Source organism: Apodemus sylvaticus, chromosome 11, assembly GCF_947179515.1.
Source record: "Apodemus sylvaticus chromosome 11, mApoSyl1.1, whole genome shotgun sequence".
NCBI lineage: Eukaryota > Metazoa > Chordata > Mammalia > Rodentia > Muridae > Apodemus > Apodemus sylvaticus.
Window position 1 is genome coordinate 75,443,955 of NC_067482.1, and position 70,199 is coordinate 75,514,153.

General features: G+C 50.8%; 2 protein-coding genes across 3 annotated transcripts; one reads left to right on the top strand and one right to left on the bottom strand.

Annotated features, from left to right (window-relative positions):
* Positions 1-5,175: 5,175 nt before the first annotated feature.
* Positions 5,176-35,048, bottom strand: Acox3 (acyl-CoA oxidase 3, pristanoyl). 2 transcript variants are annotated; one of them, XM_052198490.1, is made up of 19 exons: positions 34,465-35,048; positions 29,510-29,703; positions 28,935-29,089; positions 28,390-28,623; positions 27,980-28,054; positions 27,551-27,640; positions 25,434-25,577; positions 23,482-23,570; positions 20,851-20,947; positions 18,741-18,923; positions 17,527-17,649; positions 16,071-16,191; positions 14,463-14,585; positions 13,900-14,013; positions 12,044-12,159; positions 10,779-10,953; positions 10,130-10,197; positions 9,373-9,459; positions 5,176-7,067 (listed from the first exon to the last, which is right to left on the bottom strand). In XM_052198490.1, the coding sequence occupies exons 3-19, from the start codon at positions 29,076-29,078 to the stop codon at positions 6,948-6,950; spliced, it is 2,103 nt and encodes a 700-aa protein (XP_052054450.1). In that variant the 5' UTR covers positions 29,079-29,089; positions 29,510-29,703; positions 34,465-35,048; the 3' UTR covers positions 5,176-6,947. The 2 variants fall into 2 exon arrangements, with proteins under 2 accessions (XP_052054450.1, XP_052054449.1); XM_052198489.1 differs by lacking the exon at positions 29,510-29,703 and having other exon boundaries at positions 34,465-35,047.
* Positions 35,049-44,645: 9,597 nt separating this feature from the next.
* On the top strand, positions 44,646-61,274 carry Trmt44 (tRNA methyltransferase 44 homolog). The gene is made up of 11 exons (XM_052198661.1): positions 44,646-45,144; positions 45,464-45,578; positions 46,326-46,545; positions 48,060-48,128; positions 49,178-49,285; positions 49,999-50,070; positions 51,451-51,557; positions 52,490-52,673; positions 53,558-53,969; positions 55,789-55,905; positions 60,434-61,274. Exons 1-11 carry the CDS (start codon positions 44,658-44,660, stop codon positions 60,661-60,663), a joined length of 2,121 nt encoding a protein of 706 aa, XP_052054621.1. The 5' UTR covers positions 44,646-44,657; the 3' UTR covers positions 60,664-61,274.
* Positions 61,275-70,199: the final 8,925 nt, after the last annotated feature.

Sequence of the window (70,199 nt, forward strand, 5' to 3'; positions counted from 1 at the left end):
TCTTGTGTCCCATGTTGTTGAGGAAGCTGTGTCAACAATTGCTTTTGGTAAATGGGTCACAGGCAGGCGGAGGATGTGATAGGCTGCCATGGATCTGGTGTCAGGTAGATGGCCACTGTCCCTGGCAAGAAGTCTGCAGCCACCCAAAGCTGCTGAGTCAGGAGCAGACAGATGGAGACGTGTGTGAAGAGTAGGGAGGGCAGGTGCCAGGCCCCCAGGTGCGACCCTGGACTCTAATAGCTGTTCCCTAAAGGTCAGCATAGAAGGGACCAGGGCTACTGCTCAGGGCAGGCTCGGGACAACATAGCCTTCTTAGTGGGAACCACACAGAACATATCCAGTGGTTATTCTGGTCCTAGAAGAGCCCTGTGTGGTAGACACAGGGGAAGCTGAGGACAGAGCTGTGTATACCAAGCAAGAAAAGAAACAGCACAGGGTAGGGCCATATGTCTCCCTGTAATGATCTCCATTAGATCCAGGGACAGGCCCTCCCTACCCTAGGACACTGACTGATGACTTCCTCCACAGATTCAGGCCTGCAAACCAGAACTGCCTTAGGATGTGGAAAGAATGCACATTCCCCCGGCCCACGTCCAGTTCAGTGGGCCACGGGTCTTCCCTGTGGTCTTGATTACGTTGGGAATGTTGACACATACTGTCTCAATCAACCCATACAAGCCACTGGGACCGTTAGTGCAGAGCAGTTAATGTGCCCATAGCTTTGCAGTAAAGTGCTGCAGAGTAAAGAGGTCAGAGAGGAGGCGGTGAGCGGGGCTAGCTCTAGGACTTTGTTTTTATACCCTAAAGCACCCAGCCCTGTAAACCTATCCAGGGTCTCCTCCTGCAAAGCAAACAGCGCACTGGGCCCTGCGCGAGTGTATTGAAACACCCTTGTGAACCTCAACAAAAGAGCAAGCAGGCCCCACTCCAAGCACAGCACCAGTGGCTCAGGACCAAGCCACCCAGGAAGGAGCGCCGCCTTGAGCGTCGGGAGCATAAGCAGAGAGGCCGCCTCACGCTTCCATTCCCCTTCACGCATGCATGCCTTCCCTGCTGACCTTCTCTTGCCCACTGTACTGGAAACTTCTCTGAGCATCACATGGCAAACTGAGTCACTTTCCCGGCAACTTTCCCCGGGTGAGGGTGAGGGGTGGTGGAGGAGGGGGTGGGATAGAAACTTGCTGAAGTCAGTCTTTGCATTTGCCTGGGAACCCCGGCAGCTGAGCATTCCTGGGAAGCCATGGGGACTCTGGGTGGGTTCTCCCGCAGAGCCACCCTGACCTTTTGGATTTAAGTTCTAAGCCCTGAGCCTGAGGGAAATGCCATGATGTAACTTTCAGTGACAACAAGTGGCAGCAGAGTTAGGATCTAGACAAAGCGGAGACTGCCTCAGGTCACTGGGCAGCTGGCATGGCTAAGAGTAAGGATACCCTAGCCCCAAGAAACAGAGACACCTCTGTGGGCGCCTGTGCTGAGCTCACCTGCTGTGAGCAGCTAGGACGCTGGTATCCAGAGGCTGCCATAGAAGAACTGGGCCCAGTGAGATTTAACACTCATAAGCAGGCAGAGAAGTTATTCAGGGAAGGCAGAAAACATTAACAGAAGGCACAGCCCAAGGAGACCGGCACCCGGGGCTCAGTAAGGCAGCCAGGGTAGATAGGGTCTCTCTCAGACATGGCAACCTTGCAATACAGAGGCTCCGAGGATGCCTGCTCTGGGTTTTATGTCCTGGGCACCATGTAGCCCACTGGGCTTATTATGAGTTGCAGAGTAATATCTGATTTTAGGTCAAGAGCTACAAAGCCCAGGGGCTGCAGATGCCTCATCATAGCATGTTGTATGTTCTCTAGCTTCCGACTGAGACCTGAAGGTAAAGCTGAGAGAGCAAGGCCTTCCAGGACCAATGACTGCTCAGACCCTCAAGCCTGCATCTGCCCTACTCCATGTGTTCTGCAGCACTCCCAGGCTGCAGTTGGTCTTTGCTCTGTAGCATCCCACAGACTGGCTCGAGTCTTAGGTTCCTATAAATGATACAGTGGAGGTAGCAAAGAACCCATCAGAAGGAATCTCCACATCCAATGAAAGAAGCCACTGAGCCAGCACTGGAGTCAGCCTTTAGGGTTTACCCAGAAGGGGTACCCTAAAGTCCTGGACTTGTGCCTATCTCTGAGACAGTGACCAGAGTCCCTTGAAATTATCTTGTTTCTCACAATGTCATCCAAACTTACCACACAGTGAAGCAAAAAGAGGCTTTTCATCACTAGATGAAGTTACCCTCTGGACATGCCCCTAGCGAAGGTCAAAGAGCTTTCAATGTCACATGATGGCATTGTTTTTCCTGAGCATAACACAGAAATAGAAGGTTGGAATGCTTGAAAAAAATCTACCGAGAGAGGCGTGGTGGCACACGCCTGTAATCCCAGCACTCTGGGAGGCAGAGGCAGGTGGATTTCTGAGTTCGAGGCCAGCCTGGTCTACAGAGTGAGTTCCAGGACAGCCAGAGCTACACAGAGAAACCCTGTCTCAAAAACAAAACAAAACAAAATCCAACCAAACAAAAGGACTTGGGTTCAATTCCCAGTACCGACATGGCAGCTCACGACTGTCTGTGAATCCGGTTCCAGGGCCTCTGACACACTCTTTTGATTTCTGTGGGTTCTAGGCAAGCTTGTGGCACACAGACATGCAGTCAGGCAAAACTCCCACATACATAAAATAAAATGAAGTGGCCTGAACAGACACCCTTGGCTGTCTTGGCTAGAGACAGAGATTCTCCTGGAGCTGGCCTGTCAACCAGAGCCTACAAAGAACCATTTGGATCTGTGGGCTGGAGACAAGGTCACATTCAATTGCTTCAGAGGTTTCTTTGAGAGCTGAGAGCTGAGCCTTTCCTAGCCACACCAACAGCAGAAAGATGAGAAGCAGGGTCCTGGGGAGGGATGCTGTGGGGGGCAACCCGACATGGAGGTGCAGAAGCCGGAGCCCGGTCGCGCCTTCCACAAAGGGAGAATTCAGGCCTGGGCATGATTCAGTGGGATGACTGGCTACCATCTGATCTTTACCTCACACCACACCTAGAAAATATGCAGCCCTTCAAAAACAACTGAAATGTACCCAAGGATGAGCTCATGCAAACAAAACTGAGCCTGGCCTGAGAAGAATTTCCAAGTGTGACCTACGAGGCGGGAGCCCACGTGCTTCTTCATTAAAAAGTTAGAAAGAGTTCCGATTTTAGAGCTTAAGCCATTTTAATCCAAAACAAGGCTTAGTACTTTACAAGGCAAATGACGAGGGAACATAATTTACAAAGGGTGACTGTGCCTTTCTACTTTCCATAGGTAGAAATGTTTTACAGACAGCCATGCATGATGGTGCGTGCACACCTTCAATCTCAGCTCTTGGGAGGCAGAAGCAGGCAGATCGTTGTGAGTTTGAAGCCAGCAGTCTATATAAAAAGTTCTAGGACAGCCAGGGCTATGTAAACAGACCGTCTCAAAACCAAACCAAACTAAGAAACAAAATTATTTTACAGATTAAAACACTTGAGTTTAACTGCTTCATTAGGTGACGAACCAAAACAAGGTTGAGGGAAGGAGCTTAGTGGGAAAAGAGCTTGCTGCACAAGCATGGAGATCTGAGTTCGGATCCCCAGAGCCCACATCAAACCATGTGTGGTAGTTTGTGTCTGCAGTCACAGTGCTCCTTCAGCAAAGTAGGAGGGGGAGACAGACACCCACCTGCTGTGCGCAGGGGCTCAAACACGATGGAAAACCAGGACCGACCCTGCCCTCCACATGTGCACTGGGGTACACATATACCTGTACTCACACACACAGACATGCACATAAACATTTTTAAAATAAGAAGCTAAGGACAGGTGCTATCACAGACAGCAAGAACAAACAAGGCTGGGTTACGAGGTGAAAGAGGACACGCACAGGTGATCCACTCAGGCAGCATCAAAAGTAGGCAGGCCGGCTGCTGTAAAATGCTTCCACCCTGAGGGCAGGAAGTCTCTGGTCTTCCTGGGGAAGCAGCTAGGCGGGAGACTTACCGATGTGCATCACTTGCCAGCCTGGGACTTGTGCGCTCTGGCAGATCTGCTGGCCTTTGTGCTTACACAGTGCAACAGGAGGCCTTTCCTTAAGTGAGAACAGTGCACAGCTAGTATGGATGCAGATGGTCACTGCTCATCCTGTCCCCACTCCTCTATGGAAACCTAGTATCCAAAGTCCTACAGCAGAGGGTACAGCAGTCTCTGCGAGCTTCTTCTGAGAGCTAGCCTCATGCAAGGACACACAGGTGCTTACGTGCCAGCCACATGACCCTGGAGTGCAAGCTTCTAGACTCATGTCTCTTGGGAGGAGGCTGAGAACATTGGAGGTCCATGTGACTTCGTAGGGGAAATAATCATACCATGCTAACACAATGCACACGCACACATGCACACACACACATGTATGTATGCACACACATATACCACCCACATGCACACACACTCCATACACATACTGCACATACATACATGCACATATACACCATACACACACCACATACACACACACATGTTTGCATGTACATACCATATACATCACACACATGCATGCACACACATATACCACTCACATGTGTGCGTGCGCACACACTGCACATACATATATGCACATACACATATGCATGCATGTACATACCATATACACCACACACATGTATGCATGCACATACATATACCACTCACATGTACACACACACACATACCACACACACTCCATACACACACCACACATACATACACACATGCACACTCTATACACACACCACACACACACACCATACACGCAAGAACAAAAGCATCCAAAAGTATGCATATTAACATGACAGCAGCTAGTGTGACGCAGAGCTGGGTGATGGAGACCCTTGGGAGTGGAGGGAGCACCACACGGCACAGGTTGCTCCCTCTGCTCCAACTTCTCCTGGGTGGAGGGAACCTGTCAGGAACCAAAAACATAAGACAGTGAACAGCTCTGTGTCTCGTGACCCAGTAGACGAGAAGAAGGTGGCAGTTACTCCCAGAATTGTGAGGTCGCCAGAACTTGGTTTTCTTCTCTGAGCTCTGTTGTTATCCAACATTGGGTACCGGATCGCAGGCAGAGACACGAGAGGAGAGAGCAGGGCTTCAAGTTCAACACTTTATTGCAATTATTCAAGTCTTTTCTGCTGTTTACAAATGTTTCATTTTTGTGGGACCTTTACAAGTTTGTCTCAATAAGGTGGCCTCTGCCCACAGGCCCCCACATGCCACCCGCCTCACCCTCAGGATGGACGGGGGGAGTGTACATGCACGGGGGCAGGATACTCGATTCATCCTGGAAGTCATGTGATATCTGCATGCTAACAGGACACCCATCCAAATCTGGTTGTCCAGAGAGCCAGTCCGTACCCCAGAGACCAAGACATACATACTCAATTGGTAGGTATGAAAACATACATGTGTACACATTACAAGACAAAAAAAAGCCATCAAGTCCACTCTGTGCCACACATGTGCTCTTGCATGTGTGAGCATGCAATGGAGCAAGGTCAACCTACCAGTGGCTTCTGTTAAAAGAAAACTGACTCTCCCTCCCCTCAGAAGCTAGAGCTAATGATCCATTTTACTATAATTTGAAATCTGTTGGCACCTCTGCCACCAGGGGGCATGCTGCAGTCAGACTGCCTGACCCTGGGGACCATGTGACTTAACTTAATGTAGCATTCTACTGACCGTGGACACTTCTTGTGACATACTGGTCAGTCTCCAATCAGACAGTGCAGTAACCAACCTCCCACACAAAAAAGTATGGTCAGGTGAAGAGATGGCTGAGGTGACCATTGCATGGCAGGATGGGAGGGGGGTACAGACCCCAAGAGCTGGGAGGACCCAAGGGGACCAAAGACTTAGTCCTCATTGTTGGGAAAAGCCGTAGATTCAGGTGGAGGGCGTCATCTGTGAACACGTGGCCCTCATGGTCCACAGAGACTCCAGCTGGCAGGCTCCCATTCAGCTGGCGTGGGACTCTGGGAGGGGGCTGAGCCAGAGGGGGGGTGTTGGCTGACCAAGAGCAGGTGGTGAAGAGAGGGGCTCTTGGGCTCAGTGAGCACCTGGGGCTCAGACCAGCCCATCAGAAACACTAATGGTGTGGCACCCCCCCCCCCCCATGGCAGGAAGGGATGACAACATGTGCCTTTTAGACAAGGGTCTGGCTATGGTCAGTGTAGCAGGGTCACACTGTGTGTGAATTTGCTGAGGGACACTTGGTGGGAACAGATGGCACTGGGCATTTCTTCTGTTTTAGAAATCAAAGGACTGAAACCACTGCCAAGCAGTCACTGACATAATGGGGGCATCTGTGGTGAGTAGACTGGACGCCCCCACCACCATGCACGTCTTCTGTGGAAGCACTTTCCTTAGTGGAAACTTCTGGTGCCACCAAAGGAGTTAAGAGTTAATAAAACATTTTTTCCCATAAAAATCTTCAAATTACATCATTCTGATGGTCCATGATCGAGAGCGGTAAATGGCAGGTAAAGAGAAGTATGGCCACCCCACAGCAGGGCTAAAGAATCAGACAGCAGCAGAGAGAAGAGAGTGTCTCGAAAATCTTCCACGGATCCCAAAGTTCACCAGAAGGCTTTCATTGTGAGCCCTGACTTTACCTTCCTATCTGAGCCCCAGGAGAGCATAACAAAGTCCTTTGTTAAATTCCAAGGCCCTTGAGGAGACACACTGTGCAAACCCCTTGCAAATACTCCATTTGAGCATCGGTACGACAGGCTGACCAGGGTCAAGGAGAAGGTTTGGTGTAAGTAGTTTTCAGCATGGGCATCTGGGTGTCTCTTGGAGCGCTGTGTCTGGGTCCAGGCCTCTGGATTAGCTGCTCCTGCTGTAACTGCCCCTCCAACTGTGTCTACAGCTGGGACTTCAGCCTGTCGGCCACAGATTTGTTGGCAGTGAACTCGGGCCACCAGGCGGCACGCTCCAGCACCCCTCTCTGCTGCAGGACAGCTGCCCACAGGTTTTTATAGAGCTGTGGGAGACACACCACACCACATAGAGGTGAAGGGCAGGGACTAGCAGAGCCCTCAGAGGACAAGTGGTCAGTGTGATGTCCTTTTGTTCTGAGGACAGGAAATTCTCCACTGTCACTTTTTAGGAAATGTTATGATGATGTACGTTTAATTTATATGAGCCTTTTATTTTTCCATGGGAAGTAATTAAGCAAATTTGATTATAAAGTGTCATAAAAGCAATCGTGATGGGAACCATCCCCTTCTGGGATACTCCATGGCATCTACTCCCATGTCTGCACCCTTCCCCCACCTCCACCCTCACCTCCCACATTTGCCAGGCCATGTTCCGTCTTCTCCGAGCCCTGTCCCCAGCTACCCAACAGCTCACGATGCATAAGCCAGGTGTGGCTGAAGAGCAGGAGGCTGGGGCAGGGGCAGAGGCTTGGGTCCATGATGGCCCCACTGAGGTCTTAGCTGTTCCTAGTCTCAACTCCTCCGTGGAAGACAGAATGGATGCTATCTGGGAGGCAGGTCCAGATCACACCTGACCAGATCCTACACCTGCTACTGACATGGACGCCTTGGGCAGAGGCAGTAGGGCAGAGCCACAACAGAGCAGCCGGCTCAGACGGCCCCATGCCGTGAAGCTGCCCCCTCCTGCACAGCAGACCTGGACTGCTCGCCCACGTGGTGTGAACTTGGCCATGGTCCACAGTGCTGAACGATCAGAGCTAGCTCAGATCCCCTGCTGAGCTTGCTCTCTGGAAGCCGTGTCTGTGGGGAGGGTCTCGGAAGAGCCCTGTGTGCGGTCACCCTGCCAGGCAGTACCTCGAGGCCACCATGGACTGAGCTGCAGCACTGAGAAACGGAAGTCCCTCTCCATCCAGGGACAGCTCCTCCCCACCTCTGGCAGTTCTTGACCAGAGGCCTGTGTTCCAGTTCCATTTGCAGGCAACAGACCCCTGCATGTGGTGGTCCTACAATGAAGCTTCTGCTTGCAAAAATGCCTGAGAGGCCGAATTGCTTGGGGGCGGGGGTAGGGGGGCACGTGAGACAAGCCTTATGCCTCAGTGTTCTCGTCATGCTCAGAGTTCCTTGTCCATCAGTCCTACACAGGACCCAGATCTCTGTCCACAGCTGACTCTGCTGTGCATGGACTACACAGCGGGCTTCTCTGCACCTCAGGCTCTGATCTTTAAAACAGTATGGGACATATCCTGTGGGCTATCTGCCCTGCCTGTGCATGCTCCTTGTGAATCTGGGAACTCTCTGCCCTGCTCTGCCTCATATCTGCTCCCTGGATGCCCACTCCAATGTATTGCAGTCTGAGTGTGCCAATCTTGGGGGTTCAGACACCCCCGACAGGACCCTCACAGGCTTATAAAGTGCTGAGTTCAGAGTGCTCTCTGAGGACAGTAGGCTCCATGCCCTCACCACTGATCGCCACCTCACAGAAGGGCACTACGGCCCTCGGGTGGGTAAGATTAAACGTCTCTTACGCTTACAACCATCAGACCTCAAGCACATAGCTGGAACACCTTGCAATGTCATGTTGCCAGAAGAACGGGGGTATAGGCCCACGGGTAGCAAGGCACTGCGGAACACCTGGCTGTGAACATCTCCCTACATGGGCATCACCTTGTGGGGTGTTACAGAGGGCAGGAAGGTGCAGCAGGGGTAGAAGAGGCCAGTTGCATCTTGGGTGCCTGGCTGTTGGCAATGGACAGGCCTAAGCCCACTAACTACTTCTGAACAAACCATTCGAGACTTTGGCAGCAAGTGGATACCAGGAAGCTAAACAAGGGTTGTGGGGCTGTACAGGCAAGCACAGAGGAGCAATGGCCCCACAGTTGGCATGGTCAAAAGATAGTCAACTGGGGTTGACAGGAGGGCAGGACAGAGGAGAGTAACCAAGCAGAAGGACTGTGTCTTACCAGAAAGACCAGGGCCATGGTAGCTAATGGTAGCTGTTATGTCAAATTTATGGCTTTGACACCATGTCTGTGACTGAGCTGTAGGGCCCGTGTGGAGAGTAGGCAAGGAGGGTGAGGGGGGCTGGGACTTCAGTCCCTGCAGAGGAACTGTATGTCACTCCAGGACAGCAGTGCAACTTCCCTGTTCCATGGGGTACAGGTTGGTCAGGAATGGTACCCAAGACACAGAGCTAGGGTGACAAAGAGCTGTGTCACCACCTGATTTCTCTTAGCCCCAGAAAGCTCCCCAAGTATGACAATTTCCAGGAAGGTACCCGAGACTGTACTACCTTAGGGCCCACATAGACTCCAGCCAAGCCTCAGTGGCCACAGGGGATGCTCCCCTTACCTCACCATCAGCTTTGCCAATTGGGGAGCCCAGAACAAAGTCGGAAGGGGCGATCACGTCCACCAAGGCCACCGCATCGTCTTTCAGCTGTTGGGAAACAAAGTCCATCCACTTGGCGATGCCTTACAGTCTCCAGGGCAACCGCAGAGTAACAGAGCCCTGCGGCCGTTGCTACAGAGCGCTGGAAACCTGAGCAGGCATGGAGTGCACTGCGGCCTCGCCGCCTCACTGGTCTGGGTTGTGGATTCCCTGGGTGTGTGTTTGCATACTTCTACTGTGTCGCCATAGACACATGTCGCCATGGACAGCTAGCAATTGCTGTTGCAGCCAGGCTGGGAAGCTGGCAGAGGTGACGAGTGCAGCCTGTTAGCATGTCCCCTAAGGCTCATCCCCAGCCTGTGGCCAAACTGCCGACTGCTTTTCCGAAGCCAGAAAGGAAGTCCAGAAGCCACAGGGGCAGAAAGTGCTCCTGAGCTCCTGCAAAAGCTATCACACTTGCAGCTGGGGTGGGGTTCCGTGGCTCCTGCTTCCTCACACAGACTAATATTGAGCCCCACAGAGCAATCTGCTGTAGAGACGCCCAAGGGCTTTCTTGAAATGCATACAGTTTTTTTTTCCTTCAAATAACTCCTGCCAAGCACACTGAAGTTTAATAATGTTCGGGTGATGGCAGAGCTTGGGCGGACAGCCTCAGGGTGATGGGAGAGGCTGCACGGCATGGACAGAGCGGATTGCCGACAGAGGTGACGTGACTCACCTGCACACACAGCGTCAGGATGGCGTCCTCCATCGCTCTTCCTGTTTGTTCCCCAGAAATGTAGCCACCTGCAAGCACAGCCTTGTCACACGCTCCTCAGCCCTGTGGCCACAGGACATCAGAAACGTCCTTTCCACTTAGCCCCGTGAAGCCTTTTGAACAGAGATGTCAGGGTATCACAGCACTGACCAGCCTACTGTGATGTCTGGGAAGAAACATACTGGCTCTGGACCAGCTCTGAGGCTCCCCTGGGCATGTGTCAGGCCTGGCTAAGGTACCAGGAGAGAGGCAAGGCCCTGAGGCTTGGGGCTGAGTGGACTCTGACCACAGGGCGAACAGAGATACACAGGTAGGCAGGTGTCAGCATCAGACCACACCGGTGCTCGGAAGCACTCCAGGTAGATGTGAGGGGGGCTGGTGGCCTAGAAAGGTCACAGGGCTATGGTGTGTGGGACATGTAGGTCTCTGAAGCTACCAAGGGACAGAGTAAAGGACTGAGCTCACAGGAGCCTTCCTGTAGAATCTCAACAGTGGTCTGTGCGTCTGGGGATGTGTGGACAGCAGGAACTACGCTTAGGATGATTTCTCACCAAAGAGAAAGGTACCTGGTCACGACTTTCTCAGACAGAGGTCCGAGCAGCAGCCTCACCTCGGTAGAGCAGGGCCATGTGCTGGCTCAGGCACCACAGGCCGTAGAGTGTGCTGAGCCGCCCAAGCACGGTGCGCAGAGATGGAGGCACGCTGGAGCTGCGTGTGTGCTCGTGGAACCGCTGCAGCACCGTGAGCTCCATAAAGGCCAGGGCCAGGGGCTGGCAGTGGTACACCTGCAGCGGGAGGGACAGAAGCCTGCTGTGCTGGAGGCAGCCAATCAAACACCTCTATAGCTGGGTCTCCTAGGAGCGTGTGTGTGTGTGTGTGTGTGTGTGTGTGTGTGTGTGTGTGTGTGTGTGTGTGTGGGAACTGGAGACTAAGGTCCATGTTGGGGTGCTAATTCTAGGTCAGTACTGTGAGGCTAAGCAGCCTGGGGACACAGGATGGCACCCACAGAAAGGATCTCCAAGGGAAGCTAAAAGCCCTGTGAAGGGAGACTACAGCATTTACACACTCCAAGACAGCCCACTTCCCTTGGCCCCAGGCCCAGCCCATCACAACAGCACTGTGAGTGGTTCCAGGGCGCAGGGCCTGTCCTCTTCTGTAGCTGGGGATGACGGAGTACAGGCTCTACTGGACAGGGCTAACACTTCACTGTTCTTAAGGGTTTCTGACGTGCAAATCCCCCCGTTCTCGTACAGTCTGTTAAGACTGGCAAATAGCCACAGGTCCTGCAGGATTCCCACTAGCCACCGACAGATCACCTCCCTAAGACGCTTTCGGTGGCCTTCTCTGATACCCAAACTGGCTGCTCCCCGGTGACTGCCAGGACATCATTCCCTGCCCCCTGTGCACTGCCTCAATAGAACTTTTAAACCCACAGAGGAATTGAGATCCACACAGGTGCTGCTGGACCATGAGTCTGAGCACACGCAGCTTCTGAGAATGGGAGATGCCCAGCCAGGAGGGCAGAGATAGGACCTACTATGGGGCCATTCCTACCAAGGCACACTAAAGATGGCGACTGAGGACGGCTGAGCGGAGGGGTGAGAAGGAGGGAGGAGTGGGCCGTGGGAGGTGCTGCCCCATGGAAAGCCCCTACAGTGGGCCCATGCTCTTACAACCAACACCCCACTCCAGCAGCGCTGTTCTGATTCCCAGCAGCCACCGCTTGGTACAGTGAATACAGCACCCGTCTTCTCTCCACAGGCACCAAGGCTGGTGCTTACCCTCTATGTTGCAAGGGCAGGGCCTGCCAAGGCACTGACTTTTCCAAACAGACACCGGGGCAAACAGGGCAGATATAAACTGAAACAGACATACCTGGCTGTTGTTCCTTGCTTCGAAGTCACTGCCTCTGGACTTTTTCTCTTGACAGTATCTCCGATGACTCTCTTGGAGCAGGTAACACACAAGCCAGTGGTAGGCTGCCAGGAGGGCTTGGGGGAGACACAGGAAACAACTGAGAGTACCTATTGCCACATACGTAGCCCTGGGCAGACAGCACCACTGGCCAGGTGTGCCCTGGTGGTCTTCGCAAGGACAGCAGAGGATGGGGTGGTTTTGCAGATGGGGGAACCCAGTCACAGAGGGGAGCTGCCTGAGGCCCTTCACCAGGTGGAGCTGACGGGGTGCGTGTGATTGACAGCATTTCCACACTGTCATCACAGCTTTGGGACAGCAGATCACAGAGCCACTCGGAACCAGCTAAGACACAGTGGCTACTCTTTCGGGGACAGAAAGGACAGGTACCACCTGGATTCCCACCTCAGTCTGACTGGTCAGCTAGGGGGCTATAGGTTGGCACTTGCCCTGGCATGTCACAGTCTGGCATGCTGCTCCCGACAGCTCTCACTAGCAGCAGACAGCCAGTTACAGAGAGGGCGGGGCCAGGCATGGGCTGCTGGCACCTTGCCTGCGCATCCTCCCTGCCTTACCTGAGCAGGCTTCCCACACGGCTCAGGATGCAGGACACTGATGAGCAAGGACACAGCCTTGGATGGGAACTAGGTTCTGACCAGACATATGGTGGAGTCCATGCTCTCCGTATCCCACATCCAGGGGGAAGAGGCCTAGGCCCAAAGGACTTGCTGGTTTCAGGGACAAGGAGCAAGGGGACCTCTGCTAGGCAGCTGGTCATGGCTCAGAGCTCCTGGGGAGAAAACAGGGGTCTGGCACAAGTGGTTTGGACCTCTGGTGTCACACAGCCTCTTCCCATGGAAATGATGCCACGGACTCTTGGGCTGTGATATCCTCACGGCTCAATTGAGAAGCCCGTTAAAAAGAAGGGCAAGTGCACCTCGCAGGCTCAGAGAGGTCTAGTGGCTCAGCCATGGTCACGCAGGACGTGACTACAAAACCATGTATGATGGAGAGCTGCAGCGGAGAGGCAGGTTACTGTGACATCAGCCATAGGTGCTCCAAGGAGCAGGTGAGGCAGGGCTGGGTATTGGGTGGTACACCCTCCTCAGGGTCCTTCCAGGTGCGGTGTGGACAGATGGTCCCCAAATATCTACCAGGTTCAGAACCCTGGAATTTATGACTGGTCTTTTGAAGAGGGCCTATGCAGGTAGGAAGAAGTTGCCGCTAACAAAGTGAGATCACTCTGGGATGGGGCAGGCCCCAACTCCTATGACAAGGGTCCTTATTCAAAGACAAAGAGGACATCCTGAGACAACAGAGGCAGAGGGTGGTGTGTTACAGTCACAAATGGAGGGTGCCTGGAGCCCCCAGGGTCAGGGAGAGGCAGGAACAACTTGACACTGGACGACTTCTTCTGCTCTGTGAAACGGTGGTGTCTGCTACTCTCAGAACCCAGACAGCCCAGGACAGGAGCCAGGGCTGCCCAGTGTTCATCCATGAACCTTAAATGTCATCCTCAGCATGTCAAAAACCCTCAACTTCTGGAGGCCAGCGCGGAGGCTGGAGAGGCACCCACTCACTCTTGGGTCATGTGGGTGGGTCACTGCTTCCCAGGCCCCTCCCAGAGAATCAAGTTGTGGGCCACAGGACAGGCGGGCGCCCCATAGACCTCCCCAAGATTAATGTATGGCAACAAAACCAAGGAAATACTGCAAGCCAGAAAAGCAGCCATCCCTGTGAACTGTCACCCCAGCCTATGCGCTTCAGTCCCCAACCCTGTGGATAGGCACCGGGCAGTGGAGGGGAGAATTCAGTACCTGCTGAGTCCAGCCAGTCAGCCTTGCTGGAGCCCGTGAACTTCTGGCCCAAGATCCCAGGATAGGCTTCCAGAAAGTCCACTGTCTTGAGAGGGCTCGTGAAGTGAGCTCCGTCTAAGGAATACGCTTCTGTGACTTTAGAGAAAGACAAAAAGTCCCCACCCACAGAGCCTGGCCTGCTGGCTCCTCCTTCTCTGGCTAGGCGTCCCTACTTGGCTGGCCTGCACCTAGGAAGTGTCCCTGCCACCAAGTGATGACCTTTATTCACCCTGCAGATGACCCACATCTTATTTTTGAGATGGTGTCTTTATTGCGGGGTTTTGGGGGGGGGGGCTTCAAGACAGGTTTTCCTGCCTCTGCCAAGTGCTGGGATTAAAGATTTGCCACCGCTGCCTGGCAAGACAGTGCCTTGCTTCACAGCCCTCTGACTTGAGGTGTTCTCACCTTGGCTCTGGGCTTAGATTATGGGACTGTGCGACCATGTCTGACCACAAGCTTGGAACCCCCAGAGCCTGAGAGAGTCCTGCGCCCCGCTGAACTCAGCCTCCCGCGGAGGTGCCCACCTTGGAAAGGATGATCCAAGAAGCTGAGCAGGTAGTTGCTGGTCTGCTGCAGCAGGACGTTGTTGTCACCTTCATAGGTACAGTTTGGATCGTTGTCGTTTCGGAGGTCACCCAGACGATTCACTGGAAAAACCACCAGGGTGTCACTGGAGATGCTCTGAGAGGTGCCCCTCCCATAGCCCCGCCCAGCAGGGGGCAGGAAGTACTCTGTCCCCTCCCTGCTCCCCTGTGGTCCACATTTGCCAGCTGTGCTCTGTTGCATCCTTAGGGAAGATTAGGAGCCTCCAGGAAGGCTGTGCGGTGACAGAAACATTCAGCACAGAATTGGTGGCAGTGAGGATTGTCACCTTCCTGTTGGTATTAACAGCAGTCTCTCTCTCTCTCTCTCTCTCTCTCTCTCTCTCTCTCTCTCTCTCTCACACACACACACACACACACACATACACAGCCACACAGCCTGCCAAGTGTGGGGACCACTCCAGAGACAGGACATGGGGCTACTCTCCTATAGCTAAATGAAGCCTTTAAAAGGCAATTTCTAACTCTGGGATGTCTGTCATGTTGACACGACTCTCCTGCTACGTGAGCGGCTGGCGCCTGCGTTCTCTTCACCAGCTGCGCTTTGCCTAGGGCCTGCCTGAGGTGAACTGTCCAGAAGCAGCCTCTCAGCCTTCCTCTTCTGACAGAAAACATTCTCTCTGAGGCGGATGGAGGAGCCAGCCCAGCCCCTTCATGCTCTAGCTAACCCACTAGACAAAGAGCTGGCATGGGCCTGATGTCGAAGCAGAGAGCTGACCTTGAACCTTGGTGTGGTTCTCTACACTGCTGTGGACCATCTCCGCATCCTTCCTGGCAGGCTGTGAGCTGTGGGTCGGTCACGTGCGTGTCCACAGTACTCCAAGATGTAATGTCCTTATTCTATTTAAAACCTGAACAAAGCTACACTGCCTATGCCGTTCTATGAGTTATAACAACAGATAAAAGCTCTACCAAGAACACTGCAGACAGGATGAAAACATGCAAACAAATAACTCAGATACAGCCATGGCGAGCCAGGGCCTGTAAGAGACAGCGTGGCAGTAGTGGAGGCCAGGCCAACACATGCCGAGTGGCTGGGCCAGGCTACTGGGGCACCGAATCCAGAACACCCACTGCTCCATAGGATCCTGAGTCTTCTCTTTGGCCACTAAGGGGTCGGTGGTTCTGCGCGGTCTGCGCGGTCTGCAGCAGCAGAGGCCCTCATGGGGCGGCCAGTTATTACTAATCATTTACGATGTGTACTATCTATATAGTGCTACAGGCCAGGCCCTATAACCATTCACATGCACTGACTCTCTTGGAAGAACCTATATGCTGTGCATATAATTCGACCTACCTGCCCAGTTACCATGGAGACCACACCAGGCGCTGACCTGGCCATGTACTCACAGCCATGTACTAGGTGCATGCCTAAGTGGCTATAGCTGGAGGAAGTGTGTGCCTGGGTGGGTCTGGCTGTGTCCCAGGAAAACTTTATCGGAAAAATAGGCTGCACTTTGTGGGCCCCTGGCCCAGTAGCCCATGGGAAGACCGAGGATGAGAAACTCCCCCAAACTAACCCAAACTTACTGGACAGATAGCCGTGTCCCCCACACGCCTCACGGCACTCCTGAATTCCCCGCTGGGATGTCCAGGACGCTAGAGGCTTGCCAGCCGATGCCAGTGCGTGGATCTCACGTCCGAGTTCTGCCTGTGGGGGAGAACCCAGTAAGAAGCAGCAAAGACCAACCGGCACTGCAAGCCAGGCCCCAGCCTCAGCACTAGTGTCAAAGAAAGGAGGGGCAGCTGTGATGAAAGGGGCTGGGAAGCACAGGAGAACAGAGCCAAGATGGATGTGCGCCATTGCACAGCTTCACCGCATGAAAATAATCGATCTCGGCTCTGTGGGAAACACATCTGGATGTAGCAGCCCATCCACCGCAGGCAGACTGCTGGAGAACGCCTATTAGACTTGGCTCCTACCACGTTCGTGGGTATGTAGTGAACATGACTTTCTGCAGAGAGGTCAGCAGGGGCACAGACTGGTACAACACGGGAGCCAGTGCCGCCCTCTGAGGACCATGGCCATGCAGATGTTTAGTGATGGCTTGGTGCCATGGCACCCCTGGGCCTTCTTTCTGAGGCTCACATCTGTTTCGTATGCATCCTCTTCTCTGCTTCATTGGGTACAATGGCCGCTACCCAAAATGATCTATTTAGCCACCCAGTATCCGTCTCAACTAAGGACAGTTTCAGCTGTCATTGTGCCTGGCTGGGTTTCACCACAGGTTTTCAGAAAGAAGAGAAACAGGAGAACCATGTTGTCAACAGGCAGGTCATGGACTCACTGGGGGAAGCATGTTTGGCCCCTTCGCCTCAGCAGCGCCCCTCAATAGCCTGTTCCTCTCAAGGGATCCGTGCCAACTTCTGCGATGCTCCAGCTCTCGTTCCAGATCTGCTCTGGGAATCCCAACGCAGCTCATCTGACAGGAGGTTTAGGACAGAGCACGTAGTCCCTGCCTGCAGCACTAACCACGTCTTTTGATTGACATCTGATTTTCACTTGGAGGCGGGGGCGGGGGCGTAGCACAGGGAGGGGTCAAACACCCACCCGTAGGCTACCGGAGGAGCCAGCAATGGCCGCCCTTGTGCAGAGCAGCTGACCGGCTGACCTAGCAGAGCTGCAGGCTCACTTCTGGCACAAGGCTCCTGGGCTGTCAGCTCAGAGAGAAGGTTCAGACCTCTGTGGGGTTGTTTATGAAAAGACAAGAAGAGCGGAGGCATCCTCTGAGGGAGGCAGTGTGGGGTGTGGACACCATCACGCTCTCAAAAGAAGCTGGCAGTTCTGCTCTGCCAGCACATCCCCCAGATCAGGGCGGGGGGAGACACAGCCCAAACTGCAAGACACTGGGCAAGCCCAGCCCTAAGCTGGTGGACAGCTGAAGGAATTCACACAGGCTCCGTTCCCACAGCGAGCGGCTTTTGTTTGGCCTCAGTGCTGAAACAGAGTCGCTCAACCCTGGCAACAGCAAAACAGATGCCTCACCTGCCTGTCACTGTGGTCTCCCCTGAGCCGGGAGCGCTGCAGCTCCATCAGGTCCAAGAAGATTGTCTTAGCAAAGTGATCCAATGCATAGGCAGCTGCCAGGTATGGAAGTAGGCGCCATTGCTGGGGGAAACAAGACACACAACAGATACCCAGAGGAGCTGGCACAGAGAGAGCCAGGCTTGCCCCGACCACGGGAACCTGGAGTCGACTTCCTTAGGAATGAAGGATACCTGGTGCCAATGCGGTCTGAGACAGGTGCTATTTTTAAATGCTAATTTATTTAATGTGTATGAATGCTTTGCCTGCATGTATTACATATATGCATTTCCTGTGTGCCTGCAACTCAACGAGGTCACAAGAAGGTGTCAGATTCTCCAGGAGCTGAAGTTACAGATGTTTGTGAAGCACCCCGTGTAGGTGCTGAGACTCAAACCAGGTCATCTGGAAGGGCACCAAGTGCTTTAAACCACCAAGCCATCTCTTCAGCCCTGGCACCGTATTTCCTGTGAAAGGCGATCAATCGCCCTGGGGTGGGGGGACTCACACACCAGCACCTGACACACACGGCACACACCCACTGCTGGCTGGACAAAGAACGAAGAGACAAATGGACTGGAGGATGTGGGTGTAGCCTGGAAGGGACCCAATAAGCCACCACCATGGCTGTCAGGTGTTACCATGTGCCATCACAGCCCCTTAGGCAGTGGCAGCACCAGCAGGAACCTGGGTGGCAGCTCCTTAACCACTGGGCTCCCCTGGACACTCAGAGCAGCCATTATGTTGTCACCCCGAGGAACAAGGATGATAACAGGGCACATGGGCCACCCAGGCACGGTGAGATACTACGTTTCAATTTTCACTTCCTAACCAGGAAAAGCTGATTGCCTCAGGGCCATTTCTTAGGGATGGGACAGACAAGTTAAAGTCTGGAGCAAAGCCTGCTCTAGAAACGTCTCTCTGCCAAAGCAAGGGGACCTCATCTGCACACTCAGCAGGCCTGGCCCTGCCACCAGAGTCCTGGCTCTCCTCCCCCACGTGCCTCCATTTGAGCATACAGATGCCTTTTTAATTAAAAACCACCCTGAGGCCCTGGTGCCTGGCAGGTGAACTCCTGCCCACTGTCCTGTTCTCGGGGCAGTCCCTGAGATCTCTCACCAACTCCCAGGGGCCAAGAAGAGCAGAAAGCAGAAAACTATGCAGACGGCCAGTACCTGCAGTGGATATTCAAGGACGGGAATCTCTTCCTTATCCGTGGGTCCAAACTGACACCGTGTGGCCGAGAACCGGATGGCTATGGACACGGCCAGCTTCAGGTTGACCACAGACATGCTAATGATGGAGATGCGTCCTGAGGACAAGCTGCCCAATGATGCTCCCAAACGCTGCCGGACATCCTGGGTATTTGGGGAAGAAAAATGGGTGTTGTGCATCAGTCAGATGGTGTGTGGACTCAGAGAACGTCCCAAAGAAGAATGTGTACACCCAGATGAACTGAGAAAAAAGGGCTTCAGCTGCCCAAGGAGAGAGCTTTGAGTAGATAAGCACTGTGGCTCTTTGGCCACCTGGGGGCGCTGTGCCCTGCCTTTTCCTAGATGGGCACCAGATGCAAGCGTGGTCCAGCATGGGGCTCGCTCGGCTTCCACTAGGCGCTCTGCTGGTCGCCAGCTGCTGAGCTCCCAGGGACTGTGTTCTAGCCTTCAGTGTCAACTCCACATCTATCTGGCCCTTCACTATGTTTGACAGAAGGTGGGCTCAGGCCCCTCTGTGGTGCTCTGGGACAGCCTGGTATCTTTGCTCCCTGGCCCCTGCTGCTGCTCTGCAGATACTGTTTAGGTCCTGCCTCCAAAATAGGGTGTTGTGTGCATGGCAGTCTTCCAGACGGGACATCTGTCGCACTCTCACGTAGAGAGGACAGCTTTGTTGGTGTTAAAAATGTTCAAATTCAGTGGCATCAAGGCATTGAGGTAATAATGGTGGTTACACACCTGTATCAGAAGAACGATTTCTAGCCGGGCGGTGGTGGCGCACGCCTGTAATCCCAGAACTCTGGGAGGCAGAGGCAGGTGGATTTCTGAGTTCGAGGCTAGCCTGGTCTACAGCATGAGTTCCAGGACAGCCAGGGCTATACAGAGAAACCCTGTCTCGAAAAAACCAACTCCAAAAAACCAAAACAGAAAAAGAAGAAGAAGAAGAAGAAGAAGAAGAAGAAGAAGAAGAAGAAGAAGAAGAAGAAGAAGAAGAAGAAGAAGAAGAAGAATGATTTCTGAATCCTCTAATGATCTTATTTTCCCCTTGCATCAGTAGATAGCTTTTCCTCTTTCGAACAACAGTGATCCTTTATATCAGTCTTTCTTTCTCTAGCTGGAGACATTTGGTTGTCATTTCTCTGAATCCCTGCAGCCATAGCAGGACACTCCAGGGCCTTCCTGCTGAATCCTTCCTTTCAAGCCTTTCACATCATGGTAAATTTTAATTGGCTGTCTTCACATTACCACATCCCTATGGCTTCTCTGCTCACGGGGCTAATTCCTCTTAAGGACCTCTGCTGGACTCATTCTTGTTTTCCCATAAGGCAAAGGGTAAGGATTGTCTGGGGAGTGTCCTTCCTGACAAGTCCCTTCTGGGGGCCTGTTCTCAGGGTCAGCCAAGAGTCTGCGTGCTCACCACTCCCTAGGGCTGCAGGCTGCCCCCTGGCTCATCTCCGCCTACAGCCTACAGCCTCAACACTCCCAGTTACCTGCACGCCTGGCTCCCCATCTGTACACAGCTTCCCACGTGACCCTCCTGTGGTGCTATGAATGAAAATGGCCCCCACTGGTGCCTATGTTTGAATACTGTCAGTGGAACTGTTTGGGAAGGGTGGCCTTGCTACAGGAAGTGTCACCGGGAGGCTTTGGGGTTTCGAAACACCTTGCCATTCCCAGCAAGCCTCTTTGTCTTGTGAGTCAAGGTGTGAGCTTCCCGCTGTTCCTGCAGCCATGCCTCTTCTCTGCCACCTCAGACTCTGACCTTTCGAAACCACATCACCTTGACTATGGTGTCTCATCACGGCAATCGTAGGTAAGACAGTTTTCCTCTGTATGCTGTGGGAGAGCAGCCCCCACCCACGCAGTCATGGATATCCAGGCACAGGCAGAAAATGTTGCCAGACCCAGGCCACCCTTGCCCACCAACACTGTGGCTAAGTCCCTTCTCCACGGAGGGCACCAAAGCCAACCAAGAGATCTGTGTGGCAATCCCAGGGCCAGCTGCTCCTGGGGTGGTCTTCAACACCACAGGAGCAGACATGTGGGAAGTTCTGTTTGCAAATGCCACTGGTACCTTAAAGGGTGTGTTGTAAGTGCCCTCAGAGGTGACATTCCCAGTACGGTCCAGCAGGTTCTGGCGAGGAATCCGAACTTTGTTGAACATGGCGAATCTGTGCAGGAGGAAAGGTGGCCTTCCATCATGTAAGTCCTCCAGGAGCCTGTCACACGACTCCTGGGCTTTCTCCCTCTCCCCAAGAGCAGCTGAAGGTAACATCGCCCCCCAAAACAATGGGCATGTGATGGGCCATCTGTGAACCATCACCGCTCACCCCTTTGCTTCCCAGGGCAGATGTGCTCTCAGGTCATTAGCAAAAAGAAGCTCCAGGCCCACCACCTGCCTGTACACAGCAAGGGTCACACACCAATGACAGGAGGACAGGAGCTGGTTCTAAAGCTTGACACCTCTGAGTCCCAGTACAGAGAGCTACAGACAGCTGATGGTGGTTTCAAATGCTAAGTCAAGTTGGCAGTGGTGGTGCACACCTTTAATCCCAGCACTCGGAGGCAGTGGATCTCTCTAAGTCTGAGGCCAACTTGGTCTAGTGTGAGTTCCAGAACAGCCAGGGCTACACAATAAAACCCTGTCTTGAAAAAACAAAACAAAAAATAAAAATAAAAATAAACAAGCAAACATATAAATAAAATGCTGAGTGAATTCAAGTAGCCTGTAGCCCAGTCTCTTCCCCTGAGCAGCAAGGGAAACGGTCTAGTTACTATGGACACCAGGCACTGACAATCCAAGACGTTTTGTAATAGATTAAGGAAGAAGCTGTACAAGGCTACGTATCTATGTCAACTGTAAAGTCCATCACTGAGAGTCTCAATGGTTCGGATGGCAGTGTGGCTGGTGGCTAAGATGCTCTGCAAACACAGAGAGCCTTGTCAGTTGACAGTGACCGCCTGTGCTCTCAGCTGGACAGCCTGCCTGCTGCTCCTCGCCTGCATCTGACCTGCAGTCTCTGGCTGGCAGCAGCCTCGCTCCACCAGAGTTGCTCGTTAAACAGTGGGGGAGAGCACCCTACTCAGGACCACCAGGTGGGTGTGAAGTGATTTTTCTGCCCGTCCTGCAAGGATCTGGAGGCAGACCCCTCTCCAGGGTAGCCTATTCAGAGCAAGCACTCAGTTGTCCCTGTTTCTCAGCGAGTCATTTTCCCGCCCGCAGATTCTTGGAGCTGTTGTATTTTTCGTACAAGTCCCCAGCACCTGGTCCCTCCCAAGCACTTAGTGACCAGGAACAGAGGTGATGGCATAGGATGGAATCTGTCAAGGTGACAGAGCCATCCCCCAAAGACCGTTTCCTGGGAAGACACGGCAGCCCTTCCCAGTACCCACAGGGCAGGCCTAACAAGAGCCTTGGGATGGCCGAATCTAACACAGCGCACCCAGCTGACCGCACACTGAGTCTGACGGTGGCCTGGCCCGCGCCCAGCCTGCACACAATGCCCCATTTTTAAGGAAACCCAGCCAGGGCGCCAAACCCGAGGTGCTCCAACTGTTTCCTTGAAAGCCAAGGAATGCTTTTCAAGTACAATGTTGTCGACGGAAGGCACGCTTTTTAAGGAGTGGAAAATCCTCACCCTTTTTTGCCACCAAGGAGTGGCAAAAAAATGAGTCTGAGCACGCTCGCGCTTCGGAAGTTTCTGCTCTAGCTTAAGTCTCGCACATCATCTTTGGGTCACTTTTATATCCACAGAAAAGTCAGATGGGTCCAGCTGGTGAGCTACTGGGCAGGCACACTGTGATTATGGTCTCCAGGGATCGGGGATGTGTGTACAGCAAAGTGTGACACAGGGAAGTGTGTAACACAAGGCATGTGCACACATGTGTGGTATGGGATATGTGTGTAACATAGAGCATGCAGAGGTTCAAGTAGGAATATCTGTTTGGAGGGGTAGATGAATGGGGGGGGCTTCGGGGTGTGTGTGTGTGTGTGTGTGTGTGTGTAAATGATTTACAGGACAGTGACATGGGATATCTGTATGACGTGAGGCATGTGGTGTGGAAGCAGTGTGGATGACACGAGCATGTATACACCTTGAGGCATGTGGATTGAATGTGGCAGGCGTGTTGAAGGGGTGTAGAGGGTGTGTGTGTTGCAATAACTTCCACCCTAGTCTCCTGCTGCAACTTCCTTTCCTGGAGGCCTCCTCCAGCAGTCGATCCTCCCCTTCCCCCCCTCCCCCGTGCAGATCCTCATTCTGGGGATCCCTCTCAGCCTTGTCAAGGAGGAAGGCCCAAAGGCCCAAAGGCCCAAAGGCCCTGCCTCATCATGCAAAGTACCGTGGGCATGTTTCGGTTGGGCTCAGAGGCCCCGGGGAAAGATCCTTATTATTAGAATGTTTAGTTGAAAGTGATCCATGCAGCTGACTCCGCTCTGGATCCCTAAATAGTCATGGCAGGCTTCAGAACGACAAAAGTTAACTCAGAAACGGTCCTCAGTCTAAAAGTTCACTAACTTATGGTGCTGCTCCTGGAGTTGAGGCAGAGCAGCCACTCAGCTCTGGAGCTCTGGCGTCCTCTGCTGGTGGCCTGAGGTCAGTGCAGGCAAAAAGCTTAGTAGTTCGGTCTACTAAAGACTTAGGTCCAAGAACTCAAGGTCAGCCTGGCCTCTGCTTTGCTGGAACAGCTGTTCAGTGACACTCACCCGTTATCCAGGCCGTTCTGCCCCAGCTTCTTCCCCATGTCACCGACCATCACCCCTGGCATGGGAAGCAGGGTCTTCGGGTCCCGAATCTGCACAGAGCCACAAGGAGTAATGGCTAGTTAAGTCTGTCAGCAGACCAGAGAGCAGGTCCAGACCAGCTGACCACTGACAGGGCTGACTCCGAATAGCTGAGTTACACTGGGTCCCCTGAAGTGATATGCCCAGGTCTAGAGGTGGGCCCTTCTGTGGAAAACAGACCTCTGCAGCTGTCATGGGGCAGAGACCTCAACACAAGATCATCTGGATCCCGAGTGGGCTGTAAAGCCATGGTCAGAGTCTTTACAAAAGAGAGGTTTCATAGAAAGGCAGTGTGGAGGGGAGGCAGAGGCTCACAAGACACGGCTTCCCGTGAAGGAGGCCAGAGCTGGGGCAGGTAGGAGGAGCTTCCTGAGCTCTCAGAGAACACCCCACTCATGGCTGGAGCTCTGGCCGCCAGTGGCTCTCCTGACTTAGTTCCGGCTATGGTGTGACACTGTTCATAGCTCAGACAGAGGACCTGCATAGGGCTCCCGATATGACAATGCTGGCTGAGCACATGTGTGCTGTGGGAAAGACAGCCAGGGCAAGCTACATCAATCTCATCGTTCCCAGTGGGTGTCCACTGAACATTCCCTACAAGGAGTGCAGGCATGGCTGGCCAGAGACTCCTGACCTAGGGGCACTGTGCAAAAGCAGGTTTCATTCCACATAAAGCAGGACCACCAACCTCGAAGCAGAGGCCCCACTGCCTCTGCAGTAAAGCTGGGTAAAAACTTAGACACAAATTTCTTTTAAACCCCTTTTTAAAAATGCCATAAAAACCAGACAGCTAGAGAGATGGCGGCAATGACCTTCTAGGAAGTACCAAGGTTTGAATCCTGGACCCCAAGGTAAAAGGTCTGGGCTTCAGCCACTGGCGCTGTGGGGGCGGTGGGACACGGGTGGGACGAAATCAGGCCATTGAGAGTGTGCCCTTTTCAGGGGGCTATTGAGACCCTGGTCTGTCCGTTACTTCTCACTCTGTCCCCAGACACAGCTTACTCAGTCACGGTCTCCGGCCGGGGCACCTGGGCTGCCACAGGCCCACAGCAGTACCAGCGTCAGGGCACCGTGGACTGACCGAGACCTTTCTGCCTTTGAGGAGTGGGGATTCTGTCACAGCAGCAGAAAGCTAACACAGGAGGAACAACCAGCAGGGTAAAGAGGACCAAGCAAAAACCCGTGAGCGGTGGCTGGAGGAAAGAAACCCGCGAGGCGAGCGGTGGCAGGAGGGAAGGCCCAGTAGTTCTTGCAGAGAACACAGGCTTGGTCCCAGCACTGACATCAGGCAGCTCACAACTGGCTGCGCTTCCAGTTCTAGGGCATCCCACGCCCTCTGCTGGCCTCCACAGGGACTGCCTGTGTGCGGTACGCAGCCGTGTATTCAAGCCCTCTGTACACAGGCATAAAATAAATAAATCAATCTCCAAAAATAATATGACTAGTGGCAGCTTCCAGTTCATCTGAAGAGAATTTCAAAGTGAAAAGCAAAAATAGCTAAGGCTATGCTTAACTCAAAAATATTAATCGTGCAAATTCACCTGTCCATTTCCTATGATGTACCCCAGCCCCGCAGGGCAGCACAGGCATCCAGGCAGGCCCTCAGATGGAGGGGGATGGTGCGGGGTCACCGAGGTGTCCTGAGTAAAGATGTGTGCCGTGACAACAGACCTGCTGGGTGCTCTGAAGAGCCGCTCACAGAGACTCCAGCAGTCCTGTGTCCCTGTGAGCTGAAATGGAGGCGCGCTACAGGAAGCCTGCAGGAAGTTGAATCAGCACAAGCATCTTCCACAATAGTACAGATCGGCCTGAAGACATAGTGTGAGTGGCTACAGGTTAACTGCCAATCGGTATCAGCCATGCCCAGGTCTTACCTGCACCAGGAAGGAATGCAGCCCTTGGCACTGGCCATCTGGCATGTACAGCTGGGCAAACACTACTGCGTGAGTTGCTGTCTTGCCCAGGTTGCCCACCCAGAATTTGGCAGCCTCGAAATCCGGGGAATGTAAGATGAATTCCTGTGAAGGGGAGATTGGCAGCCTTGTAATCAGCAGCTGAGATCGGCGAATGGCTTTCCCTCCAAAGCAGGCTAACCCCTATGCTCCAAGCCTCGGAGCCAACAGTATAAATGGGCTGAACGCTGTATTTCCTGCGTGGGCCAAGTTGGCTTTATTTTTGCTTCAGGATCACCTTACAGAGGAAATGGACCAGTCTTACACAGTGAGCTGTTGGCTGCACTCCCCTGCAGAGGCTGACACTGGCCACGCTGTGCCAGGAGAGTCTGTCTGACTCTTGCCACATCCCCTTCTGACTGCTAATGCATGGTGCCTGCAAGGTCGAGTTCTGCTGAGTCAACAATTGCCCCATAGGCTAAGGTAAGGCCATGGGGCACTGTCCTTGGCCAGCAGCCAGCACAGACTCCCCACAAGTCTCACAAAAGCCTCAGGCACCAAAGTACAATGGGAACAGATAGGGTCAAGGAACTGGAAAGTCCAAGACAAGGCAAGACAGGCCTCAAGGCTGGGGATTGGGAAGAATTACCCTCCTTGTGGGGAAACTCTGCTAATTAAGGTCGAAGTTGACCATGAGAGGATGACCTTTGACAATTCTGGATGTTTCTACTTGCCGAAACCTACACAGCTATGCAAGTGACATAGTTTCCACCCCTGGAACAGAATCAGCAGGGTGAGAGCCTCCATGAGCATTCACAGTTATTGTGGGTATAAGGTTTGTTTGTATAATATTGTACATATCTTCATGTTCCGCTTTTGGGGATGTTCACTCTGTAAAAGGTTAATGAATCCATGATAATCAGAGGCAGCGCAAGTCCAGGAGGCAAGGTCTTACAAATGGTAAATACTGAGACCTTCAGGACAGCCCTTAAGGCTGTGGGAAAGAACTCTGAAAACATAAGTTCAAGAATATACAATTTCTCAACTATGTAAAATACACTCTGAATTGTATAAAGAGGTTCATGGACCTAAAGACAGCTGCACTATGAGCCAGCTTGCCAGAAAGACATCAAGGAGATAAAGAAATTTAGGGAATGATGACCAAAGAGCAAGATCCCACCCAGCTAAGTTTATTGTTTGTGTTCACAAAGGTAGGCAGATTCCTGAGTTCAAGGTCAGCCTGAAACAGGGCAAGGTTAGGCCCAGGCATGGTAGGAATGGCAATTTCAGAGTAAGATTCCACCCAGCTAGTTTGTTGTCTGTGCTTATAAAGGCAGGCAGATCTCTGAATTCATTCGCAATGTTAAGGAAAAAAATAATGTATTTGCTGTCTTTTTCTAAGAATGGGGGGTGGGGGTCTGGGGTCAGGGGATGCTGATTCATAGACTAATCAAAGGGGAACCTGGGGTGAACAATTCAATTGATATGTAAATAAAAGACTGAGCTTTTGGTCCAGAGAGATTTTAGATTGTTTTTTTTCCTAGCAAGAGAGAGCTGCCTCAAGCAGAAGGCTTTCTGGAAAGCTGTCTTGAGCAAATTACAGGCTGTCAGCTTGCACTCCATGATTGACTTCACATTGTTCTCACTGCTTTCAAACATCCCTTTCCTCAGAAACTGCTCTTCAAGCTGAGACTGGTCATTGGCACCTACCCTCAGTCCCCCAAAACTTTATAAGCCTTGAATCACCCTAATAAAGTTGATCTGCCCCCTAATAGCTGGTCCCAATGTGGTCTTTCACTGAATGTACCCACAGGGCTTCGGAACCCCCGCTCACCCATCTCTGCTCCTCCCATTCTCATGGACTGAGTCAGCCAATGAGCCACGAGAGCAGGGAGACCCACAGAGTATCTGACCCTCCATGAGTTCCCATGCCTGCTTGCTTGGTGTAGAAGGTAAGACCTTCATGCCTCAGGACAAGGCGAGCTTTCAGCGGCCTCTCTAATGAGGGCGTGTAAGGGGGAGACATTCTTGACTAACTATTGTCCATTTACATTTCCCATGTTCCGTCCACCCAGGGCCCAGGGGAACCCAGAACCTACCTGGGTAGCAGGATCATAGTGAGCTGTTGTTCGCATGGCCTTGGTATTACTCCCATGACTCAGTTCAGTGAGAGCAAAACAGCCAAAAATCTAAATGTCAAAGCACACAGCGATGTCAGGTAAGAGGTGCGTTCCTGTGTGTGGACCTTGCCTCCACTGGACACCATTCCCACCTGCTGGCACAGATGCCATAGCATGTGCCATGTTGAGCATAGGCTACAAAGATCTTTACAGTCAGAGGAGGCCACAGGGTGTTCAGTCAGTCAGGAAAGCTAAGTCCACAGGCAGGCAGGGTGGGCAAGGGAAAACACCAGCCTGAGAGCACTCCTAGGAGCAGGGCCTGGCCTGCCAGGTCTCTCCTGTAGCCTTCCCTGTCCACAGCTAAGTCTGGACATGACACTGGGCTCATAGCGCACAAGGTCAACTTACCTCCAGGCTATAGATCTTCTCAAGGTACTTGAAATGCTGCTCAGAACCAGAACTGAGAACTGTGGATCCAAAAACCTGAAATGTAACACAGGTGCGGGGGTGGGTGCGGAGGTGGGTGGTGCTGCTCCTGCGTGGAGCAGGTATACCTCACACCTACCCCACCCCTACCCCACCCCTGTCCCACACACACCCCACGCACACCTCTTCCTACTGGACTGTCCATTATGAATAAACATATTTTCCAAGAATCCAAGAATGCGTGGGTGCAAATTTACACCGAAAGCTGAAAATCTGATCTTGTCACTGAATCTTAAATGTTGTATAGTTTAAGAGCCATGTGGCTGTGGTTTGTGTCTGATGTGGGTGGCCCTGTGCGGACATGGGTTCCCTGCCCTCTGTCACACACTCACCAACATGTGGAGGACACATTTGTTGGCCAGGGACCAGTCGTACATGCCCAGGCAGTTAATCAATACTAGAATCTTCAGGGGGTTCTTTAGCAGGTCCTCTACTTTGAAGAAGCCATATTCAAAGACTCGCTTGCAGCGAAGAAAGTTCAGTTCTCGTAGCTTCTCTAGAGGCAGATCGGCCCCATATGAGCGGGCAAAGAGAGGATCATTCTCCAAAGCTGAGAAGATGGTTTTCTGTAAACACAGAGCACAGGGTGCTAACATGAAAGCCAAAGGTGGGATGTCACATGTTTCTATGCACTTGGCTTCTCTCATTGACTGCCTAAGACCTAGTCTGACCCAGAAATCCCAGCTGAAAGGAAGACATGGGGATATCAGAGTCCTGTCCATTCCTTCCCCTGGCATCCTGGGGACCATCCTGGAGTAAGGGGAGACAGACCCACACTGTCCCAAGACCCACCCATCCTACAGAACCATCAGGGCCAGGAAGGCCACCAGGCTATGTCAGGGAGCAGAGACACGACCAGTCTCCACACAGACCTCACCTTGAAGTGGAGTGCATCCTGGCCGTCCCAGAAGAGCTGCAGCTCCTTGGAGTTGAAAGAGGCTCTTGCTCGGTAGGCACTAAGGGGGCCCTTGGGGATGTCTGACCACAAAGCACTGTCTCTGTTTTCTGGTGGGGATCCCATGGTACCGTCACCTGCACAGAGAACCAAACCTACTGTGCATAGCTGCACAACGTCAGAGCAAGAGCAAACCCAGGGGCTGCAAAGCAACAGCGGCAGGGACGGCAAAGCATCAGCCTGGAGGCACCAGGGTTCAAAAGGAAGGGGAAGCAGCTCCCGTCTCCTGGATTGCACTCCTGAGCAGGCAAAGATGACACAGGGCAGAGCGGAGCCATCTGCTGATGGAGTGGGAGAGAGGGCCAGGGAAACAGGTTGTAATAAACCTGGAACCTACAGACAGGCTGGCCTGAGGCTCACTCTCTTGTTACAAGTGCCTGCCTGAGGACACTGTGATCTTGCATGAGCAGGAAGTTCAAGTTCCTCATGGATCACTAGGCCCAGAGGCAGGGAACTGTCCCTCTGGGATCCGGCCACTCACAACACTCAATGTTTACCTGCTCACTGAAGCTGTAACTACAGGTTCCAGTGTTGGTCTGCACTCAACACTCAGGGATCTCACTCACAGAGCAGGTAAGTCCTTTCCACTAAAGTACTGTTCTGGAATTCTCTGAATCAACTGGATCCTCTTCCAGAGATCTGATTCATTGTGCAATAGAGGCAAAGGGCTTTTGCTCTAACCAACAATCATCTGAAAACCAAATCCAGGCAAGGAGGCTCTAAGACCTTTGGAATCCACTGAGGTAACTGTTCAAATAGTCTAGGGCAAGACTGCTGTAGTCACAGTGCTGGTGGTTTGGTTTTTGTTTGTTTTTCTTTTTCAATGTGCATTGGTGTTTTGCCTGCATGTATGTCTATGAGGGTGCCAGCACCTTTGGAACTGGAGTTACAGAGAGTTGTGAGCTGGCATGTGGGGGGGGGGGTGGGGGGGGGAATTGAATCTGAGTCCTCTGGAAGAGCAGCCAGTAGTGCTCTTAACTGCTGAGCCATATTTTCCTATGTGACGGGGACATCAGGTACATGGTGGGACTGAGCACCCACCCTCTGCTAACCAAGTCCTACAAGGTCCTCCCCAACTCTAATCCAAACAGATTGTCCCACCGAAACATGAGACACTAAATCCAAGGCCAGAGGTAGGAAACTGTCAAACTTGGGAGCAAGGGCCCAAAGCAAGAGTAGGACAACAGACAAAAACTCCAGGAACAAAAGCTATGTCCCTATAAAGACTGACAGGACTGGAAAACACCCGCCATCTGCTCCCAGAAAAGAGAAAGGCCAAATTCCTATCAAGAGGCAGAGGGGACATCAGCACCGATCACAAACCACAGGGACTAAAGAAACACACAAGTGAGAGTTAGCCTACAGAGGTAGTAAGCAGAAAGGGGCCCTGCAGACAGCTCTCAGTTACCCACATATGCTACGGTGGAAAGGGGCACCAGGTAAAAGGGGAACGTAAGGGTTAGAAGACTAAAGCCACAGCTGGAGCCACAGTCCGGTGTTTAAAAGTGCTTACTGCTCTAGCAAAGGAGACATATTTGATTTCCAGCACCCACATACTGGCTTACAATTGTCTCCAGTTCCAGGGGTTCTAAAACTTCAGACCTCCTTGGGTTCTTGTACACACGCATCACACAGACATACACACAACCAGGCATGCAAAATTAAACACTTAAACAAACAATGAAGCTAGCAGCACGGAGGACAGAGACACACATGCCTTATACTGAGTTTGAGATGCCACATGATTTGTGAGAGGCCAGAAAGCTCTAAGAAGCAAGGCCAGTGACAGGGACCAATGTCTAGCTTTCACAAGGCTTCTTCCCTTAGGGAAACAGCCAAGCACTGCTGCTTGCTACAGATTCTTGCTTCTAATACATTGCTTCTCATGCAGACAATTATAACTGACTACACTGCAAGTAAGGATGGCTTCTATCAATCTGCATTTAGAGATTTAGAGATTCGTAGTTACTGCTGTGAACAGACACAAGGCAAATTTTATAAAGGACAACATTTAATTGGGGCTAGTTTACAGGTTCAGAGGTTCAGTAGATTATCATTAACGTGGGAGCATGGCAGCATCTGGGCAGGCATGGTGCGGGCAGAGTTGAGAGTTTGCTACATCTTCATTTGAAGGCTGCTAGTGGAAGACTGGCTTCCAGGCAGCTAGGACGAGGGTCTTAAGCCCATGCCCACAGTGACACACCTATTCCAACAAGGCCACACCTCCTACAGTGCCACTCCCTGGGCCAAACATACACAAACTATCACACAATCCTTCCCCAGTTTAAGAAAGATATTCAAGACCATCCTATAGACCAATGGCTCTCAACCTGTGGGTCTCAAACCTTTTGGGAATCAAACAACCTTTTCATAGGGGTCTCCTGAGATAACTGGACAGCACGATATTTACAATATGATTCATAACAGTAGCAAAATTACAGCTATGAAAATAATGTTCTGGTTGGGCATCACCACAACATAAGGAACTGTATTAAAGGGTCACAGCATTAGGAAGGTTGAGAACCAATGCTCAGATGGATAGATAAGATTTTGGGACATGTAAGAAGAGAGATTAATTTAATTAATAGTACTTGGAATACCTTCAAGGTAAAAATGAACTACCTGATTTAATCAGCCTACTGGCAGAACCAGTCAGTAACTAATGGCTGGTAAATAAGATCAACAACTAACAAAGCCATTGTCAGATATAAGCGATGGGGACTGTGACAGCCACAGTACGTAGGCAGAACATGAACAGCCTCAGGCAAGCTGGTCACCTTCTGGGATGGTCAAACCTTACAACTTGACTGCATCTGGAATCTTGAAAAAAAGAAAAACTTGCCGGGCAATGGTGGTGCACGCCCTTAATCCCAGCACTTGGGAGGCAGAGGCAAGCGGATTTCTGAGGCCAGCCAGATCTACAGAGTGAGTTCCAGAACAGCCAGGGCTATAAAACAAACAAAGAAACAAACAAAAAAAAAAAACCCAAAAAAAACAAACAAAAAAAAAAAAGAAAGAAAGAAAGAAAGAAAGAAAGAAAGAAAGAAAAACCTATCTCTGTGTGTAGCTGAGGTTATTTCCAGAAAGCTTTAACTGAGGGAAGACCCAAGCTAAACATGAGAACATCATTCCATGGGCTGCAATTTTAAAAAGTGGGTGGGGCGGGGCTGGCAAGATGGCTCAGCCATAAAGGTGCTTGCTGTCAAGCCTGGAGACCTGAGTTCAATTCCAGGGGCTCCACATAGTGGAGGGAGAGAACCAACCCTCCCAGTTTGTTCTATGACACACACCCCTACATGCATGCTATGACATGACCATGAGTGAGACTCTGTCCAGGGGATAAATGAATAAAACAGAATTTTTAAAAAGTTTAAGGGGGTATGGGTCCAACACAGCCCAGCACGTAAAAGTGCTAGCTGTCAAGGCTGATTCATAGAATTTTATCTACATGCATGATAGGAGAAAGCTGACTTGGACAAGATGTCCTCTGACTGTACACACACACACACACACAGGTACACACACAAGCACATGTACACACATACATACACACACATGTGCGCACATATAAACAGTGAGCTAAAACAAAGCTTCCTTAAGTCATTTCTGTCAAGTGTTTTATTAGAGCAACAAGAATAGTAACTAGTGCACCCATATTTCTTTTTTAAAAATATACATATTTATGGGGGCTGGAGAGATGGCTCAGCAGTTAAGATCACTGGCTGCTCTAGGAGGGGACCTAGGTTTGGTTTTCAGCCCCCACATAACAGCTCACTACTCCAGTTCCAGGGGATGCCACCCTTTCCTGGCCTCTGTGGGTACTGTACCCACAGGGTCATATATATACATACATGCAGGTCAACATATAAAATAAGCATATATGATATAAAATATATATATCACATGGAGATATATATCACATGTATATATATATATATATGATATATCACTGTATATATGGTTAATATATATATTGATCATACCCATACTATATGGATGTATACCATAATCAAAACACTTCTGAGGCAGAGCAGGAGGATCAGACATTACAGGCCAGCCTTGATCACCTAGTGAGTCCAAGGCCAGTCTGAGCTACATGAGACACTGAATAAAAAAAGGAACCTTTGTGCATGTTGTGATTGCTGTGGCATTCAACCTCACAGACTGAGCAGCTACTGGATTCCTGGCCTCTCCAGAGTGAGGCAGCCATTGTTATACTTACCTGGCCACATCCTGTAAGCCAACCTAATAAATCATACATATAAATAACACATGTGCATGAATATATGTGTGTGTATTCATTCTATCAGTTCTTTTCTTAAATTATACATATAAATATCACATATGTATGAATACATACATATAGGTATATATTCATTCTATCAGTTCTTTTCCTTTATAGAACCCTGACTAACACAGACCATCAGAGGCAATGAGAAAGTAGATTTCTTCTTAATTAAAAACATCTGCAGCAAAGGAACAAGGTGCTTTGGTCTAGATCCCAAATCCTTACCAGCTCCCAAAGATCCCATGCCACAGGAGGCTACCAATCCATCCACAATGAAACAAACACAGTCCACAAAGCCAAGTTGCCTTTGCTCCAGTCTCAGTGATACTGTTTACCAGTCCAGTGAACTTACTGAGTTACCTTGTCTCCCCCTCTCTCAGAAGCAGGGATAAATCAGGCACTTGTGATGCTTCCTGGGGTAAATGCCAGCTTCATTATCACTGTTCTGACACAACTTCCCCCCAGTCCTTTAGTCTATTAAAACTAAAAAAATTATGAGGCCCTAGTTTTGGTCTGAAGTCCTATATGGATGTCCCCAACAGACCCAACCAAGGTAGAGTCATTAACATCACACACTGTATTATCAGACTGAAACTTTCAGGACTCCTGGGAGATTACCACCTGGCCTTATGGTAAGGCTTTCCTCTCTGCTTCAGTCTTACTACAAAGTAGCAGATGGCCCGACCTCCACCAGCTTCTGTTCCTTGTCTCTGTTCCTCTTCTTGTTCCCCACTTTTAAAAGACAGTGTTATGTTGGGCATAATGGACTGGCCTGTGGTCCTGACGGATGCCAAGGCTGAACCAGGAGGATAGAGTTCAAGGCCAGCCTGAGCATCTGAGACCGTCTCAGATGTAGATCAGCGGCAGAGCACTTCCTAAGAATTCGCTAGGTCTACAGTTGAATGCACTTGGGAAGTATAGTGTCCTGCCTGGGCAAAGTGGGGAGAAGTCCTCAGACACTACAAACAAATTCAACTTACAGCTAACTTTGTTCTGTCTTGGGATACCTCCCCGCCGCGGGGCAGATTCTAAAAAGCTGCGGCCAGTTCGTTCTCCTACTAGCGAGTACAAGTCGGGCAAAGTGCAAACTCCAGCAGTCACCCCAGCCTGGGCTCCTGCAAACCCTGTCCTGTCTGGAATCTCCCGGGCCTGGCGTGGACTCACCTCCCGGATCCAGCTTGGGATTTGTGGTCCTAAGTCAACCCGGCGGCGTAGGACAGACTCTATTGATCAGGAATATCCTGACCTCTGAGGGCGGAGCAGGCTGGAGGTGCCGCCCCGGCCCCCACCCACCCCATCCCGGAACGTGACGTCATCCCTTCTTTGACTCGGGTCGCTGCTAGTTGAAGCCCTGCGTCATCACTCTGAGCCGCCTCGTCGCCAGGGAAACGCGGTCGCTTCCAAGAGCTCAGCTCAAATGCGGCTCCGGGTTTGGAGTGAAGGATTTCATCCCGGTTGCCTTCTGCCTGGTTAGGGGCCTCCGGCTTACTCAGAAACTCTTCGGTCAGAGCTGTCACGTTTTGGTCCCGGCCTCTCATGGCTCTGGGAGCACTTCCTGGAGAGTTGGACCGCGGCTCCTTTAAGGTGCACTTTACTCAGAATTGCTCCTATTTTCCCAGGTGACCTCCTTTCCAGAAACTCCTAAATAGTGCTCTGGTTGGTAGATTCCCGAAGTCACTACAGAACTGCTCAGCGCACCCCTGGCTAGGCGTTTCTGAGCAAGCAGCTGCTGGTCCAGCCAGGACTTTCATTGTGGTATGGCTGAGAGGAAGTGTGTGCCTGAGTGGGTACGGCTGAAAGGAAGTGTGTACCGAGTGGGTACTGCTGAGAGGAAGTGTGTACCGAGTGGGTACTGCAGAGAGGAAGTGCCTTTGAAAGGGACTAAAATGATGGCTAATGGAATTAGGGGAAGAGAAAGATGCTGAATTCCGTTTCAGAGACGGGATTAAGGCATTGGGACCAGACACAAGTGGACTCTGCCGCTGTCAGCTGAGGCTGGGAGCTGCTTGCCTAATTGCATAACTACTTTGTCGGCAGCAATTATCCCATTTATGGCTCCAACACAGAACATACTTGCAGTCACAGGTGTCAGTGGGGCTTTCTAATTGGAAAGTAGGGTGTCCTGCACGTGCCTCATCAACTCATAGTGGAGAGGACTGACACCAGAAAGAAGTCCTTCAACCTCCAGGAACATTCCCTGGTACATTTGTGCCTGCACACATTACATCATCATCATCATCATCATCATCATCATCGTAAATAGTACTAATAATAGCAAAGGGAAATGACCGAAGGGAGGGCAGCCTAAGGAAAGTGATTGTTCCCACCATAAACGCACCCCAAATATACTCAGATAAACCAACAACAAATGCATCCTTCCCACCTGGTGTGCAGTTGTCACAGTGCTTCCCATCACCAAGCAGAGGAACCTGGCATCAAAAACAGAAGACGGCAGCTGCCAACCCTGGCTGTCCTGCTCTAGTCTAGCCTAGAAGTTTACAGAATCAGAGAAGCACTCCTACCCAGTCACATTCATAGTGCCTGAGCAGCTTGTAAGAATGTCCTTTGCGTTACTAAGCAGTTAGAATGGACATTCAGTCTCCACTGTCATTTACAACCTGAACTCTGTCTTTGCAAGGACTTCTTGAGTCCATAGGGCCGCCCAGAATGGCCTGCAAGAATACATGCTATTGTTTTTCCAAACTCAGAGAGTAATAAGGTACCCATTCATTACAGAATTCATATGTACTCACAAAGTTTTGTCCAAACACAGCTAATAAGAGGTCAGATTCATGTGTTAACATGAGGAAAACATTGCTTCCTTGGGAATTATCAGTCTAGATGAACAGTGGGAAGATTGACTCCCTAAAGTTAAAGCTTACTTCAACAACAATAGAATTGCTACCTGGGATATGTAAGCCGTGATGGGTCATAGGCGTATGAGCAGATCAGGAATATAAGGATTGTTATATGGTTTCTTTGGGAAAGTGGGTTCTTACCCCCGAGGACAGATAAAAAGGGTGGTGTCCCTCTGAGGCTGATGGAAACTTAGAAAGGGTGGTCTAGACCCATCCCTCCCAGTGTGCATGTTCTCTCTCTGTCTCTTAGGCTTCTGCTCTCACAGTTCTCCAGTTCCCTGCCTCTGCCCCTCCCTTCTTCTCAGGGCAGGCTCAGCAAGTTTGGATTGAATTGCTCCACTCTTTATTGAGTTCTATGGTAACTGGGTTAAAGACTTGCCCCAATCCAGTATGATGGTGTTGTTACTTGCAATACCAGCATTAGGCAGGAGGATCACAAGTCTCAAAGCAGGCCAGCTGGCATAACAAGGTCTTGTCAAATCAATCAATCTTTCTCAGCTCTGGTCTGGTGTTATGGATGCTGTTCTTGTGAACCAATCCCTAATGAATAAAGGAGCCAATCAGTGGGTGAGTGGGCGGGACATCCGAGTTGGATGGAAGAAGAGAGGAAACAGGAGAGAGTTAGGCCTCTTTTGGAAATGGGACAGCAGAGGGGTAAGATGTAGCTGCTAGAGTTTCCCAGTGTCATGTCAGATTCACAAGGATTCGCCACTGGAGGAATCAGATTTTAATAAGGCTTACAGGATTAGGTTTTAGTTGTTGTGCCCAGAGACTGAGTTACCACTGTTTCTGAACTAAGTTTGTGTTGTGTTTTCCTTCCTCTGAGTTCAAGAGAGAAAGGTGTGGCAGCAAAGCATGGGTTTGCCAGATGTGCACCACAAAGACCATGGAGGATTTCAAGCACAGGTTGGCTTGGTAGTGACCTGCCAGTGGCAACCTAGGGAGCTGGGTGGAGAGATTGTGGAGTCCAGAGTCAGAATCTCCAAGATTAAAAGCAGCTCAGCCATTGCCCACCAGTGCATGATTGGCCAGCCCACCAGGGCAGAGGCACAAACGCCGGAACATGACAGGTTGATCCTTTTTTTAATATTTCCTGCAACAGCCTTCAAGATCTCTTGGTGACATTTGCCTATGTTCCCCAGCTTCTTTGCAACTCCAAGGCCCCCTTCCTGGGTCTTAGGACACCCCCAAACCTGTGTGTGACAGAGAAGTCATTGGACATCTCTGTGTTGAGCCCAGAAGGCAGTGAGACTGCAGGATGGTAATGAGGGGAGGAACTGAACAGAGACATCCTCAGGGGCAGACTGCTAGAATCGGAAGTGTTTCATGTTACAGGAAAAAATGGGGTTTTCCCTTGCCTCGTTAGCTGCTTCCTGAGGTGACTGCCAAAAGGAAGCTCCAAGTGCCACAGTGGCACACAGCTCCAAGGGAGCTGGGGTGAGACTGGAGCCCCCGCCAGCAGACCCCACCCCTGCTGTGTGGTTGCTACCTCTGCCCCCACCTCATTCCAGTGCCCTGCCATCCCCTGCTGGCTTTTTAGTCATTTGTTCTGTTGGCTGTCACTGACACCCGTAAGTATTTTCACATTTTTGTTTGTTGTTGTTGGTGGTGTTTGAAAAGGTCTCATGTAGCCTGGGCTGGCATCAAACTTGCCATGTAGCTCAGAATAGCCTTGAACTCCTGATCCTTCTGCTTGGCATACAAGTATGTGACAACACACACATTTGACTGTCACAGTTTATTCCCACACTCTAGTCACTTGTCTTTCAGCATACTTTCCCTGTCACCACCACACCTCCAAAATTAGTTCAAGATTCCCAGGAAAGTGATAGGGAATAGTCATCACCCAATGAGAACATGAGGTGAGGATTTAGCAGCAACCATGGCTGCCGACAGCCCTGCCAGGACCACCCACACCAACTCCTGTACAGCAGTGGGCCGCCCAAAACAATGCTGAGCTGTAAGATACACACACACACACACACACACACACACACACACACACACACACACGGGTTGAAACATTTTAGTCATGGTGAATGTTCCTGGTGTGAACCAGTGGAGGGGAAAACCCCAACCCTTCAATCCGAAGGGTTTGTCAAGCTGAAAAGGGAAGCTGCCAGGAGTCCAGAGAGCTCCTGTGGGAATAGGAGAGCATTGCAAGCTGCGTGTACGGCCTGACCACAGCTGATCTGATGAGCTGAGGACCACAGGGAACTTCCCATAAAGCCTCTTTTACGAGGACCTGCTGCAGGGCTTGGCATCAGCTCATTGGTGAAGACATACAGACGGGTTTGTGCAGGCTCCTTACCTGGATTGCTGCAATCACTCGGAAAACACAAGGTGGGAAGTGGGAAGCCATGCCTTTAAACAAGGAAGTCCTAGGAACCATGAGAAAGCCCAGAGTGTCGGAGAAAGTGTGCTTAGGCTTTTGGCTGGGATCCGAAAAGAGAGAGAAAGAGGGAGCTGGAGAGATGGCTCAGCAGTTAGGAGCACTGACTGCTCTCCCAGAGGTCCTGAGTTCAATTCTCAGCAACCACATGGTAGTTCACAACCATCTGTAATGGGTTCTGGTGTCTGAACAGAGTGACAGTGTATTCACAAAGATAAAATAAATAAACCTTTAAGAAAGAAAGAAAGAAGGAAGGAAGGAAAGAGAGAAAGAAAGAAAAGAAAGAAAGGTAAAAAAAACGGAAAGAAAAATGCATACAGCCAAACCCCAGATATCAGTTCAGTGATCACAGGGGTGCAGTAAGGACATGTGGTCAGAAATACAGTCCATTTATTTTTAAAAGGGAAAGGAGCTGGCGAACTGGCTTGGCAGTTAAGTGGATCTCTTATCTCCGGACACTTCTGGTAAGTGGCCCAGAAATAATGATATGCAAGGAAGAATGTGTTGCTAGCTTGCCCAGTGGCATCTTTAGAGGGCAGACAGAAAAACAATTCTCACCACCGCTACCATGGCGGGTTCTAGTCAGGAAGTAGCTCAGACCTCTATCCATCCTGGATCTTGCTGGTTCCTCAGATGCTAGGGCCTGCTTCTCCAGGACTTACTGCAGGGCATCTCTGTGCTCCGCAGTTTCATCGTACTTCCTGACCTTGGTGAGCTCCTGTGTGCCACAAAACGTCCTAGCGCTATAGTGCTGCAAGTTCATGGTGTCCCTTCGTGAAGGAGGCGACCGGAAGCAAACAAAGTTGGGTGCAAGAAGACACAACAGTAGGTGAAGTGTCGGGAGGGCGGGTATCTAGTTGGTGCTGGGAGCCCTGCCTGGGGAGGGATAATTTAGCTAACTCCAAATGGGAGAGAAGAGCTGGAAATATGTAACCCTGGAGGAAGGTCCTAAGGCTGGAGCTGCCCTTTGGTTTGAAGAACCAAAGACCTTGTGGCAGGATTCAGTGGGTGAAGGAGGAAGGCCAGGGGGCGGGGTTGAAGCCTGAGATGGACTGTGTGTGGTGCTGGCGGGGAGAGCCATGGGCAGAGTAAGCAGACACCTAGTTCAGTGGGATAGTTTCCCATAAGAAATCTGCAGGACAGCAGCCCGTATCAATAGATGGCTCTTCCTCTTCCCCAGGCGGTGGCTTCTGGATTCCCCAGCTTTGCTCCAAACCTAAGCCTACAGGTTTCTTAGGTCTCTTTAATACCCTCATGATATGTTTCAGTGAAATGGGAACTAAAAGGTGGCATGGTAACACACATGTAATCCCAGGCGCATGCCTTTAATCCCAGTGCTTGGGAGGCAGAAGAAGGTGGATTTCTGAGTTCGAGGCCAACCTGGTCTACAGAGTGAGTTCCAGGATAGCTAAGGCTATATAGAGAAACCCTGTCTCAAAAAAAAATGTGTGCTTTTGTTTTGTGTGTGTGTGTGTGTGTGTGTGTGTGTGTGGTGTGCATGCACAAGAACATAAGAGCAAGTGTACATTGAAGACAAAAGGGGGGACTGGAGAGATGGCTCAGCGGTTAACAGCACTGGCTGTTCTTCCAGAGGTCCTGAGTTCAAACCCCAGCAACCACATGGTGGCTCACAACCATCTGTAATGGGATCTGACGCCCTCTTCTGGTGTGTCTGAAGACAGCAACAGTCACTCATATAAATAAAATAAAAAATAAAAAAAATAAACGTTAAAAAAAAAAAGACAAAAGGGGGCACCCAATTCCTTGGAGCCAATGACTAGTATTTTGAAGCCGCTAGATATTGACACTGAACTCTGAACCCCAGTTAACATGATTGAGCATCAAATGTTCTTTTTGTGGGGTTTTGTTTTGTTTTGTTTTTTCCGAGACAGATTTTTCTCTGTGTAGCCCTAGCTGTCCTGGAACTCACTCTATAAAGCAGGCTGGCCTCAAACTTGGAGATCTGCCTGCCTGCCTCTGCTTCCCCAGGGCTAAGATTAAAGGTGTGGGCCATCAGCACCCAGCAGAGAAGCATGTGTCTTCAACAGCTAAGACATTTCACCATCCCTCTAGGAGTGAAGATATTCAAAAGAGACATTGTGCCCTAGAAAAGATGGTACCCAGCTGGGCCTGTAAGCCCAGCATTTGGGAGACAGAGGCAGGCTGATCTCTGAATTTGAGGCCAGCCTGGTCTATGGAATGAATTTCAAGTCAGTTGAAGCTACATAGGGAGATAGTGTCTCAAAGTGTGAACTGGGGATTCTAGCTGCATCACTACAACATCTTTTAATTCGTATTTTATTGATGTGTGTTACGAGGGTATAAAAGAGACCCAAGAAACCTGTAGGCTTAGGAGCAATATTTGGAAAGCCAGAAGCCATTGCCTGGGGAAGAAAAAGAGACATCCAACAAGTTAGTATCCATGGAGCCTGGAAAGAAAGGTTGTACGTGTGTAGGGGTGTGTGTGTGTGTGTGTGTGTGTGTGTGTGTGTGTGTGTGTGTGCACAGACAGAGAAGCTAGTGAGTCACTGTGGCTCCTCCATTCTCAGATGTGGAAGTGTCCTGGCAGAAGATTATGCAGGTTTCCTATGGGAAATTATCCTACCAGTACCACGCTTTACTGTGCTGTAGGGAATAAATTATATAGTCTCTGACTCCTTTTCCCAAGCCCTGACTTGAGCACCCACCAATCTTGGTCTCCTAATTTGTTCTGGTAGATGTAGTAGTGCCAAGTACCACCCCAGCTGGGTATGAGAGCCCTCGAAGTCTAGGTGGGTAAGGATTCGGTGGTGACAAACAGAAACAAACACAGAGGCAGTTTGAATCTGGGTGTATTTTGCAGCTCTCAAGCAGGGGTTTTTATATATTAAAAAAATTACAACTCTTAGAAAATCTGTTTTGTGAAGTAATCACAAATACCATCATTATCATTTGGCATAGTAAAGCACAAAAATCAAACAAACATTACAACTCTGAAAAGATGTATTCAGCAGATCACAAACAGAACAGATAACATCATGATTAATATAAATCTTCCAAGTGTAACAACTCTGAAAGGATGTATTCAGTGGGCAGTCATCCAAGGCTAGTGGCATATTTCCAAGAGCAGGCTAATAAATCTATCTATATTGCCAATTATTATTTAACATCTAATGCCTGATTTTTATAAATCTTCAATGCATCAATTTAGCCTTAATTCTTTTTAAGGCTTTCTTTAGCATATACCAAAACCCACTTTGGATGACACACGTGTGGCCATATGAAATTTTATTGTTGGGAAAGTTTTTAACCTATCAAAATACTATTATATAATTTTGTAAATGTAAATCATTGGTTTTATAAAGTATTGATTTTATAAAGTAAATCATTGGTTTCCCCGGGGATAATGTCATGCTAGTGACCCCATCTCAAGGGATGGCTTCTTACCTATTAGTTTTGGCCTAGGCTACCAGGAACATGTAAATAAGAAAAGGGATGAAAGAACAAAACAGATAAATTGCCATGAGAACTACAGCTCAATATGTTTGCTCCAGCCGAGAGTTCCACAACTGATTCCAGGAAACCTCCTTTTGAAGTCTAACGCCTCAGTCAGTGGAACTTGTCACATAGATTCTACTGGGGTTGGTGTGGCATAGTAGGACATCTAGGTCTGGCTAACATGATCTGTTGTGGCTACCAGGGCCCAGAAAACTTTGGAACAGAAAGACCCTGCCTTAACAACAAATAGACAAACCCACCTCCCAAATAACAAGTAAGTACTTTATATTCTAATAGCAACTAAAATGAGGAATGGTATCCAGCTTTATGCCAGCAGCCCTAAGCCGGCAAAGTCTTTCCTGTAAACATTCATTCCCTGTGGAAAATGTTGCCCTTTACTCTGGCAATAACAACAAATATGTGTGCTTGCTGGCTTTCCCCACTGTGAAAGCTTCAGTGGCCCGGGAACTATTTTGCTGGGTCCTGAGACCTTTATTTTGGACAGTCAGGTCTTCTGGAGTCCAACTTTTTGGAAAAGGCACAAATCAACTCTAAGCCACATGTCACTGAGCTCTCGCCACTCCTTTGAGATTGGAGGCCCCGCAGTGAGTCACTAGCTGCCCTGTCTCTGCCCCCCGCCCAACACACACACACACACACACACACACACACACACACACTGCCTTCCAGGTTCCGTGGATACTGACTTGTTGGTTTGCTTCCTCTGTCAGCTACCAGCTTCTCAGAGACAGGGTCTGTTTATCCCTGTACCCTCAGTCCCCACAAACACCTACAGTTAACACTGATCTTTGCCTGCTGTAGCACCACTAAACACCTTTGAACAGGTTAGTATTACCATTCAGCAGGCGGAGGTCCTTTGCTCTAACTGGATAGAGGTAAAAGGAAGCTCTTCAAGGGCTGTCTGGCTTTTGATGGCTTTTGTATCCCTCAGCTTAGGCTAACCTTGAGTTCATGGCAGCACACGGCATTAACAGAGCCATTTGCGCCCTCTAGCGTTACATCTGTGTAAGTTTAAGGTTATGGGACCCTTGGTCCTACAATGGCAAGTGTTACAGCTCTTCTATAGAGCTAGCATGTCGGAATTCCATAGCCTGATACTGCACAAGTGTTAACAGTTCCTGGATGTGGGGTGTCTGAGTCCCTTGGCTCTCAAGTCCTGACAGCTCTCTGGAATTCTTCAAGCTCTTCACAGCCTTCTGTCCTTCAACCTCAATTCTCTGCAACACCCTCCCCTCCCCCGCTGGTATAGTTCCTGCTCTGGCTGGCCTCTAACTTTGCGGCTGCCTTTCTTGCTATGACCACTGCCATGGCTGTCGCCACTGCTCTGTTTTGCTGCTTCTCGTGCCGGCCTCACTGCTACCACCACTCTAACACCCAAGGCCAGCTCCTGCCAGCCCTCTATTGCTTCCACGGCTCCACTATGCCACTCCTGAAGTCCCCGTCACTTCAGCAGCAAGTGCCTGTAGTTGTTGTTTAGCTGCTGTGAAGTGTCCCTGGATCGGCCTGACTCCCTAAGGGGCACAGTGAAACCCAGGAGCAGCAACAAGGTGAAACTTTGGCCTACGTGGGAGTTGCCAACAGGTTGGGAGGTGAGGTCAAGGGATGAGGGTTTGGCTCTTTGGACCACACAGCAGAAACATGCCGCTGAATGTGCTGATATAAAAACACAGTTTTTTTACCTTAAAGGGAATAAGGGATAGCTCAGTCTGGAGACAGACATGTTTTAAACTATGTTTTTAACGTGGTTTAAAAACTATGTTCATACGTGGTGACAGTTTCATTTTTAAAAAATAGTAACAATAAAGTATTTTAAAAATACATGGGTGGGTACCATCAAGTAGGTGGGTTAGAACAACAAGGGGAACTGCTGGAGCCTTCATGTTGATGGAAGTTAATAATTTGTACATTCCATAGGATTTAACAAATACTTCATTGGGGACCTCAGGTAACAAAGTAAGAATGTCTCTGCTATAGGTTTCTTACGTTTTCTTATGACACCTTCTCTTTTGGGTTGGCAGGAGGTAATGTTCTGGCAAGTTAATATATTCCAGTCAAAGAATTTGGAATCAGACACAGGTAGGTGACACATGGCTATGAAGGAGCTAAACAATCGCCCAAGGTAATGCTGGCTTTGGGTCCTTATCCCAACTCTTCACAATCATTAAGCTGTAGCCAGCCAGTTTTGCAGACTCCTCCACATAAGTGTGTAGCATGCTCGGGCTTTCTGCTGAGAGCATCAGTTACGTCTTGTTTGCTCAAGTAATAACGCCCTCTCCGTATTACTAGCTTTGCCGTGGGAGAGGTAGAACCTATGGGGGGAAACTTCATTTTGGGGGCGTGAGATAGATGTACCGCTTAGGAACTCTTATTTCCATGCAAGAAAGCAAGCTGAGGAGAGGCTGTACGTTTAGCCTTTGAGGATCGCAGGAAGCTGTCTACACCGCGGCCCACACTGCTCAGCCAGCGTCCCAGGATCTCACTACTCCTAGACGCCGGAGGCTACCCGCCAGAGAACAAAACAGAGGGAAGACCTTCCGGCTTCCGGCTCTAACCCCCGTAAGTCAATGCGCTTCCGGGTGGCGTCATCCCAACGCGCCGAACGCGCAGACATGGAGGAGCTGCGGCGAGTGCCGCTAAGCGATCCTGATGCCCTGCTGCCTGCTGGCTTCTGGGCCGCCGTGACCGTGTGGCTGGAGAGGCCACAGGTCGCTAACAAGAGGCTGTGCGGCGCCCGCATGGAAGCCCGCGGGAGTATTTTGCGGCGCCGCGCCCAGGCGGAGTGTAGACCGCCGCAGGGACAGGGACACGGGCTGCAGAGGGAACCCGGGCAGGCTTCTCCCAAAGGAGAGCCAGAGTTGGAACCTAGGGCGGGCCGCGAAGGTACGGCTCCCGCGGCTGACCTGGACTCGGTATGGGACCGAGTCTCCCAAAGCCTCGTCCACGCCAATCCGGAAATGCTGGCCTTTCTCTATGGCCCCTCGTTGGGTTCTCAGCCAGAAGCCGAGCAGGAGCTCGACCTGGTTCTCAGAACCGTCATCCCGAAAGCGAGCCCACACTCCCCGCTTACAGAGCCGAAGAAAGAACTGGTGGTGCAAGGTAGGAGAGTTGTGGGAAAAGCGCAAACAGACTGAAAAGCGTTCGCCTTTTGAGACAGGGCTTTATATGGCCCGGAATTCGCTATGTAGAGCAGGCTGGCTTCGAACTCAGAGAGACACCTGCATAAGCCTCCCAAGTGCTGGCCTTGTATTTTCTTAAGTGCTGGCTATGGTGTGTCCAAAGTATAGAACCCGTCTCCCCAGCTGGACAGCCACAAAGGATTGGAAAGCATCACTCTCCTGTCCCTTGCTGCTCAGTTCTACTTCAAGGGATCTGTTTAGAGCACCTATGACCTGGTGGCCTTGTCTTTCCCCCTCAGATGTCTCCAGTGGGAGTGTCACCTTTTTGCCCTTGGAAGAAGATAATGAGGGGAATTTGGAGGTTAAAATGAGCAACGTGTATCAGCTCCGTCTCCATCACAGCGAAGGAGAATGGTAAGAACTGGATATTGCTCTGCTGCACCACTATGTGATGCCTGCCCATCAGGGACGTCCTATCTGCAAGGTCTCAGGTTTTAGTTTGTGATCACTCCCCTGTTTGGTTTTGGGGTCTATAGTGAGAAACTAGAAGCTTGAGTCAAGCCTCTCACTCAAGGCAGTCAGAAATTAAGAAGGGGCCATGGACAAATCCTGCCCTTAAGAGCCCATCCACTACCCTACTTTTTCCAATAAAAAACTCACTCACCCTCTAAGCTCCCACCACTCCCAATATCCCATAAGCTGAGTGTGTCTACGAGTCAGTCTGTTGATGAGGTTGGACCTGTCATGGTCCAGTCACCTCCCAAAGGCCCCACCTTTGAACTTAGCTGAGTTGGGGACCAAGCCTTCAACACAGGAGTCTTTGGGGGACTTTTTAAATCTAGATCAAATTCACATGAACTCTATCCCATTATCATGCTGCTATTTGTATATCTTGGTCCAGAATAGTGGGTGGCATATACTGTCATAGTTTAGAGTCCCTCTTATCAAGTACAGGTTTGTTATTCAGTAGTGAAACACTGCCCAGTTTTTGCCTAGCTAGGCCCTGGGTTTGATGCCGGCAACAACGACATGCACATAACGGGCACATACATGTCCACACACTGAGAGAGTGTTACTTCTCCCTTCTGGGAAATAAACATGTGTCTTAGGAATGAGAATTGAAGCCAGTATTTCTCATTGATATTTCTCTTATTTTTGAAGGTTCATATCTGTTTTAATTTTCTGTCCAGAGAGATGGCATTCAGATGGTGTTGTCTACCCCAAGCCCGCCTGGCTTGGAGAAGAATTGCTGTCCAAGCTGGCCAGGTGGGCGGTGGAGAACAGGAAGAGCGAGTTTAAAAGCACACTTTCCCTGGTGTCCGTCCTGCGCTATAGCAGGCTGTACCAGGAGCTCAAAGAGAAGTACAGAGACATGGTAAAGGTAATGCCAGAGGTGTGTCCGTGGACCCTCATGTAACAAGCGACATGGCCCGTGCTTGCCAGGGAGACTATTGCCTGTGGGCTTCCTGTTAAGGTCAGATACCACCCTGAAATCCAACTATGGGTACAGATAGTGTAAACCAAGCAGATGTTTGGGTATATTTTTAAAACCAGAAGTAAACTTTTTTTATATTTTTTTTCAAGAACTCAGAAGGGGAATTTTAATCTAAAAAAAAAAAATCTATTGATTTGTGTTAGTTACCTTACTATAAAGTTTACATTTTATTGAAATTTCATTTTTGGTTTTTGAGACAAGGTCTATATGTAGCCCAGGTTAGCCTGAACTCATGGTCCTTCTGCTCACCCTCCAAGTGCTAGGGATGCATGCATGTGCCACCATGCGTGTCTAGCTAGTTTAAAAGAAATTATTTTAGTTTTTTTAATTTATGTGTGTGTGTGGGGGGGGGATGTGTTCGTGTGCATGCAGTTGCCCATAGAGACGTAATAGGGTGTCAGATTCTCCTGGGGCTGGACCTGCAGGCAGTGGGGGTAAACTGCTCGACCTCTGTGCTGAGAACCAAACTCAGGTTCTTTGCAAGAGCAGTAAGCCCTCAACCATAACTGTCTCTCCAGCCCTGGCCTCACTCTAAAAAAGAGTGTACTTCATGACAACATGAACTTGGAGTTAGTCCTTGCATTATAAGGCAAAATAGCCAAAGCCACAGGCTTGGAGCCTCAGTGATTCATTACAGAGATATGGTTCAGAGTTCAGATCAGTACAACAGCTGGGCTCCCTTCCCCTGAAGACCCTTGCAACTCTAAGTACCTTTAAGGAGGTCCTCCTGGATTTCAGCTTTTAAACTGTTCCCAGGACATGGTTTATGCATTGCATCATTCACTGTGCCTTTCCATTGTGTAGATGGCTGACTCTCAGGGTGTCTTAACTGTTCTGCCTGTCATCAGAGCCTGGCCCTGAGCAGTGAGCCCAGCCTGTGGCCATCTGCACCACTCTCAGCATTTCTTCATCTAAGTGCTTGCATGAGTGTGTGTGTGAGGGGGCCTGCTCCATCGTGAGGGTTCTACACTGAACTGGGAGCTAGGCGGCAGTCAGCAAGCCCCAGTGAGCGTTCTATTTCCACTGACCCAGGGCTGGAATACACATGGCTTTTTATGTGGGTACTGAGGATTGAACTCTGATCCCCAGGCTTGCAAAGCAAGCACTTTACCACGGAGGCACCTCCCTATCTCTGCCTTCTCCCTCATTTCTTTAGTCACTGTCTCTATCCAGATAAGCTGACTAACATCTTAAACTGTATTGTTGATGCTTTGGATCACTTTGTGCAGGACACAATCTGTTTTGTTATAAAGCACTTACAGCAAGAAATCAACTGTGAGCTTGCCTTTGAAATGAAAGTGCCTTTATTATGTGATTAGTTTGGTTTGACCTAGGCTGTTTAGAGAAACTTCAAGTTGTTGAGTTTACAGCTATTTACATATTCTCTGAAAACATTTTAGGTTTGGCCTGAAGTAACAGATCCTGAAAAGTTTGTCTATGAAGATGTGGCCATTGCTACGTACCTGCTGGTGAGAATGCTCTCACTGCTCACACCCACGTGGAGTGTGTGAAGCTTGCCTCGGGAAGATGCTGCTAGTCAGAGGTGGACCAAGTCAGGACTTGGGTTTTGCCCTGCTGTGAAATGACTTCACATCCTGCCTGACTCTTGCACGAGCACAGAGCACATGCGAATCAGAAGCTGGAGGGCAAGAGTCAGTCAGTGAGACACAGTTGTCCCTGGGAGGCACCAACAATCTAGTGCTGTCCAGCTGTGAGCTGGGCCTCTCTCCCCTAACCTGTCCTTAACTTGCTGGCTGGCCAGCTGAAGAATACACTTCTTTTTTCAGCACTTTTGATTTTCTATATAGTGTTTAAACTAGAGCTTCCCTGTTTCCCTTTAACTTGTAGTTTTCTTAGTTTAGGAAACAGGGTTATTTTGGTTGTCAGGGCATGCAGAAGTTAAAGGACAAGGAGAAACTATGAAGAAACCCTAAGTCATCTTGGCGTGCTGGTGCCTAGAGGTGACCACTGGCTGTAGATGCCCTTTTTCTAGTGGATGGAAACCAGGGCTTTATATGTGCGGGGCTTACTCTACTGTTGGTACCACTAAGCTGTACCTCAGCCCTGAATGAACACAACCTCAGGGGAGAACAGTGTGTGTGTGTGTGGGGGGGGGGGGGTCCTAGTGTCCCTGGGCCCAAAGACCTCACGTGTGCTGCTCATTTGTGTCACTTTCCTGGGAACGCTGGGGTCTTGGAAAAAGTTACTCTACCCCACCCCACCCCCGTTCCCATTCCCCGGTGGCATTAGTGTGTGAGTCCTTTTCTTTATAATCTTTGGACTGGAATCCAGGGCCTTACACATGCCAGGCAAGTGCTCCGCCACTGAGCCGCTCATCACCAACTCATTTTCTAAAATTTGAGACAGGATTCATGTCTTCTGGGCAAGCCTTGGGCTTACAGTCCTGCCTTATCTTTCTAGGGAGCTCGGGTCACAGTGTGTGCCTTTACCCTGTAAGGATTGTTCTGGAATAGATAAGTCAACATGTGAGTTGGCTTTCATTTGTCTCTTTCCTCAGATCCTATGGGAAGAGGAAAGGGCCGAGAAGGGGCTCACCGCCAAGCAATCTTTCGTGGACTTGGGCTGTGGAAATGGCCTTCTGGTCCACATCTTGAGCAACGAGGGGGTGAGCATAGCTCTGATGCCTTTTCTCAAGGTTTTTCTGGGTTGGGTAAAGGGGCCCCCATGTTTCTTACTTTTGTTTTTAATTATTTTAAGGCAATGTCTTAGTGTATAACTTGATTAGCCTAGGACTTGCTATATAGTACAGGTTAGCCTCAAGCTCACAGAGACCTATCTGGCTCTGCCTCCACCATATTCAGCTACACCCAGCTCCCACAGCATTTCTGGATGCTCGCAGCCTGGCTCAGTCAGCCTAGGTTGAAGCCTGGGAAGCGGGACCGTTCCCATGTGTCTACAAGGGCATTCGCTGTGGCATGCCTGACAGGACCTGGAGGCTGAGTATAGGGTTGATAGGAAGGTTCCGTGACTCTCGGGCCAGGCTGGGGAGAATACGGTTGTAGTCATGGTGCAGAGACCTTGGTAGGGCTGATGACAGGCCTGCCTTCCCCGCCATGTCCCCTGAGCACTGGCCTTGCAGGTGTTCTTAGGGCGCAGGCTGAGGTCCCATTTGAAGGTCTATGGTGACTGCTGTGGGGTGCAAGTTCTCACCAGCCATGCAGGTGTGCAGTGTTGCCAGGAGTTGAGAGCTGTGCCTCCCACAGACGCCAGGCACACCTGCATTTCTATGTGGCAGTGGCAGTGCCTACATATTTGTATTTTTCTAACTTACTGTAGTTATCCAAACTTAACCCATAATTTCAAAACTTTTCATTTCAGCACCCAGGCAGAGGGATTGATGTCCGAAGAAGAAAAATCTGGGACATGTATGGACCCCAAACTCAGCTGGAGGTACTGCCCTCCCCTCTCCGATCCAGCAAGAGTTGACCCCTAGAGTCAGCAGGAGTGCTTCTCGATTTAGCCCCCAGTGTCCCACACGCTACCCACAGCCATTATTGCTCTGGCTGCAGCAGAAAGTAAAGCTTTAGAGATGCAGTGGGTGGAGCCTTAGCATAGGACCTCAGAGCCAACCCCACAGTGATGCACTTCCTCCAACAAGGCCATACCTAATAGTGCCACTTCCCATGGGTGTATTCAACCACCACACAGCAAGTCCTGACTGTTGGAAATGCTGGCTTCCCATGGGTATATTCAACCACCACACAGCACTAAGTCCTGACTATCGGAAGCACTGACTGGGGTGTAAAGAGCTTTTAGGAATTACACAGAGCTTTGAGCTGTTCCTTAGGGATCTTTAGCACCTCCCCAAGCCCCTTCCGTGAGTCACCTGACTTGGGAACTCCGTCTGGCCTCAGTATGTGAAGTGGAAGCCAATGTGTTGTGTTGCACTTTCTGCCTGAGCCTGTGGCCCTGCAGGCTTGATGGAAGTTGTGTGCTGTTGTTTATTGTGTGCTTGTAGTTTATTTCCAGCTGCAGTAGTGGGGTTTCTCTTATAGCCCTGTCTAGAAATTCCACCCATTGTGACTTAAGCATCCCTGTTTAGCGGAGTGTATTTGGAATGTCTGAGTACAGTTCGGTGGTGATCCCAGATTGTCTTAAGTCTGCGCATAGAACGGGGTGGTTGCAATTTGCTGTCTTCAGAAGGCCCTTTGTAAAGCACGTCTGCTTTCCAGGCCTCTGTGGCCTGGGAATGGCAGTCCAAAGTATAGGTTCTTGATTCATGAAGACGAGTGTGCAAATGTGCAGAGTGCTAGAGGTTTGCTTTGCCTGTGTGGTTATGTACTTGGCAATTGGACTGTGTACGTTCAATGTCTTAGCATCAATGTACAGTGTGCCACCAGCACCTTGGTAGCTAGGATACTCCTTCTGCGAGGGCTCATTAATTCGAGACTGGCTGCTGACCACCAGGAAGGGTAGTATACAGAAACTAAGAAGGGTGGTGTGGGTGAGGTGTCACTGCTGAGAGTTCCCTGACCATGGTGACAGAATAGCCTAGAACTGTGGACTCACTCCCAGTCACCAGCTGTCCCTCTGTTGTGTTTGTGCAGGGAAACAAGTTTAGTTAGCAGAAAAGTGCTATTTTGAGGGACCTAAAAAGTTGCCAGTCATTTTTGTCCTTAGAGACCAACGATGGGCAAAATAGTCACCTTCTTTTAGTGGGCTAGGCACAGGGCTGGGAGCATCATGTGATAGGTGGACTGTGGCCATGGGTGATGGGCCAGAGCTTCTGGTGCATGGACTGACTGGTTCAACTTGTGTGACATTCTTAAGGAAGGTTCCATCACTCCAAGTGACAAGACCCTGTTCCCTGGTGTTGATTGGCTGATTGGTAACCATTCTGATGAGCTCACCCCTTGGATCCCTGTCATTGCAGCCAGGTGAGCAGGACAGGGGGGTGGCTGTGTATTCTGTGCACGTGTCCTTGATAGCACCCTAACCACTGCGGCACTGACACGGTAACTCAGAGGTTTTGAAATGACGGCAGCATATATACTTGAATACATTTAACTCTACCTCCTTTCTTTTGCAACTGCGCCTATTATAAAACCTAAACCACACATGTGGCTCCTCCTATGTCCTGTTGGCCAACATCCCAACTGTATCATCTCTGTGGCGTTTTTAACCCATGTCAAAAGATGTGTGGGGTTTTTTTGTTTTTTGTTTTTTTTTTTTTTCTTCAAATGTGCTTCTGGTTTTGGAGGGTTGGCTTCCAGGGAAAATCACTCCTTAGACAGACCCTTTGTAGCAATCCGTACCTTACAGACCACTCTGAGGAGTCGAGGCCCTGCCTGTGCCGTCAGCCCCGCTTCCCTTACTCTTAAATTGATTCTCTCCCGCCCCGGAGCTCTCAGAGTTTGCCGTCTGGCTCCACTCCAGCTGCGTCTGTCTTGGTTTCTGATTCCTACCTGAAGTTCCAGCTCCAAAAGGCTGAAGTCACAGTGAGCCAGAGTAACTGCACAAGAAAATTATTGAAAATATGATATGCTGTATAGTGCTTAGAGACCCATGGGAAAGAATCCCATTGTGATGGCTGTGCCTTTTACCCCGCACAATGAAGGCAGAGGCAAGGAAGTCAGGAATAAGTAGTGCGTGGACAGACTCGGCCACGTGAAAACTTGTCTCAAAATAAATAAATAAATAAAAATTCTGCTCATTAATCGATGTAAGAATTGCCAGGAACAGCCAGGGAGCTCAGCCTTGTGCTGCCTGTGCATGCTATGGTGAGCCTGTCTGCCTGGGTCGGGCTGGGCTGCCTGGGTCTGCCTGGGTCTCTGTGGGCTCCTGAAGATTTCCTGGGTTTCTTCTCCAGGTCTTCCTACACCTGTCGGTTCTTCGTCCTGCCATGCTGTTTTTTTGACTTTGTGGGGCGATACCGGCGGCGGCAGAGCAGGAAGACACAGTACCGTGAATACCTGGACTTCGTCCTGGAGGTGGGGCTCTCCTGTGGCTTCCACGTGCAGGAGGACTGCCTCAGGATTCCTTCTACCAAGCGGGTATGTGCCAGGGCAGGCACAGGGCATAGGGCCAGGAGCGCTGTGTGTTCTGCCTGGAACTTCTTTAAAAGTCCCTGAGGGCCTGTCCTCAGACTGGCAGCTTTCCCCCAGATGTGTCTGTGTCGGCAAGTCTTGCTCCTCTGAGTGGGCTAAGGTTCAGTCTGAGGTGGCAGAGACTTGCCTTTCATAGCTGCAGTTCTAGTGCTTGTCATTAATAACCAAGGAAGCTCATGCAGTCTCTGACCCGATGTTACAGCTGGATGGTATGCATGGTGCCCAGTAAGTGCTGGGCAGACACCCAGCAGGTGAGGGCCAAACACATCAGAAGCTGCTCAGCTCCAAATCCAGAGCACATGGTAGGACTAGGTGGCTGTAACAGCTCCATTGGCTCCCTTGCTGGCGTGCACTCTAACTCTGGAGTTGATGGTCTGATGAAAAGTGTGGAGGAAGTTCCCTAGATGCACTGGGCACCTACATTGTACTGAATGTTATGCTAGCAGGTTAACACACAGCTCACTCTCACAGGCCCCCAGAAACCTTCAAAGGTCCAGGGCAGCTCTAGGAAGGACCCTCCCCCCACCCCCAGCGTAATTTACACCTTCCTTAAGTCGGCACTCATGTTCTTCACTAGCTTTTTGTTGTTGTTATTAAATCATTTCTGTTGGTATCTGTTCAGAAGAATAAGGTGTTTGGGGCTAAGAGTATTCTTCAAAGGGAATGCTTCCCAGCATGCACTAGGCCTTGGATTCCATCCCTAATAAAACCAAAAGGCTTAAAATAAGGATTTTTCTTCTCATGACAGATCTCTAAAACTTTGGTATAATTTGTACTTCAGCACAAGAGGATTCCAGAAATGTTGAAATTCAATGTCTCTTCAAATCCAGGTCTGCCTCATTGGGAAATCTAGAACATACCTGCCTTCCGCAGAAGTCTGGATGGATGAGCAGAGAACACAGTACCTGCACAGCAGGCAGGGCTATCTACAGAGCCCGCCTCCACCCCAGACTGCTGCTCATGATGCCGGCCACCAGGACAGTCGCAGGACCCTTGATGCTGGGGCTGAGAGCATGCTGGAGGGCCTGACTGCCGAGCGAGGAGCAGGGGCCCCAGCCACAGGACTCTGGGTGCCCGGGTTCTGCCCAAGAGAAAAGGCTGAGCGTGTGAGAAATTGTGCTGCCCTCCCCCGAGACTTCGTCGACCAGGTGGTTTTACAGGTGGCAAGCTTGTTGTTAGAGGGAAAGAAGTTCAACACGGGAAACTCTGAAGACGGGGATCTGAAGACCTGGAACGGAGGAGGTAGGCCCGCCCCACAGAGGCAGGCTCACTGGCCCTGTGGACTCCGGGTCTTCTGTAGCTCAGCGCACTCAGTGGGGGTGAACACCGTCCACAGTTGCCATTCCGGAGAGGACAGCAGAGGCCGGGGCTGCTCATGTTTAATCCTTAGAAATGATAACAGATGGACAGGTCACTGAGTCAGAACAGTCCCACTCCCTTGAATGCAAATGCATTACTTTCATTCTCTGCAATCCCTAAATGCAAGACTGTTGTCATGGGAGACACAGTAGCATCTGATTGTTCATTGGCTGGAACCTGCACATTGGAGAGTAAACAGGCAGAACAGGGTTGCTGCTACATGCAAGGCTGTCAGAGCCTTCAGCCGCACCCCTTCCTTCCACCCACGGCCACCAGGGTGCGGTGTGGGGCCCTCTGCTGAGCAGAGCCAGGGTTACCCCTGAAGCTGAAAGCATTGCCTAGATCTCTCCCACACGGGTGCAGGTGGTCCCCAGCGTAAAGCAGAGCGGCAGTGCACCTTGCAGGTCCTCATCTGTGACTTCTGGGTCCAGGTTTCTTCCCTTTATCCTCTCATTTCCCGCATAGGATATGGCAGACCTTGTATGTTCCCTTTCAGAGCTAACCAATCCCGGGAGCCTCCAGGACTGGCCAGAGTGGTCTCGGCTCAGGTGGCTGTGTAACTTAAAGACTCAGCACTCTGTAGATGATAATATGGGGTTTTTGCAGAGGGAGGCAGGCAAGGTTTCCCACCAAGGCTGGAGGAGCAGAGGGCAGTGCTAGGATGGCAGCAGGGTCTGGACACTCCTGAGTGTGCTGGGCAGCGGGACTCCTGGGTTAGCAGAGGAAGTGGTAGGAATGGGGGGGGGGGGCAGGGAGGGTCTGTTGAGCTGCGCCTGGGCTAGACAGCCATGATCAGGATGGGCCCTCCTTCAAATCTAGGTCCTGAGATGGCTCTAGGGGCTTGGGTCTCATTCTGCCTGCTACCAGGAGGAGTGCTGGGACCATCCCTTCCCTGATGGCATCTGGAGCCTGGGTTTGTTAGAGACTGATTCTCAGGTACCTCGGGAGTGTGAGGAAGGCATGCCGGAGCCTCTGAGGCTACCCATGGCTCCCCCTATTCTGCCTGATGGATGCCTGAATATATCCCTCAGTAAGCCATTGCGGGGCACTGAGAAGGAGGCCCTCCGGTCTCGGTTAGGCAGTGCTGCTACTGCTTAAGTAATAAGGCTGTGGAGACTGGCCTGTCTTTAGCTTCCAGCTCTAGGAAGCTCAGGTACACTGCAAGGTGAGAGTCTTGGCAGATGTACCCAGGGACACCCATTGTTGTCTTAGTTGGAATAGACTTGATTGTCACTGGGTGTCTGGTCAGGGTGTTTTCATGTCTGAGCAGGGTATTGGGCAGCATTGTGAATGGGAGAGACCTCACTGTGATATCTGCAGTTCTGTGTTACACCTCCCATTCCAGCCTCACCTGCGTGCCTAGCTCACGTGGGCAGGGTCCTGCCAAGCTCTGACAGAGACACAGCTAGAAGCTTGCTTGTTGGTCCTACTCCCTCAGCTCTGAACCATATCTCATGGGGCTGGTCCGCCCAGCAGGCGTTGATAGACTCCCTTGATGCTCAGCCGGCATAGTGGAAGCCTGTGGCCCTCCGTGCTGGCACACCGTCACTGAGGCTGGGGCAGGTGTATGGTATGGATGCATTAGCCTGCCTGCACTCACGGGGTCCTGCAGCTGACACACACTTTGGCTCCGGGACCCAACAGTCTCTTTTGGCTATAGACTTGTAATCTGGGCTATTTGTGGAAACCCGCTTTCCCACAGGGAGCCTTTCCTTGGCAGAAGTGGCTGCAGAACTGAACTCAGAGACACTGCAGAGGCTGAAGCGGGAGTGTGGAGGCCTACAGACCCTACTCAGGAATAGCCATCAGGTGTTTGAAGGTAAAATCTGAGGTCGTCATACATTGTCCTTCCTGCTTGTCCCCAGAGCAGGTTCCTCCCGGTGCATTCTGTAGCACTTGCTTTCTGTCCCCCAGGGAGGGGCTTGTGATACTCAGGGGCATTCTAGATGTTCAGAAGAACCAAGTGGCAGTATGGCATCCCTGTGCCTATCCAGGTCACCACCAGCTTGTATCATAGGGTGAGGCCGTAACTCTCCTCTCTAGACACTCTCCAGCCTCTACTCAGATTGGCCCAGACAGCTCCTGTCTAAGATTTGCCCCTGACCTCCCATTGCTTCTGTGATGCCTGTTCCTCACACAGGGAAGGGGGTTAGTTGCAAAGCTTGCTGGCTGCATCTGTGTCACCACAGAACTGTGTTCACCTCTGCCACCTACAACAAGAAGCACATGGAGCTGTAGAGGCCATCAGTCAAGTTGGGGACATGAGCCTCTAGTCTCTGCTTGATAGCGTCAACACTGGCTTCCATACCTCCAGAGATAAAAGGACCCATTCTTCCTGGGTTGTGGCTCGGTCCCTGTCCTGCAGGAGTGTGCAGTCTAGGGATGGAGACTGGAGTATGACACTGGCTACCCCGAGGCCTGGAGTGCAGAGACAGCACTGTAAATTCATGAGTGTGTAGAAATAACACAAGGCGAGGAGCTGCCGGAGCCAAGTCCTCTTACTAGCTCTCTCCACAGGCCACTCCTACTTCATGGGGTGGGGTGTGTCTCTCCTAAAAGTATATCTTAATTATGGTTGTTATTGCTCTGATAAATACCATAACCCAAAAAACAATTTGGGGAGTGTCTTAGGGTTTTACTGTTGTGGACAGACACCGTGACTAAGCCAACTCCTATAAGGATGACGTTTAATTGGGGCTGGCTTACAGGTTCAGAGGTTCAGTCCAGTATCATCAAGGTGGGAGCATGGCAGCATCCAAGCAGGCATGGTGCAGACAAGAGCTGAGGGTTCTACATCTTCACCTGAAGGCTGCAAGGAGAAGACTGGCTTCCAGGCATCTAGGACAAGGGTCTTAAAGCTCACACCCACAGTGACACACTTCCTCCAGCAAGACCACACTTAGCCAACAAGGCCACACCTCCTAATAGTGGCACTCCCTGGACCAATCAAATCACCACAGGGGTGAAAGAATGTATTTGGCCTTACATTTCACAGTCCATTGAGGAAAGCCAGTATAGGAACTCAAACCAGTGAGAACCTGCAGGCAGGAGCTGATGCAAAGTCTGTGAAGGGGTGCTGCTTACTGGCTTGCTCTCCATGACTTGCTCAGCCTGCTTTCTTGAAACAGGATCACCAGCCCAGGGCTGGTTCTACCCACATCAAGCACTAGTTAAGGAAATGCCCTACAGGCTTGCCTGCAGCCCAATCTTCTAGAGGCATCTTCCCTTGAGGTTGCTTCCTCTCAGAAGACTATAGCTTATGTCAGGTTGACATAAGATGAGTCAGCATACCTCACCTGGAGTGCACTCATCCCAGGTGCGTCCACATATATCATTATCACAGTGGGCGTTGTCTTGCTTGACCAGTATGCCATCACTACAGGTAACTACTCAGGCTCAGTTACTCAGAAAGGCTTTTCTTAGGAGGTGGTGTTCCAGTCAGGACCAGAAGGAAGTAAGTCTAAGAACTCAGGAGGTCCAGGAGGAGAGTAGTCTGGGAACTGAGGCGGTCCAGGAGGAGAGGAACCGGGAAGTGAGAAGACCAGGAGATTAGTCAGTGGAGTGGTGTGTCTGGGTGGGGTACCAGACTGCTGCTGCAGTGCCCAAAGAACTGTGGCTTCCATGACTAGCACACACGGTTGATGCCCAAATAGCCTGGGAAGGAGCGGCCTGGCTACTGTGTCTCTGCTTCTGGGACCTGTGGCACACGGGCCCAAGATCCCTGTCATGTCTCTCAGACTGCAGTGTTGAGCTCCGTGGATCTCAGTGATGGTCTGAGCTGCTCTCAGATGAGCACTGGTTTCTCTGCGGTGTGCCACCTGAAGCTCAGAGGCCAGCAGAGTGCACCTCATCCTAACAGCCTTGGGCTTGGAGACAGGTTGGGATCATCCCTAATCCACGAAGGGCCATTGGCTGATGATGATAGGAAATTGGTGGGGAGACACAGGGGTTGGAAAAATTGTCCCAAGCTCACCCCACAGACCTTAAACCTAAGGACGAGAGGATTCTGTCTTCCTCTTCCATGTTGTGAAAGACAAGGTGTGTGCTCCCTCATATATTTGAGCATGGATGTATGCTCTCCCATGCACATGAGAACATGGCTGCCAGGTGCTCCTGAACAATGTATTTGAACATGTATGTACTCGCTGCCTGTGTGTGTACACATGGGAACATGGGTGTCTGGTGCTCTCTCATGTGAGGGTGTGACTGTCGGTCTACACAGCTGCCCTTGGATGGTCCAGTTGTCCTTGAGAAGTTGACTGGTTCTGTCAACTGGCCCTCTCTGGGTGAATGCTGAGCGTGAGCAGGTGCGGAATGGCCTGATGTCCCCTGGAGGCATTGTGAAACCAAGAGCTCCACCTCCAGACGCCCCCGCCGCACCCCCTCCCCAACTGCCGAGTGCCCAGGGGCTGTGCTTACTTGGAAAGCCTTAATCAGTTAAAATACTACAGCCCGAGGAGCCCCACAGCGTCTTTGACCTTGTGAAGGACAGGACGATCTCTCCCAGCTTGTGTAAATATGCGTGTATGGGGTTAGCCACTTTTCTGTGCGGTTCGCTGTGGGGGGCAGTTATTTTTGAAATCATGTCTGAGTAGAAGCTAGGGACTCAGCGCCACGTGAGCATCTCTTTGCAGTCATGCAGAAAGTATGTGCTGAAGGCGGGCCTTATCTCTGGCTGGTGGTGTGTTTTGTTTTAAGCCAGTGTGGCTCTGGCTGATCTGGAGGCGAGTGTGCTCCTGAGGAAGCTGGCTCTCTGATGCTTTAAGGTCGCCTCACGTGCACAGTGTCCTCCTCTATCAGAACTGACCCTGTCTTGGCTCCGCCCCTTCCAGGGCCCTTCATGGTTGTTTCTTCTGGTCAGCTGGGGAAGTGGCCTTGGACTTGGACATAGCTTAGAGGAATTGGTGACCTGCCCGAGGTCACCAGTGAGTTTGACAGGCAGGCCAGGAGAAGCCCTAGTGCTGGCACTCCTGAGGACAGGGTACCTTGGTGTTCTTTCTGTTCCTGGTTCTCAGCTTGTGCTAATGAGAAGCCATTGTGGAGCAGCTGCTGAGTGGAGCCGCCTTTGCTTCTTTGCAATCCAGCAGGAGGCAAGGGTTGGGGGTTGGGAAGGCAACAATGTGTCCCTGTGATTCCATTTTAAATTACTAGCACATTTCCCAGAGGAGAGCTGTTGGTGGTCTGACTTGGATGGACGACGTGCCCTGGAAGGCTACCCCTCTTGGTGCCTGGCACCGTCTTTCCAGAGTGAGAGCTGTGGAGCCGCCGGGACTGCCTGGCATCCTGGTATACACTGAACAGCACGCTGGCATGCCAGCTGCCGAGCTGCTCTCTCCAGGCTGCTCCTGTTGTTAGTGCTCCCATCTGGACGTTCTACTGACTGACTGGGCCTGAGCGCACGGCCCTTGCAGACAGTGCCCCGGCGTGTAGCTAGGCAGGCTGCTAGTTCATAAGCGCCCAGGGAGCTTCTCCTGCTGCCACCATGCCGGTAGGGAAGGCCCAAGCCAGCATTGAGGCCAGGTGTCAAGGCCACTTTTGACCTCAGATTGCTTAAACATGTCAGAACTTGCAGCAGGGACAGGGACTTCTGGCCACTTACAGACAAGTGTCCTGGTGCTTCTGGAGGATGCCTTTGAGGCTCTTCTGAGCACAGTTCAGAGACTTCTGTCATAGTACAGCCCTTTGCTGTGGTGGGAGGCTCTGCTCTGGGAAGCTTCTTTCAAAGTGTCCTGAAGTGACCCTAACCTGGGCTTTAGTTCAGGAAAGACAAACCTCAGCCCAAGGGAGGTAGTTGCATGTGGTGTCACTTGACTCTGGGGGCTTCAAGCCATCCCTGAAGACACACCCCTCCCTGCGTCCTGTGCCATAGGGTCCTCTCAGGACTCACTGCTCAGGGTTCCAAGGGAAATGTTTACTTCTGGCAGCAGCCAGGCTCACTGGGGCCATCGCACAGGGGATCCCAGTGGCGGCAGGAAGCTGCCTTCACTTGCACACATTCGGTTCAGTTCTGGAAGTCAGTCAGTGAGGCAGACTTCCTCAATGAGGCACTGTTACTCGCCCCGCCACCCTGGCTACAGGTAGTTTTACAGGACTGGGGAGGACCAGAAGGTTTGGTTGCTTTGGCTGAGTTTCACACGGAGCTGTTGGCTCCTCAAAATGAAATGGCTATGACTATTTCTTGACTACACTGTGCATCCAGGTACCCTGAGGCAGGCAGGACTTATGCCTGGAGGCCCTCACCTTGACCCTGTGACAGGACTCTCCACCAGGTGGCGCTTGTCAATCCCTATATACTAATGACACTCAAGCCAAAGTCTTAGGCTTTGTCTTTTTGTTCTAAACCTCAGTTCTGAATGGACGAGTTCATATCCGTGATTGGCGGCGGGAGCTGCAGAGGGAGAGGCGTCCAGAAGCCAAGAGGAGCCTGTCTGCAGAGGCGTTCAAGACTCGAGTCTGCTGGTTCTTCACTCACCACCCTGATGGCTGCGTACTGCCTGCTGCCCGTTGCCCCTATGCCCACGGGCCCGAAGAGCTGCGCCTGCCTCAGACCTTGAAGAAGCAGAGGCAGGCTCCCTGAGCCACCTCTTCAGTGTTCTTTAGCTGTTGGTTTCCCTTGTCCTGATGACATCATGCTGGCTTCAATATGGGCTGTTGGTGTGCACAGCCACTGTCAGTCACTGGAACGTGTCTGCAGGCTGTCGAGCCTGCTCGGCCCTTTTTGGACTGCTCTGATGCCAGAGCCACCACGTCAGCCTCTGGAGACATGACCTTCTCATTCTCGGGGCTGTGTGCCCCAGGTCTTGTCTGCCGAGGAATTCTCTGCAGACTGCTCACAGGATCCCCGGAAGCAGAGGCACGGGGCTCTCTGGGGTCCTTATCAGAGTCCTATAGAGAGCAGCTTCCAGGGTCGCATCCGGCCACCCAGTGTTCAAGGCATGACTCAGAGTGAACATTGCCTCCACCTTATCCTTCTCTTTAGAACCTTCTCCCCAGAGGTATTGGACAGGTTTTCCTTTCAGGAAAAATTATTTCTATTTAAATTTGTTTTCAGTCTTACCTAAAAAGAGTACTCACTGTACTCAGCCTAATGTCCTGGGGACCAGTCTCTGAAACCCCGTGTGGTAGAAGTGTTTCTGGTGACCAGCCTGGTGTCATCTGAGTGGTGAGAATAAAGTCAGTTATTCTGAAGACCAAGGGCTCTACAGTATCCTGGAACAGGGCAGCCAGCATGGGGTCCCAGGCCAACAGTTTGCTCTCACCTCTTCCCTTGACACTTTAGGGGTCCCAACTCCCAGAGCAGTGATGGCAGTCTGCCTTGGGCGGTACTGCCACCACTCTCTTGGGTGGACTAGGTTGTGTGTCCTCAGGAACTCAAGGGGAGCAGTCCCTGTCCTCACTGGCCCTACCTATAATTGCCTTTTCTCCCATGTCCATAGGGGCCTTAGAAACTGTAGAGCCCTTTCCCAGCCTGGCCTCCTGTCTGAAAGGCAGTGTTTAGTTTCGGACCCTGTAGGTGCCTGAAAATCTAATGGTTCCCAAGAGTTTAGTGATGCAAGGTTTCCAGAGGTTTTGGGTCTGGCCTTCAGATTTTTCTGGAGCCCATGTGAAGGTAGCTAGACTGAGGTGGGGCAGCCTTAGATTCCACCTTTTCTAGATCACTGAGCCTCATGCTGAAGCTCGCCTGGGTTACTGTGGGAGAAGACACCACAGAAGCATCCTAAGTGAGCCAGGGCCTTGCTCTTTCATTGGCTCACGCCCTCCCCAGGGCCTGCATGCCGTGAGGACGACTTCCAGAGCCCCTGTATGAATATGAGCAGGGTTAGTTAGGGACAGGCCCATGGGGGAGGTGGCCATACCTGTCGCTCTGCTGCATTGCTGTGCTGTGTTCTGCCGTGTCAGTGACGACCAGAGGAGCAAGTGAGCTCAGCTGAAGGACTGTGCTACCCACACTGCCACAGTGGCTGCCTGGTGACCACCATCCCAGGCTTGCTCCGCTTGCAAACACACTTGTTCATCAACGTGGCTTTGTCTGGAGCACGGCCACCTCGGTCCATTTGGTTTCTGAGTCTTCAGATGGTTGTGGCCCTCAGGTTAGAGCTCGGGGTTGGTGGAGAGAGCTGCTGTAGTTCCAGAGCGCTTGCAGGGAAGGCCCTGGCCGCATCTCTGCTTTGGGCGATGGTTTGTGTTCTTTTGAGAGGCAGCAAATGGCAGTGGACCTGGAGGCTTAGAGCACTGCCGTAGGACAAGCATAATGTTGCTGGGCCTTTATGCCCAGGTCTCTCCTGGCTGCTCCATGGTATAGCCTAGGGCAGAGGTCTCAGCAGAGGCTAGACTGGGGAAGGAGCTGTGCCCATGCTCTTGTGACCCTCTACACAGGCTAGCTGGTACCAGCAGCAGGCCAGTTCCCGCCTGTGTCACATCACACAGGTGCCCTGTCACTTCTGCTGATTTCTCCTGATGGGAAGCAGGCCACAGGCCCTGCCCACCCTCAGAACAGGCTGGTCAAACACGTAAAACCAATGAGTAAGGACCGAGGCCCCTTGTTGCCAGCCACGCCCCATGTCCAGACTTGCCTCCCAAGCAGCATGACCAAATGTGAGACACAAGCTTTGGGGGACATTGCACATTCACAGTCTCCTTACCTTTTGATGCCACCTTACTCCCAAGTGAGTGAATCATGACACCCCCACCCCCGCCCCAAAGCTCACATGCCAGAACTTGACTCAGCCCGGTTTGAAAATAGAGCCTTCACAAGCTTGGACTGTGTGGGGGACAGGGTACACATCTTAGTGAAGTGACAGGCACAGGAAGAAGCCACCAGACTAGAGGCAGAGCTGAGTGAAGGTCGCAAGCCAGGTATCCTGAGAGAGCGGGAGGAGCAGGGAGGGCACTCGAGTGGAGACAGCCCCAGAAGTCACTTGGTTTCAGACACTGGTGGCTCTGAGCTGGCACAGATAGGCCTCATGGAGCAGGACACCATCTGCCGAAACAGTCGAGGGCCAGAGGTCATTCTAGCATCAGGACGATGGCCTCAGCCAATAAAAGGGCCCTGGGTGTACCTGGCAGTGCACCTGGTTCTTAGGCTCAGACTCTTTGGACCTTAGGAAAGCAGGAAACCTGGTCTTGCCCATTCCAGACTTAATGCTGAGCCACCTAAATGGCCCAAAAGATGGTCTCCTCGGTTATCCTACCTGGTGACAAGTTGGGAGACAATGGCAAGGCCTCTGCCCAAGGCCTCACAGTAACCTACATCTGCAGAGCTGGTGGACTGACGTACTCGGACACTCAAGTGAATTGCTCTCAGAGCATCCCCAACACCACTGCAGGCACTGGGCACAGAGGTGGCTTCAGCAGCACAGATGAAACGGGTTCCTCAGAACCTCTGACTGATCCTGTTAGCTAGTACCCTGGCTAGATCAGCTACAACCAAAGTACAAGCCAGAGCCATTGCCACCCCAGGCAGAAGCAAGACGTGTTGAGAGCACACACTGAGCGAACTTGGATTCTGTTCTCCGTCAGATTCCAGGGTCCTGGCCAGTCCCTCCTCCCTCAGCCAGGGCACTTCTGTCAAAGTGCTGAATGTGCACTCCTGCCGTGTGAGCAGGGAGGGCTGCAGGCCTGGCTCCTGGCCTCCAACAGAGAGGCTCCAGTGGGCCCACGTCTGCAGACCTCAAGCCAGTTTTTGGATGAGTGGGGGGGGGGGGGGGGCTGGAGCTCCAAACGGAGAAGCTGCTAGGCTGGTGGGCTAGGGCCTGGTTATCAGCCGGACCACGGAGGCTCCCCTGTAGGGCCAGCTGGGAAGAACTGCAACATTTGCTGGCTTGGGAGGGGGCTTCCACAACATGGCCTATACGGCAACCGGTCAAGGAATCAAGCCTGTGGGCCAGCAGAACATAGACGTGAGACACACCAGCTTCTCCTTGCCTGGCCTGCAGGACTAGCAGTCACTCCATTTCCAGCACGGAGCCTGGAAGGCGCCAGAGGCAAGCTGCACCTTCCATGAGTGAGGCTGGCTTCCTTCCTGCTGAGCCCTTCCTGGTGAGTCCCTAACCATCAACCAGGCAGCATCTCCACTGAGCAGAGAACAGAAAAGGACGTGGGCTTGGCTCTCCAGAAACCCAGTGTCATGTGGCAGTGATTTGTTCTGCTTTGGGCCACGCCAGAGCAAACAAGGCCAAGCCCAAGGAGGGGTGGAGTCTCCAGAGAGCCACCCAGAGCCTCCTACTGAGTTATGAAGCCGTTTCCTCCCACTCCTTTCCATTCCCTCCTCTTCTCTGTACAGAGTTGGACAGGTACTAGAATCAATCCCGTCACAGTTCAAAGGCTGTTCTCTAGGAACAGGACTGGGGTCACGGACAGGCTTAACTGGTGACTAAGTTATGCTTTCATAACTAGGATGAAGTGCAGCTAGAATAGACACGGAGCAGACCTGACTGGCAGGAGCCTCTAAAAATCTGAGCTGGGGTTGCCAGCCTAGTTTTTCCATTCCCAGGGGTGGAGAGGTTGAGGCTGTGCCCCAGGCTGAAGCAAATCTCCAGCTGCAGAGAAGGGAGTCAGGCTGAATGCCTCTGGATCGTCTCAGGAGACCTCATGGTATTCCTTCTTGCTGCCTCCTATTCAGTATTCCTAACTTTGCTAGATAGTTTTACTTCAACACAAGCTAGAGTTATCTGTGAGGAGGGAACCTCAATTGAGAAAATGCCTCCATAAGATCTGGCAGTAAGGCATTTTCCTGGTTGGGCAGGGCCCAGCCCATTGTGGGTGGTGCTCTCGGGCCTGGTGGTCCTGGGTTCTACAAAAAAGCAGGCTGAGCAAGCCAGTAAGCAGCACCCTCCATGGCCTCTGCATCAGCTCCTGCTTCCAATTTCTGCACTGCTTGAGTTCCTGCCTTGATTTCTCTCAGTGATAGACTGTCACCTGAACATGTAAACTGAAATCAACCCTTTCTTCCCCAATTTGCCTTGGTTATGGTATTTCATCACAGCAACAGAAACCATAAGACAAGTTAGTACCAGCAAATAGTGTAGTGTTGCTGTAACAGGCCTGTTGTTTTGGGGAGATTGTGAAAGGCCTTGGAACTCTAGGCTAGAAAAGCCATTGAGCGCTGAGCGCTCATGGGATGTTCTGTAGGAGCTTGGGAGAGAAGAATGCAGAAAGAGTGCAGACAGTGACGGCTTGCGAAGTTTCACTGGGAAATAAAGACTTCCGGGCTATTTGCGTGAAGACTGTGGTGTTGGGTCAGCTGGAGCTGAAGAATCAGCAGTGTTCACCAAGAGACTGGTACCATTGAAACGAAACTTTGTGTTACTGGGACAACTGATAGTGGTTATTTGGAGCTGAGAAGTTAGCAGTGATTAAGAAGAGACTAGGATCGGTGAGGTGACTTCTGGAAAGTGTCTCTTTAGAGTCAATACACAAAATCTGTGCTCCAGAGGCAGCCATAGTTACACCTCACACTGGCAGCTGAGTTTGGTAGTGTGTCACCCAAATGATGTTAGTTTTGAAGGCATGCAGGAGTCATGGAGAGCAGCTGAGGCTTGGCAGTGTGTGGCAGGGTTGGAGTCCCTGAAGAGAGCCAAGGAGAGCCAGTTGGCAACAGAATACCCCAGCAGTTTCGGAGATGCCAGTCCCATGGGATGACCACCAAGAACAGCAGCAGCAGCAGAAAACTGGAACCCACTGGAGCCCAGAGCCCAGAAGGACAAACAGTCTGTTGCAAAGGGCAGAGCCAGAGAAGTGACCTTTCAAGCCCTTTGGGGGACCCAGATCTTGAGTGAATCCCAAACATTGGGCATTGAGTTATTTATACTACTGGAGTTTGGCTTTGATTCAATTTGGTTGTGATGTGTCCTGGTTCTTCCCTCTTGAAATGAGAAAGTATTTAATTAATTTTAAAGGAACTCACAGATGAGAGACTTTAAATTTTAAAAGTCTTTGGATTTTAAAGAGACCGGATTTTTTTTATTTTTATTTATTCACTTTATATCCTGATCGCTGCCCCCTCCCAGTCATCCCCTCCCACAATCTTCCCCATTCCCCCTTTCCTTCTCCTCTAATAGGATAAAGGCTCCCCCTGGGTATCCCCCCACCCTGGCACATCAAGTTTCTGCTGGGCTAGGTGCATCTGCCTCCACTGAGGCCAGACAAGGCAGCCCAGCTAGAAGAACATATCCCCCAGACAGGCAACAACCTTTGGCATAGCCCCCAATCCATTTGTTTGGGACCCACATGAAGACCAAGCTGCACATCTGCTACATATGTGCAGTGTGACCTAGGTTCAGCCTGTGAATGCTCTTTGAGTGGCAGTTCAGTCTCTGAAAGGCTCCAAGGGTCCAGGTTAGTTCATTCTTTTGGTCTTCTGTGAAGTTTCCATTCCCTTCGGAGTCCATAGTCACTCCCTCTACTCTTCAATAAGAGTCCCCCAGCATCTGTCTGAGTCAGCTGCTGGGGGGAGCCTCTCAGAGGACAGCCATGCTAGAGTCCTGTCTGCAGAGACTGAGTTTTTAAGATTTTGAATTTATAAAGAGTGTAGGACTTTTAAAATTTGGAATGTTTATATTGTAATGTTGATACTAATGTGTGATTTTGGGAAGAACAAGAAAGGAAAGGTTATGGCTTAACAGTGGCTTACAATTGTTATGGCTTAACAATTAAATATGATATGTGTGACAGGTTGACAGGGGATCAGTTGTGCTGGCTAGCTTTCTGTCAGCTTGTCACAAACTAGAGTTATCTGAAAAGAGGAACCTCAATTGAGAAAATGCCTCCATGAGATCTGGCTTTAAGACATTTACCTAGTTGGTGATCGATGGGGAAGGGCCCAGGCCACTGTAGGTGGTGCCATCCCTGGCTGGAGGTCCTGTATTCTGTAAGAAAGCAAGTTGAGCAAGCCATGGAAAGCTGCTTCATCTCCTGCCTCCAGGTTCCTGCCCTATTTAATTTCCCATGTTAATTTCTTTCCACGATGAGCAGTGATATGGAAGTATAAGCCAAATAAACACTCCCTCCCTAACTTTCTTTTGGTCTTGGTGTTTCATCACAGGAATAGTAACCCTAAAACATTACTCCAGCTGTCAAAGCAACCATGTGCCACAAAGCACTGCTAACCCTGAGTTTTTCAGATGAATCAATTCAACCCAAGGAAGACGAGGGTCATGCCAAGACTAGATCCTAGTGACCTCTACCTGTGCACACACACACACACACACACACACACACATATCATACACAGTAATAATAATTTTAATTAAAAATTAATGCAACTTGCTACATTAATGCATTAAAGGGGAGAATCCACAAAATCTTAATAATTATAAAAAAACGCTTTGACAAAACAAGAAAGAACAAGAAAGGAGCCGGGCAATGGTGGCGCACACCTGTAATCCCAGCACTCTGGGAGGCAGAGGCAGGCAGATTTCTGAGTTTGCGGCCAGCCTGGTCTACAGCGTGAGCTCCAGGACAGCCAGGGCTATACAGAGAAACCCTGTCTCAAAAAAAAAAAAAAAAAAAAAAAAAAAAAAAAAAAAAGAGAGAGAGAGAGAGAGAACAAGAAAGGAGGAGGAGAATTCAGATTATTATTGATAGGCAGTTTCTCTCTCCTGGTGACACAGATATAGGCCACATTAGATTAGATTAAACGTAGATAAAGTAAAGGCAGGCTTATTACAAGGCAGCTCTCAGGTGGGTTGGCCGATCTCATGGGTAGAGGTCACTGGAGTCACACATCCGGGCTAAAGCGAGGGGGCTTTATAGAGTTAGGGGAGGAGTGATGACGTATCAGCTAGGAGCTGGGTTGGAGTCCACACACGGTCAAACGCTGAGCCCCCCAGGCAGCCACTCTTGGGTGGACTGTTGGAAATAGGGAGACCCGGAGTGATGACATGTTAGCCCAGAGTGTCCTCCGTGGGGCAGGGAGTTTTCTCTGTGTGGTGGGTGTTGGAGGAAGGAGGGGAGATGGGGTGTCCAAGCTTGTGCAGGAGATGAGCAGGGTTTCCACCCAACAGTTACAAAGGAGGAGAACTGGCTTCATGGACATGCGATGTGGTCATCCATATTGAAGATTTAGTAGAATCTTAAAAATAGAAAAAAAAAGGGTTGGACAGATAGTAGGATTTGTGGGATAGAGACTTCCACATGCTTCACGGCAATCTGAAGTTTGAAATGGCCGTTTAGAGTCACAGTGAAATGACAGCATCCAGGAGTGAACTTGACAGTAGGGGAGTGGGCACTGGTTTGCTGGGAACCACCAGACCAGCCGTTCTTAACCCCCATGCCACGTCTTCGCCGCTCACTTGACTTCTTTCCCCTCCTTCACTGCAGCAGCTGCGCCCTGAGTCCAGGGTGACCACTCAGTCCCAGGTTCAAGTCCACGGCCATTCCCCGTGGGCGGCTATGGCGGCAGGAATGGCCTGGGGTCTAGTTTAGCAGCCAGCATTAGGAATTCATTAGTGCTGCATCTGAGTTGCTTCTAAAACCTGACTTAAAAAACCAGAAATAAGTACTCTCTGCTTATTCATGTGCGAGTGGCAGAGACAGTCTTGGGCAAGGCCCTACTGCATACCTGAAGCTACAAATAGTCTCAGTCTTATACATGAACATGGGCACAGGCTATGGAAACAATGATAAGTGAGTGACTAGCAGAAGGATCATCTGTGTAGCATGGATACTCTAGACAAAGCCACCATCCTGGAGGAGTAGAGGAGAGGGGCTGACTATTATTTTGGGGCAGATTGTGAGTTGCCAAGGATGGTAGGAGTGAGCGGGGTTTCCTCTCATTCCTGTCTGCCTATCTTCTGGGTCTCCATGTTATCAAGACAATAAGTATGGCTAGTTCCGACTCTCACAGCACAGTCCACACAACCTTGCTGTGAAGTGGGTGCTGCTCAACTTACAGATGAGGAACGCCAGGCACAGGTGATGCAAACTAATGAGCAAATAAACAGATGGACGGGATGTAACCCTGGAGTCCTCGCTGAGGCTCTCCCAGTGGCCGAGGAGCTGTGTGACAGAGGGACAGGACTGGTGGGCTGTTCCTAAGTGTGCTGGGCCCAAGGGACCTCAGACCTCCCAGAATGAAGGCTGCTAGCCTGTCACCCAGGACTCAGTACCCACAGTGGAAGGCAGGATGGGCTCCCTGAGCTGTTCCTGTGCCAGGACTGGGCCTAGAAAAGACTCAACAGAGCCTCAGAAATCTGACAGCTACAGTATCAAACTCCTAACATCACAGCTGGGGTTCCACGCTGAGCCTACCCAGTGGTAATTGACAGGTGGGGGACCAGGGACACGAGGACAGCTTTGCAGGGAGGCTGTTGCAGTCTGTGATGAGTTCCCCTGCTTTAAGCCCAAGGTTGCTATGGTTAGTTAAGAGCCTGGGACGGTGAAGAATTCCCTTCTAGCTCACCATAGCCTTGTGCCTCCAGTTGGGGAGGAGGCCTGGGCTTATTTCTCATTGTGAGGAAGTTCTGGAAGGGACAGAGGTAGCAGGAGTCTGGTGTCCCTGCTAACCCTAGGCTGCTCCTGCAGAAACATCCTCACCCCATCTTGTGCCTATTTCAGTTAATAAACACTTGACTGTCCATGGCAGGTCCAAGCCGGATCCGGCATCCACCCCCAGAGGGCGCCCAAGATGAATAGGGAAGTTGGTAAGGCCATTGCATGATCTGTGATTGTGTATGAGACCTTCCCACAGGCCTAGAGCCATGTACAGAAGGCTACTGAACATGCAATGAATTTTGACCTGTGTGTGGTTGTCTGTGGTGCCTTTATGGATAAGGAAGGGAAGCAGAGAAGTTACTGGTGAACTGAAGCTCTCAGAAGAAGGTCTCACACATTCTATGCCATTGAGTGACTCGTTAGAACTGTGGTTGTCAAAAGAACGAGTGACGCCAGTCCAGGGCTATATCTTGGATTATCATAATCCCCTTAATAACTATCCATTGCCCACCCCTGTGTAATCTAACCTCGTCACTATCAGGCAAATTTGCAATGACAAACAGACCCCTAGCTTCCACCAACTCAAAGACCAAGGCGTCTGAGGCCCGCACCAAGTTTTCTGACTCTGCTATAACCTGGTGCTCCCAGCAACATATGTGAAGTGTCTTCCTTGACCTATAA

Bases quoted from the DNA above. Each gene is read 5' to 3' on its own strand.
- Trmt44 (XM_052198661.1), top strand. From the start codon at position 44,658: ATGGAGGAGCTGCGGCGAGTGCCGCTAAGCGATCCTGATGCCCTGCTG. The intron at 46,546-48,059 runs GTAATGCCAGAG...AAAACATTTTAG, and splicing joins AGTACAGAGACATGGTAAAG to GTTTGGCCTGAAGTAACAGA. The intron at 53,970-55,788 runs GTAGGCCCGCCC...GCTTTCCCACAG, and splicing joins GAAGACCTGGAACGGAGGAG to GGAGCCTTTCCTTGGCAGAA.
- Acox3 (XM_052198490.1), bottom strand. From the start codon at position 29,078: ATGGGATCCCCACCAGAAAACAGAGACAGTGCTTTGTGGTCAGACATC. The intron at 20,948-23,481 runs GTGAGTGTCACT...CCTCCTGCACAG, and splicing joins CAGAACGGCCTGGATAACGG to ATTCGCCATGTTCAACAAAG. The intron at 10,198-10,778 runs GTGAGGCTGCTG...CTGTGCTTGCAG, and splicing joins CATGGCCCTGCTCTACCGAG to GTGGCTACATTTCTGGGGAA.